Here is a 72089-nt window from a genome sequence, read left to right as displayed (position 1 = left end):
TCTTGTCCCATTTTGTATTTTATATATATATAATATATATAAGGGACGAGATAGATAATCCCTTATATTGTTCAATGTGTATTTTATTTTTTAAGGTGTATAGCAATGATTTAAGAGAGATTGAGTAGCTATTTTTAATCCGTCGATCAACCTGTTGCTGTTGTTGATATTCATAAGGTATCATCAAAGGCGTTCCAGCTTTGGCCGTCTACACATTTTTTTCTTTGTTTCAATGACTATCTTGAACTACGGGTGACTATTTTCTTTTAAGAGATTAAAGTATAATTTGAGGGAGATTTCCATATTGACCGGCCGAGTAGAGAGCCCCTCTTTGCCTCGAAACACTTAGTGGTGGTGGTGCTGGTTGTGGTGGTCGTGGTCGTAGTAGTAGTAACATCAGCAGTAGTAGTAGTAATAGTTTTGTCCCAGATCAGCCTTGGTCAAGTATACCTAATAATTAAAAATGCTCCAGAAGTGACCTTTTCGTCTTTGCTTTTTTACCTTTTTTTCTTCCAAACAATGCATCCAATGCGTCCTTCCCCTTTTTGAAAACGGTAATGTACGCGATCTCAAACGAAATGTGTGGCTGCTATTTCTAACAGGTTTGTCGAACGACCTCGTGGATGAGGCTCCTGCGTTCACTCGTTGGAGATGTCGCTGAAGGTGGCGGCGGCGGCAGCGGGGCTGGTGAGGGTACTGCAGGTAGTGGTGGTGATAGTGGTTATAGTTGTGGTGGCAGCAATGGCGGTGGTGGTAATGGTGGTGGTTTAGTGGGGGGGGGAGAGTTGTTGTTGGAGTGGAGTGGTGGTGATAGAGTGGGGATAGGATGATAGTATTGGTTATGTTGTTGTTGTTGGTGGAGGTGATGTAGGAGAAGGTGATGGCGAAGATGGTGGTGAGACTATTTCGATTCCGATGCTTCGTCTCCCTCAGTTTCCTCTTTTTTCCCTCCTCCTCCTCCCCTTCTTACTCCTCCTTCTACTCTATGTTCCCTCCCCTTCCTTCCTTTCACTTTGTCGTATATAAATATTCTTCTGTAGAGAAACTTCAGGCAGTCTTGAAGACAGTTGTTTGAATAGTTTGTGGAGTTCTATGTAAAAGGAAGAATTTAATTTCAGATCTTTTGGTAAAGGAAGTTTGGTGTAATTATAAGTAAACATCTGTTCTGTCAGTTTATATATATTTATATACATACATACACACACACACATATATATATACTTATATATATATGTACATATGTATGTGTGAGAGAGAGAGAGGAGTGTGGGAGAGATACATATGTAGTATTTATACACGCAATTATACATGCATACATATGTGCGCGTGCGTCTATGTCATGTAACTGTGTATATATATATATAGAGAGAGAGAGAGAGAGAGAGATAGGGGGAAGGAGGAAGCGTAGTCGTATGCACGCGCGCACTCTCACACACACATATACTCAGAGAGAGAGTGGGAGTTTGTGAGAGCGACAGAAAGTGACAGAGATGTGTGTGTATGTGTGTGTGTGTATGTGTGTGTGTGTGTGTGTGTGTGTGTGAGAGAGAGAGAGAGAGAGATAGACAGACAGACAGACAGAGAATTTATTTGGAGGACAAGACAAATAAAAAACTAGGAGCGGTAGGAATAGTTTTGTATTATAATATGCATGAAGCGAGTGTGTGTATGAGAGAGAGATTGTGTTAGTGAGAAAGCGAGAACAAGGCCTGCGAGGGAGGCTCAGAATAAGTTAGGGGATTGGTAGAGATGGTTGGATGGGAAGAAGGAGGAGGACAAGAGACAAGGGGAAAAAACAAGCGGTTGCTGTTACTGTATTAGAAGTGATGTTGGATAGTTAAAGATTATTGTTGTTGTTGTTGTTGGTGCGGGTTGGCGGCGGCGCTGTGGTGGTTTAACCCAGGTCGGCCTTCATCAAGCTGTCCTATGATCAAATTTATTTCCAGCTCTGAGCATCGTCTTTTATAATGACTCTAGAGCCACATTATTCAGTATATTTTATTGTTTTTGTTTTTGTTTTTGTTCGTTTGTTTGGTTTGTTTTGTTTTGTTTTAGAAAATGTTACAGATTGACGTGAGGAGAAGAAGCATCTATGTTCAGCACAACAAGCGACCACATAGAGGCTTCTTCATTGCCTCATACAAATAATTTATTTTACTGGTACCGCTTACGGTTAGAAATAGTGGTGATGGTGGTGTTGGTGTTGATGGTGGTGGTGGCTTGGTGGTGGTGGTGGTATTTTGGGTTCGTAGTGGTTATGGTGGTGGTAGTAGCAGCGGTACTGATGTTTAAGGTGTTGGAAGCAGTGTTAGTTAGTGGTGATATTGAGGGTGGCTGTGGCGGTTATAGTAGTGGTGTAGATGGTGGTAGTACTGGTGCTGAAGGGGATGCTAGTGGTTGTGCTGGTAGTAATGATGCTGGTGATGGTGGTGGTGGTGGCGGTGGTGGTGGCGAAGGTGGTGGTGGTGGCGGTGGTGGTGGCGAAGGTGGTGGTATTTTGGGTCCGTAGTGGTTATGGTGGTGGTAGTAGCAGCGGTACTGATGGTTAAGGTGTTGGAAGCAGTGTTAGTTAGTGGTGATATTGAGGGTGGCTGTGGCGGTTATAGTAGTGGTGTAGATGGTGATGCAGATGGTGGTAGTACTGGTGCTGAAGGGGGATGCTGGTGGTTGTACTGGTAGTAATGATGCTGGTGATGGTGGTGGTGGTGCTGGTGGTGGCGGTTGTGACGGTAGTGGTGCTGGTGGTGGTTGTGATGATTGTGGTGTTGGTAATGGTTGTGCTAGAGCTGGCGTTGATGGTGGAACCGGAGGCAGCGATAGCGATAGCAGTGTTGTTGGAGGCGGTGCTGTTGCTGCTACTGGTGCTGCTGTTGGTGCCGGTAGAACTAGTGGTAAGTGATGCTGATGATGGTACTTGTGGTGGTGATGTTGCTGCTGCTGCTGATGATGATGATGTTAGAGCCGTTGCCCTAGAAATAGACGGCATTGGCAGTCTAAAAAAAATTAAGGGTACGTTTGTGGTTAAGAAGTGACATTAGGGCTATAACTATTGTTGTTTAATCCGGCTCGGTCCTGATCGAGGGCATCCTATAATCAAAGACAATTTCTGTCGGAACCACCCATGTCATCTTCAGATATAATCTATCGAGGACTACGATATATAATGCGCCCTTCCTTTTTATTCTTGGTTAACCGTGTGTTATCCCATCTTATTATCTACGACTGTATTGTCATTGCCCTTGTTTAGAACCAGGTCAGCCCTAATTCGCATTCCAATCCTGATTTGCCGCATTCGTCGGAATCCTATGTATGCTTTCTTTTTTAAGATTGTAGGAAAAGAGCTTAGCTTGCTTACCAGCCACATGGTTCCGGTTTCAGTCCCACTGCGTGGTACCTTGGGCAAGTGTCTTCTACTATAGCCTCGGGCCAACCAAAGCGAGTGGATTTGGTAGACGGAAACTGAAAGAAGCCTGTCGTATATATGTATATGTATGTGTGTGTGTGTGTATATGTTTGTGTGTCTGTGTTTGTACCCCCCCCAACATCGCTTGACAACCGATGCTGGTGTGTTTACGTCCCCGTAACTTAGCGGTTCGGCAAAAGCGACCGATAGAATAAGTACTAAGCTTACAAAGAATAATTCCTGGGGTTCGATTTGCTCGACTAAAGGCGGTGCTCCAGCATGGCTACACTCAAATGACTGAAACAAGTAAAAGAGTCAAAGAGCTACATCAAATTTCTAACGAAAGTAAAATACAATAGAATGAATGCGAATTTCATCAGCAACATACAAAAATACATTTTCTTGTTTCTTTTTTTATTATTATTTTGAAAATAATCATGTGAAAAATTGAAAATATTCAAGCGTTTGAGAGAAAATAAACAAGATCCGTAAGGAGTTCTTTGGGGGAGATTTGGCTATTGTTTCTTGCAAGCCAAAATGACCATGTTGTGTTCCCCTTACCACCTAATTGATTCATAGAACTAATTCAGCGATTCTTAGGATTTTAGCCATTGCTACATATTCTGAAAATTCTATACTCTCTTTGCTTGTGGTGATGGTGATGTTTTAACTCGGGTTGGACCTGATCGAGCTGTTTTATGACGAATGACATCCCAGCTTTTACCATCAAATCATAATTCACTTGATACTTGGAGCTTTTCTGTTTAGCTGCCACTTTTCAGTTTCTTCAATTTTTGTCCCAATCAATTTTATATTTGATGTGTTGTTGTAGTTTTGTACGGTAATCATTGAAAGGAAATTCATTTTCGCTATAAATCAACAAATACAGAGTTAATAGCTTTTAAAGTTTGCAAATTTTGGGTAATTTTAGCCAATCGAAAGCTGCATACATATAGTGTCTGTTTCCATAAATAATAAGCCAAGCTGTTACGGAGCTACTTACCCATGTGGTCATTTTTCGCTTATTAAATGCTTAAAACACAGGTGGTTGTGAGATGTGCAAAAAATAACAGCTAAATATGCCTTAACTCACGCACCAACTTTTTAAAACTTTTGTTTTTGCATAATCGTATGAATTCCCGTGTGTAGATCACAAATTCGCAAAAATTTTCGCAAAAATTCCATAAAATAAAAAAGTTATGAGGGGTCACATGGAATGTGTAAAGCAGAATTACGTCAATTTATTTGTTTACAGTTGACATCACGTGTAGTTGCACAAAATGACAGCTTCCAAATCCTGTTTTTTGACTGGGTAAAAATGATCAAACTTTAAACCTCTATAACTTGTTAAAAATTTTTTCTGGAAAAAGTGAATTACCTCCTGAGATTCAGCGTGGGAAATTACATCAATACACCAAATTCCAAAATTTTTCCTAATCTTAAAAATTTCCACAAGTGTAGCCCAACAGAAAAGATCCAGATTTTGTTAAAATTTAATTGTAATGAATTGGTTATAATTCTGCAATACGCAAGATATGCCAACACTCTTTTTATACAGTTTTTAATAATATTTAATTATAAAAAATATAATTTTTTAAGGGCCAAATGGTTATGGGGATCTACCGGTGTAAAATAGGGAGAAACTCTAATCTAGAGTCACATTATATGTACTTCTCTTCGCCTCGTTTCGTAAAATAATACAATAATTCTTGATATTTTGATCATTGCAGTTGCTACACACATTGGGAAATTTATAATTTTCCATGATTCATATATATATATATATATATATATATATATATATATATATATCAGATCCACTTATTTTGGTTAGTGACTTATTCAAGAATATACCAACACTAGCGACCCTAAGGGTAATATTTTCTGGGAACGCACAAAAGCCCTTTTCAGAGTTATTTACTTTGAATTGTTATTGTCTCATATCTGATTATCCTGTTATTACGTAACATGCTTCACGATTTTAGTATGCATACCTTATTATTATTTCCTCCTATGTTCTATATAGTCTGGGAACGCATTAAAGCCCTTTTCGAGGCTACTTTATTTGAATTCTTACTATCGGGTAACTAATTTTATGTTATTACACAACTGACTTCACAATTTGGGTATTCATAATTTATTGGGAATTCCTAAAAACAAGATCCTGTGTAAAACAGTTCGGTATTCTCTGTAAATGGACAAAAACCGTTTTAAGGGCTATATACTTTGTATTGTTGTTATTGGATTGGCGAAACAATTATGAGAACGGAACCAAGGGATAAGCCCCGCTTTCCCGGGAATTACCGGGTACATCAGCTTGTAGACAAATAAAGGTATATCAAATATCATACAATATAAATTCTTGATTTATTAAAATTATCTCCACCTCTAGAGTATGTATCATAATTAACAAATGGTAATTAAGACCAGCTTCATCCATACATATATCTTCCTTGTCTTAGTTCCTTCTGTACAGCTGGCCAGTACATCGGGTAGCATGACGCCTCTAATCTTTCCGGTTTTGAGCATAGTTGCCTGCATTTTCTCAGGTGATGCTAAGTTGCTTCAGATCTTCTTTGAAGGAGACGTACCATGTCCTCTTGGGTCTCCCGTTCTCTCTTTGCTCCTCTGCACGTAGCCATTGCATAAATATCTTGGGTATTCAATCTTCTCGTAGTTGGAAAATATGACCTGAAAGTCTCACTTTTTTCCCTCGCAGGCTGCGCAGATTGGCTTTCCTCAGGAATTCAGCGTTTATGATTCTGTATCTGTCGGTGATTTTGAATATTCAACGTTGGCACCATTGGGGGAATACGTTCAGCCTCTGAGTGATTTGGGCAATCTTGTTTTCCAATTTTTCTTATGTTGACTGCTGTTGACATATATATACATGAGCATGTGTGCATGCGTGTGTGTGTGTGTGTGGAGAGAGAGAAATAGAGATAGATAGATAGATAGATAGATAGATAGATAGATAGATAGATAGATAGATAGATAGATAGATAGATAGATAGATAGATAGATAGATAGATAGATAGATAGGGAGAGAGAGAGACAGGGGAGAGAGAGAGAGAGAGAATTTCAGAATTTTCCATGAGAAGCTTTTGGTTTTACACTGGTCAAGAGAGAGTTCACATTTTGATCATTTACTTATAACACCTCATAATTTCTATCCTAAATTTATGCTGTCAATTGGTCCTTTTTATGATGTGCAATTCTATCTCATCTCTGACCCGCATTACTTATGGAAAGTATTTCAGACAAGTATTCTACAAGATCATTTGGGAGGGTTGGAGGGAACTTGCAAAGGCTGTAAACTTCGTTTTATAAGGAGAGGAGATTTCATTTCACATAAGATAAATTCTTCAGCAGAGAGCGTTTCCTTTTCACAGGTGGTTTACCTATCTTTGCAATTTTTTTATTGTCTTTTTCATTTGCTTCCTTTAGATAATAATTCATGAAGTATATGCAGAAGAACAAAAATCTAGACAATAACGTATCCATTTTAAAATGTTTCTGGTAGATTTGAACGGGTATACCTAATCGCTGTTCGTTTTCTTTATGGGAGAATACCCCTTCTCTTTAGAGGTTATATGTTCATAACATATGCAACTCATCGGCGTAAGAGGACTTTGAAACACTGCATTGTTCCCACCTTATTGTTTTGCCTCCTCAACCAAAGCAACTCCACCCGACTGTTGAATCTAACAAGAACACAATCTCTTGTTTATGAGATTTATCAAATTATTTGCTGATGCATTCTGATTCTTGCGAAACAGATAACACTGGTCAACACATATTTTCTGGCACAATGTTTATAAATAGTCTTTAACTAATTTTGGGGTGCTGAATTCAAATCTGGCATCAGATTTTATTTTTCACATCAGATTTTTGAGGCATAAAAATTTTTCAATTTCGCTAGAAACAGCTATTTAATGCTCATAAAGGAAGAATTAAACATACGTAGATACAATTTTTGATAGACAATATGTATTTTTTTTTAATGTAATAAATCAGAACACAAAGTTGTAGGAGTAAATGCACCTTAGCATGTAAGAATTAAGCTTGGTGATAACAAAATATGAATACAAAATCTTTATTCATTTTGGTCATTCATTCTGATCATGTTATCACTGCAAGAACTTACCTTTTTTTTTTTGTTCTTTGACGACCTCTTGCATACGGCCTCTGGAATGCCTCTCATCAAGCTCCAGCAGTAATCTACCATCATGTTTGAGTCCCTACTTTTACGTCTTGATGGAAGCGTTCACCTTGTTCTTCGCTAACATCACCCACGTTCTCAAAAAACTCGCCCAAGTGACTGTGTAAGTAGTGCATTTTAATGCTCATTCTGCATCCGAGTGTTAGCAAACTCAAGAGCAGCTCCTCCACAATCTCTTGGTTGTTATCCGCTTTCCTGTTCTCAAGGAAATTCTGCACCACATCAGAGAAGGCATTCCAAGCTCTAGCCTCAGTCACACACATTGTTGTAACAAAACGTGGATCCCTGAGAAGTGTTTATATTTGAGCCATCAAATATTTCTGCCTTCTCATCACTGAGACTTGGAAAGGTACATACATAGCTGAATCAGTTTCAACGGTGATCAAGAGCTTTGATGAATTGCTTCATCACACCAATTTTCAACACAGGTTTTGCAAACTTTGTGGGAAACCCAGGTTTTGTCCTGGTCTCCAAGTGCTACTTTAATGTAAGCAAGATACACCTTTTTGACAAAGTTATTAATGTAGTGGAGTTTCCACAGACGTGTAGTGGAGTTTCCACAGACGTAACAGAAGATATCATGATCATTATAACACGTCCTTCTTTTTGATGTTATATCATAACTAGAACGCAGTGGTTCAGTTCACACCTGAAAAGAAGAAATGGGGTTTTAAAGAAAACCTCAGCTTGAACATATTCAAAATTAGCATGGCAATCCAGCCAAAATTCTTGCAAATAGTGGTGTAAAGTTAACTTTTGGCATGTTCCAGGTAAATAAAGGTTTATATCAACGCAACAAATCTGAGGTCAGTTATGGAATCAGCAGCCCAAAATTAGTCTAAAACAACTCTAAGATTTTATGGCGGAAAATAAAAGTTTTATGCTGTTGACCAGTGTAAATAGTTCATGGGGTGCACGTAGAACAATGAGAATCCAACCAATAACGTATTTTTTCGTTTTCCGAAAAATCCTTACATACTCAACTGGCTATGCGCTCTTTAACATCATGCCAAAACACGTAAGAGAAAAAAAAGATCTCATAACATTCAAACGGTTACTGAATGAATATCTTCAACACATTCCAGATACACCACCTACAACCGGATATATCGCTGCAGATAATTATTTATTCGAATGGGCTATGATGCCTAAAGAACGACTGTAATATGAAGTATCGCCAAATATCTTTACCTGGTGGTGCTATTAAAGTTAATCATGACCTGAGCCAATTATGGTCAAAACTTATCTTTGTATTCAAGTACAGTAATCCCTCGACTATTTACGTTACGTTCCAAAACTTCCCGCGATAGATGAAAATTCGCGAAGTAGAAACAGTTCTGTACCGTATACATTTTTTATCACTTTTATAATTTGTATATATTTACGTTATTATAAATGCAAAACAATACCACATACTCGCCTCCCGAGTTTCGTTTTCCATACAGTATGTGCGATTCTTTGTTTATCATCTGCGGTTCAGTACGTATTTTCTTTTAATATATTTTAATTAATGTGTTATACAGTGCAGTACTGTACTCTATTTGTATTTATTAATTTTTACATTTTTAGGCGTGAAAATGCTTATTTTACCAAAGAAATAATTAAAATCAAAAAAAAAAAAAAAAATTAATACCGGCCGCAGGAACCCACGATAAATTGATATATATTAGCCAGAAAAATCTGCGATGTACTGAGTGCGCGATAGGTGAACCACGATATATCGAGGGATTATTGTATGTATGTATGTATGTATGTATGTATGTATGTATGTATATGTATGTATGTATGTATGTATGTTTATATGTATGTATATGTGAGTTTGCGTGCATGTTTGTCCCCTGCTGATTTGTCTACGGTCCCAAAACTTTGCGGTTCGGCAAAACGAAATCGACACAAAAAGTAGCAGACTTTAAAAATAAGTATTGGTGTCGATTTGTTCCATTAAAATCCTTCAAGGTGTTGCACCGGCATGGCTGCAGACTAACGACAGAAGCAAATAGAAAGAGAGGTGTGTGTGTGCGTGTGTGTGTGTGAGTGTGCGTATTTGTGTGTGTGGGTGTGTATGTGTGTGTGTTTGTGTGTGTGTGTGCGTGCGTGCATGAGAGAGAGTGAGAGGGAGAGAGAAAGAGAGAGAGAGAGAGAGAGAGAGAGAACACATGTGGACGTTCCTGAGCTTGAAAACGTGTTGGCAGCATCAGTGGTACTCAGACATACACAAACACAGGCAGACAGACAAGACAAACACACTGCCGATTTCCCAAAAGACACACCGACCGACATCTAAATAGGTTGACAAGAGAGGGAGCGGGTAGAAAACGCAGGGGTGGGGGTTAATGGATCTACAAGCTTGCTCACTGGGAATCGACAGAAATACACGCGGTCTGATTAAGAGATGTATGTATTTTATGTGTTGCTATCTAAATACTTATCTTTAAGTAGAAACACATGCGAGTACGCACACATGTATACATACATAGCCGCATACATAAATAAATATGTAGGTTAATACATACACACACACACACACACACACATACACATTCACATATATATCCCACAGACATTTTTACATTTATATTTGCTTAATTATGTCTGTCCGCCTGCCTGTCTGTCTGTCTATCTGTCTCTCTGTCTCTCTCTGTCTATAAACACTTACACACACACACACACACACACACACACACACCACACACATACATACATACATACATACATACATACATACATACATACATACATGCATGAATACATACATACATACCTGTATATATATATATATATATATATATATATATATATATATATATATATATATATATATATAAGCGATTACCTATAAGTGTGGACATCCATTATGCTAGAAGAAGATCCGCTATGGTCTTACCACTAACAAAGGAATGTTTTCAAGAAAATTTAGCAAACATATATATATTTAGTAAACATATAGCCTCGGGCCGACCAAGGACTTATGAATGGATTTGGTAGACGGAAACTGAAAGAAGGCGGTCGTATTCTATCTATGTGTGTGTGACTTTGTGTCTGTGTTTGTCCCCCCACCCCGTCACCGCTTGACAACCGGTGATCGTGTGTTTACGTCCCCGTAACCTAGTGGCTCGGCAAAAGAGGATGATAGAATAAGTACTAGGCTTTACAAGAAATTCTGGATCTGGTCAATCTCATTCGCAAAATGAGCCCCCTTTAATTTTCCTCAGATTGCTTTCAATTTTGGCGTATCGATGCATCTCTGAATTTTGATTACGATCAACCAATTACTTTATCTCGTAAATTGAAGAATCTGATGTCATTTGGAATTAAATTGGGGAAATTTGGATAATTTTTAGCCAATCAACAGACAGCGTTGCAATAGCAGTTTGTTACCATAACAACCTCACGCTGTGTTGCGTTTCGCATCACCTGTGTCTTTGCCGCAATAGCGTTAAACACCGTCATTGTGAATCGGATGTTAAATCACTATGGCCAGTATTGCCAACCCTCAGGGACTCAGATAGCTGGATTTATGATTTCACTAGGTTAATTCTGTTCATAAACATTTAAATCAGGAATATTTCTTATACTGTTAACTTCACATTTCTTTTTTCTTGGGACAAATTCTTTGTTGATCAGTGTCATTCTTATCGTAGTTTACAAATCCAAGCATGAAAACGTTACTCAACTTTGGAGCTTTGGAGACAGGCGCCTCCTTTTCACACACACACACACGCACACACAAACACACGCAAACGCACACACACACACATACACACACACACATACACACATGAATGTATAAATGTACATATAAACTTATATATGAATACATACATCTACATGCGCTTATATATCAATGATGTGCATAAATAAATGGCAGGTATACATAATACTGAAATATGCATAAAGTAAACATATGCAGACAAATATATTAATATAACAAATTAAAAAAATAAAAACATACAATCAATGAAGATACAAAAGGAACAGTAAGATGATACATGTTGATTTTATTAGGTATTTCTGTTTATTTAGAAACCTACAATGGACAGGTCATTTCACAGATGCTAAACTATAAATTTCACAAGGTACAACTTTAAAGTTGACACCACTCCGCTAAACGCAGAAAATTTCTGTCGCGCTATTGGCTAAAAATACACAGTTTTCCGATTTTTAAACTTTTGTAACATTTTCTTCCAATTTTCTTTTTCTCCACAACATCATACCTTCATAGCAATGAAACTGGAAGACTACATTATTGCAGCCGATTTGCTCGACTAAAATCCCCCAAGACGGTGTTCCAGCATGACCGCAGTTAAATGACTGAAACAATTAAAAGAAAAGAATATAAGAACACACACACACCGGTCCAGAGAACAAGGTGTCATCATACCACTTTTCTCCTCATTTGTACGGCCACACCTCGAATACTGCTGCCCACTGTGGTCTCCCCATACACGACAAAACATCTCGAGGATTGAATCACTCCAGAGGGCACTCACTAAACGAATTGAAGGCATGGCTGCTCTCGATTATTGGGATCGCCTTAAAGCCTTGAAACTCTACTCTCTCCAGCGTCGCCGTGAGCGGTACATCATTTGTACGATGTGGAGAATATACCGCCAACTTTGCCCAAACGACCTGAACATTAGCTTCAAGGTTCATCCAAGACTGGGACCACGGGCCATACGTCCCCTGCCCAATTCAAGATCACAGCATACATGTACACTGCAACATAATTTCTTTTCCTCAACAGGCCCTGCCCTATTTAACATTGTCCCGAAAGAGATCAAAGAGGAACAGGATCCCATCAACTTTAAACGGAGTCTGGATAGATTCCTTCAAAGAATACCAGATAAGCCACCCATAATTGGATACAACTCACCCAACAAAAACTCACTACTTGAATGGACCATAAACAAAACTTGACTTAAACAGGATTCAAATAATCCTATCAGGTGGTGCTATTAAGTTAGACATGGCCTGGACCAATCTTTGGTCGAAACATATCTAAGTTTATCTAAGTTTATATATACATATATATATATATATATATATATATAAAATAAATAATATATCAATATATGCATATATACATACATATATGTACATACCTACATATATATGTATATATGCATGCATATATGGGTACAGGACATCAGAAAAAAAAAACGTAAACAAATGAGAATCGAATACTTAAAAAACAAAGAACATAGAAAACGAACATTTTTTCGAACAACGAAAGAAACAAATAGAGAAACGAGACAGGCAACATAAAGAACATTCCCTTCATCAGTTGTTCCCTGTTTTATCTACTCCTCATTTCGAAGGTAGGTACAAGACGCTACTTCGTTAAAACCAGTCCTTCCCGCAAAGCAAATTAAATAAAATTTGGATTTTTTGCAGAGGGTTAAAGTGGTAACAAAAACAGAACAGTAAGAACAAAACAGTAAAAACAAACGGTGAGGGTTGTTAAGTCAAGACGATGTGAAGTGGTGAACGCTAGAAGGAAGTGGAAGAAAGAAAGACAGATAGCCGCTGGTCACGTCTGAGCAACGAGAGAGTCAAGGAGAAAGAGTGAGAGAGAGAGAGAGAAAGAGAGGAGACGGTGAAGGGAAGAGGAGAAGAATAGGGAAAGGGTGGGAGAGAAAAACAGAAAGGAAGAAGAACAAGAGAGGGCGATAGAAAGAATAGAGATAGTGTATAGAGTGAGCATCGGAATTATTAAGATAAAACTTACTTGGAAATGGATGCATAGAGTCCAATCATATAATAATATAAATATTATATGCATATATACATACATATATGTACATCCCTACATATATATGTATAAATACATGCATATATGGGTACAGGACATCAAAAAACGTAAACAAATGAAAAGCAAGCACAGAAAAATGGAACAGAAAAAAAACAGAAAACGAACATTTTTCAAACAACGAAAGAGACAAATAGAAAAACGAGTCAGGCAACATAAAGAACATTCCCTTCATCAGTTGTCCCCTGTTTTATCTACGCGTTTCGAAGTTAGGGACCAGACGCTACTTCGTTAAGACAGTCCTTCCCGCAAAGCAAATGAAATAAAATTTGGGATTTTCTGCAGAGGATTAAAGTGGTAATAAAAACAGAACAGTAAGAACAAAACAGTAAAAACAAACGGCGAGGGCTGTTAAGTTAAGAAGATGTGAAGTGGTGAACGCTGGAAAAACAATAAAAACAAATATTGTGTTTATTAAATATTTATCTCTCACCAGATGGACTACTGTTTTTGTTGATCTTATCATCACGGAACAGTACACTATATATATATATATATATATATATATATATATATATATATAATAACTGTTATAATTTAATTATTCATAATCTGATATGATATAATATTTCGGAATATAAAAGTTCCTTCTTCAGACATCGCTAGGAATTGATCGAGTAACTCCCTAGCGGTTGCGAACTCGACCTTGTCCAGGCGTAGAGATAGGAGAATATTGTACTTCGCTTGAAGCATCGTGTATTGTTTGTGAAATATAACATGTCTTGAATGGCACAACAATGCGATATCTGAAGAAGGAAATTTTATATTCAGAAATATTATATCATACCAGATTATGAATAATTAAATTATAACAGTTATTATAGTCTACTCTGCATTGTTCAGAGTTCAAATTCCGCCGAGTTTGACATGACCTTTCATCATTTCGACGTCGATAAATTAAGTACCAGTTGAGTACTAGGGTCGATGTAATCGAATATCTCCCTCCCCCAAATTTCAGGTCTTGTGCCCAGTGTTGTTGATCAGATACAAACCTTGACGTCTCCCTTACAGCATGGTTCTCCCTAACCTCGACAATTCACTCCTTTGTATCCAACTGCTGATCATAAGAAGTGACGATTTTCCTGACTGAGGGCCGGGCAGATTAGAAAGGGAGCAGAACACTATCGCCATGTCTCATAAAATTAAGATGGTTAAACTTTCTAAAAAAATTGCATCACGATTACGAAGAGTTATATGAATGTGAACAATATTTGATTGCTGGTTCTTGAGCATTTGGGAACTTCTAAATGTGTTATAGTCATGAATTATTTTAAGTAGGTGCAAAAGATAAAATACATAAATAATAAGAATAATCCTTTCTCCTATAGGCACAAGGCTTCCAATTTTAGGGAAGGGAAGGGGCTAGTCGATTACGACGAACTTAGTACTTAACTCCGAAAGTATGAAAAACAAAGTCGACCTCGGTGAAATTTGAACTCAAAACATATAGACAGACGAAAAGCCGCCATGCATTTTATCCGGCGTGCTAACGGTTTTGCCAACTCGCCTCCTTGATGATGATGATGATGATGATGACGACGACGACGGCGACGATGGTGACAATTATTGATGCAACACCAGCAAGAGCTATCCCAGTTGAAACAACACCAATAACAGTACTCTTTCGGGGTCAATGAAATAAAGAACCGATCAAGTACTGGGGTCGATGTAATTGACTTTCACACACAATAGGCGCAGGAGTGGCTGCGTGGTAAGAAGCTGGCTTCCGAACTATTTGGTTTCGGGTTCAGTCCTACTTTCGTTTACAAATTTCTCAATTCTTCAAAAACGATCTAAAATAAACATAATTACATCTACGATATAAAGATTGACACCTAATTTTGTGCTAGCTCCCACCCATAGTAAGTATCTTTGATGTAGTAAGTAATATCACAGAAGTTCGGCCTGCAACGGTCTTCTGTAAGGGTTATTTTTTTAAATCCTGAATATTGTGAGCAAATTATAGCTGTATTGATGTTTTGCTAAAGAGATCTAATAAGCCCGAAACACACCCAGAAAAATATTTTCATTGTTAAATTCAGGCCCATGTAGTTCACGCTGCATTACCCACTCTTCATATTTAATCATTTTTAAAAATTATTTAATATTTCGTGTCTGTCTACTCTAACTTTCTTAAAGTTAATCATTGATGTTTTATTCATTATCAAGTGTAAAATATTAACCAATTTACAATTTTTGACTCATTAAATCAAATACCATCTGGTAATTTAATAAGTAAGGTGTCAAAATGAGAGAATCTAGGCATTTCCTCTTCAGTACATGCCAACAGGTTCTGTTTCAAACATATTCAGTGAAAAGCTTTATAAGTCTGTTAGAATATAATTGTTATTAAATGGAAGAAACTCTACATTAATAAAAAATATAAATAAATCAACAATAAATAAATAAATAGATAAATAAAGGAATAGCAGTATGATGGGTGTAAAAAGTTGCTCAGTTTTGATACTCGTTTGTTGAAATTATAAACATAAAACACACGTGTTTCTATGTTTAGTGAGAGATCCAATCTTATTTTTTTATTTAATGTAATTAAGTGGAGAGTTTTCAAGCAATTATGACAGCTTTTAACAAGCCATCTGTCTATACACACACATTATAGTAGAATAGATGTGAGAGAGAGAGAGAGAGAGAGAGAATGTGTGTGTGTGTGTGTATGAATGTATGTATGGGAATGCGTTACTGAGTATTATATTCATAGTTATGTCATATTACTAACGAGAAAGTCATCAAACTTGCTGGCCAGAAGCACAAAGCCTCAGCTACCCGACAATATGTGTGTGTGTGTGTGTGTGTGTGTGTATGCATGTATATATAAATTAAATATATATATATATATATATATATACACGCTATATATATATATATATATATATATATATATATATATATATACTAGCAGAGATACCCAGCGTTGTTCGGGATTACAAGAGGGGCGAAATAAACAACATGCAGTTTTAATGCTGGAAAATTTAGTACAATCTACATTATCAGGTCCTGAAGGCACTACAATCCCAGAGTCACGAGCAGTGAAAGACTTGGGGATCAGTAGATCAGTATGTGCAATGACGCATCATTTCATATGCCCATAAGCAAGATGGAACCCAAGTGCAGACAACTGGCAGGATGGATATTGAGGTCCTTCAAGACTAAGAGACCAAGGAACTTTGTTGACCCTGTGGAGAAACTTTGTTCTCAGTCGCCTGGACTACTGCTCCAAGTTATAGCCACCACATAGTGCGAAACTAACAGCGGTGCTTGAAGCAGTCCAACGCCACTACACTAATAAGATTGAAACAGTGCAGCGGATGAGCAACAGGGATAGGCTTAGAAAATTACAGCTTTACTTCCTGGAGCGAAGGCGTGAGAGATATGCAATAATACGCATATGGAAAATCCTAGAAGAGCTATTACCTTACTTTGGCATTGAGTGCTATACAAATGCCAGAACTGGCCACCATTGTATTGTACCAAAGGTACCATCCACTCCATCTAAATTCAGGATCGCGAATTGCAATATTCTAGGGTTCAAAGGCCCACAGCTCTTCAATGTCCTGCCACAAAAATTAAGAAATTTGCATGAGGTGGAAGGAGATGTCTTCAAAAAGATTTGCGCTGGACAAAGCACATCTCTAAAATTGTCAAAAAATCCGAGGGTGTATCACTTGAGCATGACCTTTGTCAGCCGCTCTCCAACTCTATTTAAGACTGTATTCGGCTATGGTGCGGCCACACTTGGAATATGCATCACCAGTCTGGAACCTCAATCTTGATCAGAACATTGACCTCCTGGAAACTGTTCAGAGTCGTGCAACCAAGCGAATCCCATCCATCAGGCGTCTACCATATTCTGAACGCCTTGCTTCCCTAGGAATGGATACATTGAAACTCCGACGTCTTGCAACTGACTTGGTAAACACCAACAAAATTATTAACCATTGTTCCAACAACAACCTTGCGCACCTTTTTGAATTCCATGTGTCTAACACATGTGGTCATGCCTACTAAGTCAGAAAGCAGCATAGTTCTCATGACTTCGAAAACTGATGCAAGTAGTCTGTTCCATACTTCAGATGGAACAGACTATTTGCATCAGTTGTTAGCTGCCGAGACATTGCATCCTTCAAAACCTCCATGCTTCCTGAAATTCGCCAACACTACACTTGATATCCCGCCTCCATACGCATGTACACAAGTATATCATGACTCAAACATATTGCTAAGGTGGTCACGATAAAACTATTCCACAATGAATTTGTAAGTAAATTAAATTATTATCAGAGTAGGAGTAAATAAAAATTAAAACCAGGATAATTATCCTTATTATCCTGGTTTTGATTTAATATAAACTATATACACCGACACAAATGATGATTTAATTTATTTATAAGTTAATTGTGGAATAGTTTTATAATGACCACCTTAGCTATATGCCTTATGAACTTTCTCTTATATGTTAAAGTACCCCATCTTTAAGGTTTAAGTTTTATTATCTATCCTTTTTCCCTTTATATTGTTCGAAAATTATTTTCTAAATTTTAGCTAATTTATGATACACCTCGTAACCCTAGGTTCTAATTCTTACCCTTAGAGCTTATTTTGATCTCTTTTGTTTTCCACTTTATTCCCTTTTTTTTTTTGACAATCTAAATATATACTAGCCACCTCCGTTCTTCCTCTTCTAGTTATCACTTCTTCTCCATCAGTCATTTTTTTACTAGCAGCTCTGAGACATATCGTTTTATGTAGATAAAGCTACATATATGGTCTTAGTATAATAAGTGTCGGGGAGAGTATCTGAAATTAATTAATTTATCACCATCAACTGGAACTTAACTATCAACTCCCAGTGGATTTAACTCTAAAGCGTTGCAGACTATATGCTACATAAAATCTTACAAATAAAATAATGATAAAGATAAATTAACTATCTCACAATTCTTTTTTTAATGACCCCCACTGTTTTCCTCTTCTACTCTCTAAATTATAATAGGCTTTAGATATGCATTTTTACCTAAATATACTCTGCCACAAACATAGCAAAGGGAAACAGTGTTATTACTTAGGTTTCTAGTACTGATGTAAATTGTGCTAAAAAATGGTTATCCTTTATATTGGAAATCTATATGGTCGTCGGCGTCTGAGGAGATCGGTTTCTCTCAAATTGATGTAATGTTTTCCTTGATCGATTAAATGGAGCCCCTTGAAACGGCCGTAATGCATTGATACCTGGACATCCTTGTTACTTATTTGCTTTGTGTGGTGCGGCCACACTTGGAATATGTATCACCAATCTGGAAACTCAATCTTGCTCAGAACATCGACCTCCTGGAAATGGTTTGTATTTGAAAGGAAGCGAAAGAAAGGGAGATGTATAGCCGTTGGTAACGTGTGAGCAACAAGACATTCAAGGAGGAAGTGTGTCGTTTCTCTATTTGTCTCATTCGTTGTTTAAAAAAGGTCGTTTTCTTTGTTTTTGTTTTTTATGTTCTCGTTTCTCCTTTTGTTGACTTTTTTGTCCTGTAACATATATGCATGTATATATACATATATATGTAGGTATGTACATAAATATATGTATATATGCATATATTTATATATATATATATATATATATATATATATATATATATATATATATATATATATGTATATATATATATATACTAGCATTAAAGACCCGTCGTTGCCGGGTCGTAGTGCTAGTGCATGTATATATGTGTATATATATGTGTACATATTACATGTACATCTATATATATACATCTACACATAAAATACAAAATACAAAGTTATATCTTGATATCGCTAGTGATAACAATACTCAAAATATATAACAGACTGGAATTGTTAGCCCGTCTCTTGTAATTTCGATCAATTGTACCTTGTCCTCCCTCTTGTATAGAAGTGTGGCTACAATCCAGCCTACCTCTACTTCTGGGGAGGGGGGGGATTTTAAATTTTTTTCCGGGACGTCCTACGTCCCAGATATAAAGGTAAAAATGAAATATTTCCACTTTGCAAGTTCAAGTCGAGTACTCCCTTGCACGCTCCGTTGACTCGAACCTTGCTTCTATTGTGGCGAATTTACCACCTTTCATAGTCGCACCAAGACACTTTTCGAAGGTGCTTTCCTCCATGTGTTCAAATCTTTTTTCTCTACATTGTATACTTTATAGACAATAGTCTTTTCTTTAATTTAATTTTTTATTATCCATCTGCACTATTCCATTTCTGCACGCTAATTTTATTTTTAATTTATTCCCATTCATGTGAAACCACTTATTCAAGTTCAAGTTATTGATGAAATTTTATACCAATTGCTATTTTTACTTTTATGTTACGATTATATTATACTTTAGTTTGATTTTAATTATTACTTACTACATATAATTCAATTGTTATTATCATTTTTATTGTTAAAGTGAAAGTATCTGACATATAAGTATCTGACTATACGGCGGTGCTCCAGCATGGCTACAGCTCATTAGCTGAAACTGGAAAAATCAAAAAATCAAAAAATCAAATAATAGAGAAATGTTTTTGTTTCACTTTTAACACGTGGAGAAGATATGATATTGCTACGGGCTCGCTCTAGGCAAGAAGTTGAACATTTATTTTGCCTATGAAACGACATGTGTAAAAAAGGCATGTGTAAAATTTGAATGGAATTGGTTGTGTACTTCTCAAGTTTTAGGGAATCGTAGAGGAGAAGATATGATTTTGCTGTGGGCTCGCCCTAGGCAAAAAGTTCAAACTTTTTTGCCGATGACACTCCCCGGTCCCTAAATAAGGCATGTGTAAAATTTGAATGAAATTGGTTGTGTAGTTCTCAAGTTTTAGGGAAACACACAGACAGACAGACAGACAGACACACATTCTCAGTTTTATATATATAAAGATATAATGTATGTATGTATGTATGTATGTATGTATGTATTTATGTATGTATTGGCAACATTAATTGAGGTCACGAAAGTAACAGAGGGTACTGACTGTGACCGCTTTTGCTAAAGATGAGGGTTAAAATTACTCAAATTGCTTATACGACACATTTATAAATGGGAATGAACAGACAACATTTATTATACGTTATACAAACAAAAGAAAGGCCATTGGTTTTGAGACAAAACAACACGCGTGTATAAGTAATGCGATGGAAAATATCCTGAAAGACTGGAAAGATGGTGGGTACTGCAAAAGGTGGAAAAATGAAAGGTAGAAATACGAACCAAATGTAGAAAGTAAAAAACGCGAGAGGCTAAGAAAAGAATGACTGAACAAGTCAGTGGTCTAGCGAATAAAGAAAGCTGAAAGTAGAATGATCACGGGTCACGTGGTAGTGGGAGATAGATAGATAGAGATAGAGAGAGAGAGAGAAAGAGAAACATAGCGAGGGAAACAAATACAAATACGATATGGATATAAATGTAAATCTACAAACAAAATAAATCATACGTTATACAAACAAAACAACGTTGCTAGGCTCATGCTTTATATATTGTATGGCATAGGCTCATAGAAGCAAGGGCAGCATCCATGAAACTTCTGGGGCTGGAAATCAGGTAGTAGATAATCATCAAAACGGAAACCAGCTCCGAATGTTTTAAACAAAGTTGTCTTACACTAAAGGTACCCAAGGGGCTGATGAAGGTGGTAAATGATGTGACGAATTAAATATACTTCGTCAAAATTGGAAAGTTTTCCTATAACGGCCTTCACACAATTTCCGTCTTCCAATTTTCACTCAAAAGACTTTGGTAAACAGGGGTTATGGTAGAAGACACTTATCCAATACACCATGCAGAGAGTACCAATCCAAAAGTATGCAGTTACGAGATTAGCTTTTTATTAACAGAGCTGTATCTGCGCCAATATAGTTGATTGTATCTACTTTGCATGTGTCTGCGTGTAGAAATGGGAATCGAACCAGAACAGACGAAGTGCTATGTGAGACTTGAAAACATGTTTTTTTTTTTGTTTTTAGAAATGCGCCATACATACATACATACATACATACATACATACATACATACATACATACATACATACATACATACTTACATACATACATACGTACATATATGCATACATACAGACAGACAGACAATCATGCATATACATTGTATATATATATATATATATATATGTATGATATGTACATATAGTTACATACACACACACACACGTACACACACGTACACACACGTACACACACACGTACACACACGTACACACACACACACACACACAAACAAACACACACACACACACTCACAACGCACGTACACACTCTCATGCACATATATATATATGTATATATACATATATACATATATATACGTATATATATATATATATATATATATATATATACATATACATATCATTACACACATACGCGCGCGCGCACACGTGCCCCCACACACATGCACCCACACACGTACGTGCGCGCAAATACATACACGTAAATATACATGCGCCGCCCAGATAGACACGCATATGTAAATGCACATATACAGACATAGACCATACATATGTGTGTAATTATTTAAGAAGTGTATAAAAACATATATACTTGATGAAATTTACACAAAGACCTATATATATATATATATATATATATATATTATATATATATATATATATATATATATATTCGCTGTTTGCTGTTTATATGCTTTTATTCATAGTCTGAACTTCCATTCCTATATTTATGCAGCTGTGTGTGCAGTTTGTGTGTGTGTGAGTGTGTGTGTGTGTGTGCGTGCGTGTGTGATCATGACTTATTTACTTTATCCTTCTCTCGAACTCACCCTGCGTTCTTATTATTCCTTTCCTCCTCCTCATGTCTTAACCGGTTTTCCTATCATGCCTGGTACACTTTCTTATGCACACACATACTCGCGCGCATTACGGCATATGTGCATACTCTTGCGTCCTCTAACATATATCATCCAACGCCGTTGTCTGTTTTTCTGGGTGTTCATATTCATGTGTAACATTTATAGACCAAGCTTCTTCAAGTTGACAATGCAAACATTATGTTATGGCTGATATCTGAGGGAGATAATTATTCGAAATCGTTTTTAAAATCTTGATAAAAGACGTAGATTCTAAATGGATTACAAAAGCAGTCTTGTTATAAGATGCACAAATAGTTAAACTTTACCGTATCTCTATAATGTCCTCATTAACGCAATATTTACATGTATACACACATGCATCTGTGCATATACATGCATGCATGCAAACATAGCCATATGGTTGAGAAGCTTGTTTCCCAACCATGCGATCTTGTGTTCAGTGTCACCACATGGCACCTTGGGTGTGCGTTTTCCACAATAGCCCCGGGCCAACAAATGTGAATGGATTTAGTAGATGGAAACTGAAAGAAGCTTATAGTATATGTGTGTGTTTGTGTGTGTGTGGGTGTGCATTTGTGTGTGTGTGTTTGTATTTGTCACCCACCACCACTTGACAATTGCTGTTGGTTTATTTACGCCTCGTAACTTAGCGGTCCGGCAATAAACACCAATAGAATAAGTACCAAACTTCATAAAAAAAAGCACTCGGGTCGATTAGTTCAACTAAAATTTCAAAGTGGTGCCCCAGCATGGCCTCAACCCAATGACTGAAACAAGCAAAAGAAGAAGATAACCATACATATGTATATATACTTACATATACTTATTGAGTCACTTTTTACGCAATTATTACAAAATGGCTAATTATATCCCTCTGTTAGGCCTACAACTAAGCTAGAAATATACTGAGACAAATTTCACTGAGAGCTAAACTATTTCATGACAAAACAATTACGCCAACAAGTAACAGATGTTGAATGCAAGAGGAGGGATGGTGATTATAAAATTAAGGACAAGCCTGCACAAATACCAGTAACACACATGTTGACACCACGTATGTGAAAACAGACCACACTCCGCATGCTATTTTGTTAGCTTGCAGTAAGGTTGACCATCAACATCAAGCTTCCTGCATTAAAACAGCAGCTATTATAGTATATATGATATAAAGAGAGAACAGAATATAAACATAAAGCGTATTCTTAATGAAATTATCAAGAAATGTTTATTATTGGGTTGTCTGGAAAGTTCGTGCCGATTTATAGTAGCTTAGCTTTCGACTTATTTTAGAACATGGTTGAGTCCATAAAATAGGTTTTGACTACACCTCCATTTAAAGCGCAGTTTAAGCTATCTTTTCGTGGAAGAATGTTTATGATCTTATAACCTGTGTTAATTCTGTAACCCTTTAAAATGGAAGATAAGAAAGTTTATTTTCAGCACTTGATGCTTTGGGAACCAGACAAAAATTGTTGCAGTTCGGCTTGAATGTGTTATCCCGCCCTCCATATTCACCAGATATTGCTCCTTCGGATTTCCACTTATTCGGGTCTCTGCAGAGTAGTCTTAATGGTAAAAATTTCAGTTACTTGGATGGCGTAAAAAGATACCTTGATGAATTCTTTGCCATGAAACCACCTCCATTCTGGGAAGAGGGTTTTTTCAAGTTAAGGGAAAGATGGAGACGCATTGTGTAACAAAATGGTTCATATCTAGTTGATTAAAAATGTAATGGCAAGTATTTATTGACCTTTTTCTTTCCTTTAAAAATCGGCACGAACTTTACGGACAACCCAATATGTTTTGAAAACTTCAGCTCGAAGACAGACTATGTATCTTTTCTGTTTGGCTGCACCTGTGGAAGTTTCAAAGTTTAGTGAAAATTTTAAAATTTGGTGTATTAATGTAATTTTCCACGCTGAATACCGGGGGATATCTAACTTCTTCCAGAAAGAATTTAAAAAAAAGTTACTGAGGCTTAAAGTTTGATCATTTTTACCCAGTCAAAAAACAGGATTTGGAGGCTGTCATTTTGTGCGTGACAGCACGTGTTGTCAACCGTAAACAAATGAATTATTAGAGGAATTCTGTTTTATGCACGCCATATAACCCCTCGTGGCTTTTTAATTTTTTCGGAATTTTCAGAAATTTTTTTTATGAATTTGTATTCTACATACGGGAATTCATACAATTATGCAAAAACCAAATATAGAGAAAAAAATTAGTGCGTGATTTAAGTCCTATTTAGCTATTATTTTTAGCACATCTCACAACCACCATTTAATAAGCAAAAAAAAAAAAAATCACCGCTTGGCATCTAACTATGGTAACAGGCATGAATGTGTCTGTGGCTTTCGATTGGCTAAAATTACTCAAAATTTGCCAATTTTAAAACTATTAACTTTTTAATGGTTGATTTATGATGAAAATGAACTTAATGTCCATGACTAGCATACAAAACTATATTATTACACCTAATATGAAATCAATTAGATCAGAAATTGGAGACATTGAAAAGTGGCACTACAGTACAGCCAGTCAGGCATAGAATGGTGTATGCCACTTTGTGAGTACAGCATAGCAGGTCCCATATAAGCAACACATTCCACCCCGCCACCATCCTCATAGATCAATTGAGCACCATCTCTATATGGAGCTAACATTAGGTAACTATGCTCAAACTGAGATTAGTGATACTGCATGAACCCATTGATATATGCGAGGAGGGCGCAATACGACACAGCGTCATATTGATTACGATGTTTCCAGATCAACACCAACATATTAAATATAAAATGTACAAAATCAGTCAACAATTAGGAAACTACACTCATTTACACTTTCTAGTAAATTGCGCAAATTGGCAACACTTATAGCATCATCGGTGAGCAGCTCTCCATCCACTTTATACACTAAATTTCACATTTATCACCCCTATTAACCCGTTTAGAACGGATTTTGCTATAACGTACATTTTCCACTGAACTTAAGCAGAGTATTTTCGTGACTAGGTGGCCACTAGTTTGATAGTTGAGCTCTGATTGGCTTTATGCAAATGAGTTCATAACTGGGGTCCGGAACTATCGAGGGAATAAATAACTATGAGTAACTATGTGTAAATAGCTTAAGATATCTAAATGGCTGACAGATGGACAGATAAATGCCTCATTGTATAGAGGAAGAAGAAAGAAAGAAAGAAAGAAAGAAAGAAAGAAAGAAAGAAAGAAAGAAGCAGAGAAAGAAAGAAACAATGAATGAAAGAAAGAAAAGAAGAGAAAAGAAGGACAAGAAATGAAAAGAAAGGAAGGAAAAATATAGATGGGTGAATGGACGATTAGATGGATAGATAAATAGATAAATAGGTAGCGAGATGGTTTGGTTGATATATAGATGGACAGCTAGACAGATATCTATACACAGACATAACAGAAGCAAATAGACACCCCTTAAAATATCGTTTTATGTTTAACTTGAAAAGGTTTATATTTTTTATTAATTGACATTTTCATGTTTCAGGTTCTATTTGTGACTGTTTAATCATGCTACATACAAAAGAAATTTTGGAACAGTCTGATTTTTCAAGGAGGTCATATTAGTCAGCCTAAAATCACAGAAAACTTTGGGATCCTTCCTACTAAAGCTAATAGAGTGATTGTTGATGAAAATAAACAGCACACTCGTATAATATATGTGTGTATGCGTGTATGTGTATATATATATATATATATATATATATATATAAATCACAGTATGTGTGTGTGTATAATGACTAACGCATACATTTCCACAATTCTCAACGGATTGGCACCAAACTTTACACACAATACTTATGTCCCAAGGATGGTCATGCACTATAATATTTTGCCCAGAGTACCGCGTAGAGAGATAAGGAGTCCACATCACCTCGCCCATGTCGACCAGTGCCTACTGACAGGCCCCTTCACTTTGTTAAGAGAAGTGTGGAGAATAATCCTCGTTATAAGTTGACGTCAGTCCCAGAACAGCTGTCAAGTATCTCCACAAACTTGGTTACTATGGCAGAACAGCAAGAAGGGAGCCACTTCTTCCATCAGCCAATGTCAAGCGGAGAAAGGCTTGGGCCAGTGAGATGGCGGAGAGGCCATAATAAGTAATGGATAATTTGAATCTCTTTACTCTCTTTTACTCTTTTACTTGTTTCAGTCATGTGACTGTGGCCATGCTGGAGCACCGCCTTTAGTCGAGCAAATCGACCCCAGGACTTATTCTTTGTAAGCCTAGTACTTATTCTATCGTTATCATTTACCGAACCGCTAAATTACGGGGATGTAAATACAACAGCATCATCGTTGTCAAGCGATGTTGGGGGTGGGGGACAAACACAGACACACAAACATATACACACCACATACATATATATATATATATATATATATATATATATATATATATATATATATATATATAACATATATATCTACATATATATATACATACATACGACGGTCTTCTTTCAGTTTCCGTCTACCAAATCCACTCACAAGGCTTTGGTCAGCCCGAGGCTATCGTAGAAGACACTTGCCTAAGGTGCCACGCAGTGGGACTGAACCCGGAACAATGTGGCTGATAAGCAAGCTACTTACCACATAGCCCAGATTTAAATACGTTTTAAGGATTATAAAGGTATCTGTTTGCTTCTGTCATGTGTGTGTAGAGAGATAGAGGGAGAGAGAGAGAGAGAGAGCGAGAGGAGCGAGAGAAGGGGATAGATAGATAATAGATGGATAGATAGATAGAATATATAGATAGATAGATGGAAGTAGATAGATACATAGATAGATAGATAGATAGATAGATAGATAGATAGATAGATAGATAGATAGATAGATAGATAGATAGATAGATAGATAGATCTAACTAGAGTACTAGTATATGGAGACAAACATATATACTGAGCGCATGAATAGTCAAATAGGAAGATGGACAGACGAACAAATAGATAAAATTGTCAGTGAACAGTTATTCGACACTTGTAACAAATTATTCCTTTGTGCTATTAAGTATTTCCTGTTTCAGTTTTCACCTCCTATTTCTCAATCTCTTTCTCCTTCAATTCTCTTTCGATATCACTCTCGTTTCTCTTTTTTTCTTTCCCCACTTTAGCTCTCTTTCCTCACTTTCTCCCTCTCTCTGTCTCGCCAGTCTCCTCTCTCACTCTCACTATTTCTTTCTCTCTATTTTCCTCCTTTCCTTCTACTATCATTAAGATATTATTCCTTCAACTCATATCCTACATCCGACATGAGCGAATCACATAAACACACACACACACACAGGCACACACGTATGGACGCACTCATACATACACAAGTGTATTCATACGCGTGTACAGTCACCCCACACACACGCATGCACACACACACACACACCGTTCATCAAATCCCTTAAAGTGCTCAAGGGGATCGGTCTGCATACTAAATATATATACAGTAGGGTCTCACATGTAAAATATGGTTCGTTGAAAAACTCCAATTAACGGATGGCTGTGTGGTAAGATGTTTGCTTCCCAACTTCAGGATTCAGGGTTCAGTCCCATTGCGTGGGTACCTTGGGAATGTTTCTTCCGCTAAGACCTCATGCCGACCAAAGCCTTGGGAACGGACTTGGTAGAAGGAAACTGAAAGAAACCCGTCATGTGTGTGTGTGTGTGTGTGTGTTCGGCGTGCATCAGTTTTTTTTTGGGTCATTTGTACGAATTTAGAAAAGGACGCATAGATAATACAAAGAACAAATTGTTACAAACGATTTTGAGAATTCCTTTATCACATCTAATCAAACAAACCCTCGTTAACAACAATGGCTACTTCAATATGGGGTCGGAAGCATTGATATATCCGAATCAGATGATTTTTCATCAATTTGGGTTATGACAGACTCGAGAGATTGTATGATGCTATGGTGCTACAAGGAGATAGTATGGTACTATGGTGTTATTGATCTCTCTCTCAATAACGCCCTATATGTAATAGTCCAGTGGATTGAGGTCTAGCGAATTAGGATTCCATGTGTCTGGGAGAATATGATCATGGAGACTGACACGCACCCACGCTTGCGGTCTCCTTGCTTTATGAGACGGTGCAGAGTCTAGTTAAAAGATTTACAATCTTCCATTGCATAATCTGTCTATTCAGCGCCTCACAATTTTCTCCAACAAGTTTTTGTGGACAGTGGTATTGGCTCTTAAGCCTTGTGAAAAAAATGAGGAGGCATGATGTCTCCCTCATTACTGACCTTTTCCAGAACCATCATAATTGCTGGTAACTTAGTATGCATGACTGATAGAACCTCATTCTGGTCTGTGGATAACCATCTGTCTCCTTTGGTTTACCTTTTGGTCTTGATCAAAGATTTTTCTCTTCGGAGAAAAACCAAAGCATTCCAGCCTCTTGGTGCATTAATTTGTTCCGCAAGCGCTTTGCATGGATCGAACGATTCTCTCATCACTTCTGACATAAACTGTCCCCTCTCCATAACATACCACTTGTATCGGATGTCTTCATGCACAATTCTGATGGTGCATTCTGAAAACATGAGGTCCTTTGCAATGGCTCTTATTCATTTTCGGAGGATTTTATAGATTATTTCTTGAATATTTTGTACAAAGTTATACGTTATGATGTTATTAAAACCCTGTGCATGCATTTTGCATTTAGCTGATAATGTTGGATCTCCGTCAGTAGGTTCCAGCTCTTTTCGAACTTTGGCAAAGGCTCGGGGAAACTTTCAGGAAGCGAGATATCTCTGTATCACTATGCTTTTAAGACAACAATTACGCCATACATTTTTATTTGTTGAGCCAACCTGATATCTGACACTATTTATCTGAAGAATAAGGTAAAAAAAGAAGTTAGAAAAAAGTAACAGTCCTTGAAAGAGATGTCCTAAAAAAGCTGAAAGAAGCCCGTCATGTCATTTGTATGAATATGTGTGTATGTGTGTGTATGGATGTATATGTATGTATATTTGTAAATATTTGCATGTGTGTGTGTGTATATATATATATATACACACGCACACACACACATACAAACATACATTCATACATACATACATACATACATACATACATACATACATACATACATACATACATACATACATACGTACATACATACACATACTAGCAAACGCACCCGTCCTTTGGACGTTTTAAGTTGGTTTAGTGGTATTTTTTTCACCAAATAGTTCAACTATCTGTGTTTAATCTGTGTTTCCGATTAACCTAGGAACGGAAAATGAAATTGAAGGCTGCTTATTGTGGAGGTCGTTGCACTATAATGATCATAGAACATATAAGTTTGCAAGCGATGCAAAGTGGAGCTACTGAAATGTTTTGGGAATAGATTACGGATAATGACTACAAAATATAATTGCTTAAACGAAAGTGAAATTTCTTATCAGAAACAGCCACATAAATGGTGTAAGGAAATTGAAGGAAGACGTTGAAATTTCCCCTCTGCGAGTTTATTTTTTTCAACAGCAAAGGGAGCTATTTTTTTTAGAGAGGTAAGCTAACAAAAGTCCCTTTATTCTGTCTTTCCACATAACCTGCGCATAAACTAACAGCGAATGCTACATAATGTTAAATTGGTATGGAGCTTTCTGAAAGATACGTATAGCTTTCGCTGGTGGAAGCAAAACTCTTATTTAAATGTTGATTCTTTAGGACGAATCATATTTGATTGTTTAAAAAAGGCTAGAAGGACAATGCTAAAACGTATGGGAGACAATGGGCAACAGTCGAAATATCATAATAGATGGGTCAATAAGCATCCTTAAAGTGAAACAACGCATTAGTAGGTAAATAAAGGTATCAACAAATAGAAGAGAGGGAAGAGAACATTACCTTTCAGATAACTCAAAATAGGTAAAGGTAAGCTTGCCAAAGTTTAACGCAGTTTAAATATGGAGATTAAGAATGTTTGGTATTGGATTTTCATCGTGTACAGTGTTCCTTGTAAATTTAATCGCCGTGGCAGGTGGATAGTCGAAATAAATGAATAGACAAAATAAATAAATAGACACTTTATAAAAAGATTCAAAAAGTATGGAAGATCCAGATACACAAAAAAACTATGTCCATTTAGGTCCGTTTACGCGGGAACTCTGGGCAAAATGTGTAGTGCATGACCGTTCTTGGGACATAAGTAATGTGTGTGTAAAGTTTGGTGAAAATCGGTTGAGAATTGTGGAAATGTATGCGTTCAGTGTTCCCAGTCAATTTAATCACCGTCGCTGGTGGACAGTGGAAATAAATAAGTAGACAAAATCCTTTAGCTTTTTTAAAAAGATTTAAAAAGTATGGAAGACCCGACGGATAAAAAACTATGTCCATTTACGCGGAAGCTCTGGGCAAAATATTATAGTGCATGACCATCCTTGGGACATAAGTATTGTGTGTAAAGTTTGGTGCCAATCCGTTGAGAATTGTGGAAATGAATGCGTTAGTCATTATACACACACACACACATACTGTGATTTATATATATATATACACGCATACACATATATTATACGAGTGTGCTATTTATTTTCATCAGCAATTGACAAACGTTGTTGGTGTGTTTGCGTCCCAGTAACTGAGTGATTCGGTAAAAGAGACCTATTGAATAAGTACTAGGTGTTAATTTGTACGAGTAAAATTCTCCAAGGCGGTGCACCAGCATGGCCGCAGTTCAGTAACTGAAACTACTAAAAAATATTTCAATGAAGTTAGTAAAGGAAATCTTTTTGTAGGGGTGATACAAATATGAAAATAACAACCATGGGAGACAACCCCAATAACATCAACTAATCAGGCGTTCTTTGGACAATAAAGACAATGCAGATGAGAATGGCTCTTCGTTTTTAAAACCATCTGATGCAAGCAATGTACTCTCGTGAGACCGCCCAGTAAAAGTCATTTTACTATATAGATAAAAATTATGAAGGCCGTAGAAGTAGAGCGAGAGATTCAAAACATTTCCCTATGTATTAGTTATCATCCAACGAGCCTCGGCAAATTCGGTATGGTATTTAAATTTCGCTCTGTCATCAGGTTTTTTTAATGGGGTAGATAATTTTGCTGTATGGTTATGGACAACCAAACTGGATGAGAATGGTCCCACATACCCTTCTCATCCAGTAAATTGGGTGTGGCGCCTCTTTTCTGCCTCAACGGTAATCAATTTCAGTTTTACTATCCTGTCGTTCTTCCTCGTCTTCATTTAAAGCGTTGAATTTTCCAGCCATTCTTTTACTTTTCTTTCCAGCTTCGTTTGTTGAGATTTATATATGTCTATATCTGCAACTATATGCATGAGAGTACATACATAAACAAAGCATACAAATCTGCACATATACATACATACATCATAGCTGCACCCTCGTTACACGAGAAAAGCCGTTGCCAAAAAGACATTGAACTGATTCATTATTGATGGCATGTGATGCCCTTATATGACTTTTAAGCCCAGCCAAAGTTTTACATATTTTATTACATACTGCACAGCTGTGCAGGTTGGCAGAGAAACAGGTACCACCGTATTAACTCTCTTAACATGTCTTTTCAGACCTCCAGCTGAGAGGCACACCCTTCCACATTTTACATATGTTTCGTTGTGAATTGTAATAGCCATACATCATAAATACATACATACATACATACATACATACATACATACGTGCATACATATATACATACATAGATACATACATGCATGCATGCATACATACATACATACATACATACATACACACGCACACACACATACATACATACATACATACATACATACATACGTACGTACATACATACATACATACATACATACATACATAATACATACATACATACATGCAAAAATACCATGTTGTTGAATTCCAATGATGGAACCTCGCATCAAGGTTAGAAAACTTCTCTTTTTCTATTGGCAAGAAATCTTGAAATAAAACTGAATAATGAGATAGATAGATAGATAGATAGATAGATAGATAGATAGATAGATAGATAGATAGATAGATAGATAGATACATACATACATACATACATACATTCATTCATGCATACATATATACATTAATACGTTCATGCATACATACATACATACATACATACATACATACATACATACATACATACATACACATACATACATACATACATACATAAACCGACTGGAATCTTCCAAATCTAATCGATTCGTAGTCCAGCGACGATTTGTAAAACATTACAAAGATTCTCAATTTCAGTTCCCCTTGAATGAGCCTTTACACAAAATCCCAAATGTGCACATGGTACAGACAGACACACACTCACACACACACACACACACACACACACACACACACACACACACACACACACACACACACACACACACACACACACACACACACATTCACGCACACACAATAACAACCATACATACTTGAGATACGTACACTCAATACAAATATGTAAGCCCATTCATGCATACGTCCGCAGATATGCACATATTAACTCGCATTCAAATATTTACCAATCTCTAGAACTGTCTTGATGCAAACAAAAACACTTTGTTAGCTAGTTACTAGCTTGGAGTATGCCAAGAACTTTAAAATAAATCTTAAAGAAAATACATACACGACTTCTGAGTTGATGCTATGTTCTAATAAAAGAGGCTTGTTTCTGAGGTGATGACAGGCTCTTTATGTCTTAATGTAAAATTTGAAAAACAACAACAAAAAGAACATGCATACATAAATATATACATAATTACATATCTGCATACACACATGCATTCATACATACATACATTAATTTGTACGCGGTAGTAGAACTCGCTTACCCAACAGATGTTACCGTAATGTTAAAGATAAAAGAAGACGTCTATGGCGAGCTGATTAGAAATCTTCCGATTTTACTTAAGATTAATAAGTGTAATCATTGAAGCACTTGGTCATGAAACTAATTGCCTCTTTACCAATCTTAAGAAGCAGAACTTCTTAAAGTTAGAAACGACACGGCTAATTGAAAAATTACAATGACAGTCCGCTTTTTTTTATGTACAGTGCCTACAGGCGTCGATGATCATAAGATGATAGATCTACACCTCACCAGCCTACCTCAGACATAAACACTTTATTGGATCGGTTCTTCGGCTACTGCGGTAGCCTTTAAGTGAGGGCATCCAATATTGCTTTTCTGTTTACCTTCAGCTTTTTCTTCCTTTTAGTTTTCCCGTTGTCATCAAATGCCCTACGCTTAGTCTCCGAGCCAATGAATACGGCCTGTTTTCTCTCTTATATGTAATTAAAGGAAGTCATTTTCTTTAACACCTGTTGTTCTTCCTGTATAGGATAAACTCAGCATTCGTATTAGGAGCAGCATTACCAACTGTATCTCTATACTCATTTATTTATTTATTTATCTTATTTATATATTTATTTTATTTATCTGATGTTTCGAGCACAAAACTGAAGAGTTCTATGCAAACCCATAACATCACCATCTTGGATATCTTTTTCCGAGTCTACTCTACAGTCAGATCCCTTCTTTCCCACAGCCCAGGGATCTCTGTAAAAGAACAGAAGTGCTGCCTTTTCCCTTCCGACGAAATCATAAAAGAAATATTGATTTCAAATTTGACACAAAGTCAGCCATTTCAGAGGAGGGGGTCAGTCAATTGCATCGACCCCAGTACTCAACAAGTAGTTATTTTATCGACCACGAAAGGATGAAAGGCAAAATCGACCTCGGCGGAATTTGAACTCAAAACGTAAAGATAGACGAAATGCTGTTAAGCATTTTGCCGGCGTATTAACGAGTCTACCAAATCGCTATCTTAACCATTAAAGAAATATTAAGATAAATGTGCGGCCAGATTAGTAACAGAAATAATAGTATCCTCTTTGCTATAACATAACATACAGGCGTAATGTGTAGATGAATATATACAGTCAATGTAAGGCGGCGAGCTGGCAGAAACGTTAGCACGCCGGGCGAAATGCTTAGCAGTATTTCGTCTGCCGCTACGTTCTGAGTTCAAATTCTGCCGAGGTCGACTTTGCCTTTCATCCTTTCAGGGTCGATATAATCGACTTAATCCGTTTGTCTGTCCTTGTTTGTCCCTTCTGTGTTTAGCCCCTTGTGGGTAGTAAAGAAATAGGTATTTCATGTCTTCACGTTCTGAGTTCAAATTCCGCCGAGGTCGATTTTGCCTTTCATCCTTTCGGGGTCGATAGATTAAGCACCGGTTACGTACTGGGGTCGATATGATCGACTGACACCCTCCCAAAAATGTTGGGCCTTGTGCCTAGAGTAAAAAAGAATATATAAAGTCAATGTGTGATGGAATCTCGTAATTATCAAACATAAGAACAGATTATGAGATAAGCAAGTGCAGTACCGTGATCTCGAATTTTATTCGGGTAAGCTATCAACTAAGACGTAGTTCAAACGTTTCTTTGAGTATAATTGAGTTTGCAACATAAAGTGGTGAGCAGGCAGAATCATCAGCATGCCGAGCGAGATGCTCAGCGGTATTTCATCTGAGGTTGATTTTGCTCTCATCCTTTGGGGAGTCGATAAAATAAGCTCTACCTCAGTCCTGGGGTCAATGTAATCGGCTTACCTCTCCCCCGAAATTGTTTTCCTTGTGTCAAAATTTGAAATCAATTTAGTTTAGTTTCAAGATATATCGCAGATCTGGGTTGAGTCATTTTCAGTGAGTTTTCGGGACTTTCAACGTCAAACCCCTCATAAGCTGAGGCTGATCAAGTCTGGCTAGCATCCTCGTAGCAGCCAACCACTGGTGTCTCCCCTCTTTATTCAAAGATACCCAGTGGTTTTCTCTGCAGTTTCAGTAATGGCATTTTATGGATCTCCTCTTTGCTGCACCAATAACTCCGAGCCCAGTCAAAGCTTTGTAGAATGAACGCCCTACAAAAGCCTGGCAGCCCACTTCAGTTACCAAGTAACTTAGTTCGCAACATCTATAGTGAATAAATATTTGCATATTTATTCTTATCATCCGCAGTATATCCGAGAAAGATTATACCAGTATATTTCCCCCTCTTCCTTCTCATCGTCATCCTCTTCTACTTCTTCTTCTTCTTCTTCTTCTTCTTCTTCTTCTTCTTCTTCTTCTTCTTCTTCTTCTTCTTCTTCTTCTTCTTCTTCCACCTACTCCTTTTCTTTCCCTTTCTGTTGGATGTCGTTGGCGCCTCTTTTCTATATTAACGGTCCTCAATTTCAGTTTTACTACCCTGTCGTTCTTCTTCGTCCTCATTTAAAGCGTTGAATTTTCCAGCCATTCTTTTTTCTTTTCTTTCTAGCTTCGTTTGTGGTGATTTATTTCTCTTTCTCTTTATCTTTCTATTTCTTACAACATAATTATCTTCCATCATTTCTCTTTCTTTCCTCTTCATCCTTTCCATTCTCCCGTTGCCACCAAATGCCCAAGGCTTGGTCTTCTTATTCGAAGGCCAACGAACTCAGCCTGCCAGGAAGTTTTCTTCGACGCTTGTTACTGTATACCAGTCTAGGATACCTTTAGCATTCGTTTTAAGAACAACACATTCATGGCATGGCAACAGAAGTAGCGACAACATCACTAGTTAGAGTTTTTAGAATCTTGTAACAGTGATTTAATGTGCTGCATATACTCTTTTACTCTTTTACTTGTTTCAGTCATTTGACTGCGGCCATGCTGGAGCACCGCCTTTAATCGAGCAACTCGACCCCGGGACTTATTCTTTGTAAGCCCAGTACTTATTCTATCGGTCTCTTTCATGTCTAAGTTACGAGGACATAAACACACCAGCATCGGTTGCTAGGGGGACAAACAGACACACAAACACACACACGCATATATATATATATATATATATAATATATATATATATAATATATATATATTATATATATATATATATATACATATATCCGACAGGCTTATTTCAGTTCCGTCTACCAAATCCACTCACAAAGCATTGGTCGGCCCGAGGCTATAGCAGAAGACACTTGCCCAAGATGCCACGCAGTGGGACTGAACCCGGAACCATGTGGTTGGTAAGCAAGCTACTTACCACACAGCCACTCCTGCGCCTATATGAGTATGAGTATTTAAAAAATTTAAGTATATTGACGCGAATGTCGTGTGACGATAATTCTTCTAGTTTCATGAACGATATTTTGTAGGCCGTTACTCTATTGCAGTATTTCGACTATCTATCATCGTTTATTTAGTTATATATCTATTTATTTATGAACAGGTTTATTTTCATGTCTAATGTATCACGAGTATATATTCTGAGCAATTGTGTGACACTGGAAAGGGAGATAATCCAGATGACAACTATGTATTTACTGTTATTATTTCTGAAATATTTCTTTCTTTGGCGCTGTTGTTTCAAACCAGACTAGTCCTGACTCGGTTGACTAATGATCAAAGTATTGAAGCTGTGACCGTGTCGCGCTTTTTTTAACCTAAGATGTAGTCAGGTCAACGTGATCGTTGATATACAAGTAAGCCCATCGCTAAAGGGACGCATTGGACGGCAATTCGCCATCACTATTCAATGGTACACCATTAGATTTACAGTGACACACTTATTTCGAACTCCATTTTTAGCATTATTACAAATTAGTGCCACCCCCCACCCCAGCATATTCTGAAGCACCCCCAGGCACCAATGTCTGGCAACGGGTCTGTACACGAGTCTATTTTCTTTTTTTCAAGACAGTAAGAAATGATTTGAATGAGAAGGCTATTTCTATGAGTTTGAGCGACCACATGGGGGGGGGGGGGCTTCGTATTTTTATGTAAATGTTGCTGTTTGATTGTATTTATGTGATTATATCCGGAGCAAAACTCACCTTTTGGAGTTCCTTTCGTTGCTCTCTTTTGGCATTTAAAAAGTGCTGGAAAAAATATTTCTCTGCGATAAACTTACATCATTCAACCCATGTTCCGGCAAGTGTTTTCTGGTTTTTTAAAAATTATTTATCATTATTATTATTATTTTTTTTTTTTTTACATATCTTAGTGGGATGTATCTATCTGTCGGGGACGTAGTTCAGCGGTAGAGCTTTCCCTTTACATGTAGAAGGACCTCGGCTTTTTAATCACCAGCCCCCTTCCACAACGTTTTATTTTAATGACAGTGCCCCATCATGACTATAACCTCTGGATGAAACCAGTTATGAAATATTATATTTAAAAATACGTTTACGGTATATTTATTCATTTTAAGATGGTAAGACAGGAGCTCAGGGAGGTCTAGCCGCTAAATATAGCACGTAGAACAATCGTATGGAGACTTGCTGCAACATGAATATTGACGTATTACGAAGAGGTCAGCGACTAGTAATAAACATTTAAAGGTTTACCCTTTTACTTGTTTCAGTCATTTGACTGCGGCCATGCTGGAGCACCGCCTTTAATCGAGCAACTCGATCCCGGGACTTATTCTTTTGTAAGCCCAGTACTTATTCTATCGGTCTCTTTTGCCGAACCGCTAAGTAACGGGGACATAAACACACCAGCATCGGTTGTCAAGCAATGCTAGGGGGACAAACACAGACACATACACACTCATATACACATATATACATATATACGACGGGCTTCTTTCCGTTTCCGTCTACCAAATCCACTCACAGGGCTTTGGTCGGCCCGAGGCTATAGTAGAAGACACTTGCCCAAGATGCCACGCAGTGGGACTGAACCCGGAACCATGTGGTTGGTAAACAAGCTACTTACCACACAGCCACTCCTGAAGTTTTGCGTCAATCTTCTGTGAATTACTGTGCCGACAATCTATATGCACTCTGAAGCATGTGATACTCTCATGTTGTGGGTAGGGCAAATAGATAGAGCGCTGACACCAGTAGTTGTCTTAGTGTTTATTACAAAATAACTACAAAAGTCAAATAGTTTTCTTGTCCGAATTTTATTTCTGTGTCTTGTGAAAACCTCATGATCAGAAGTAATTGTCACTTAGCACCATATATATTGGTTTTCAAATTTTGGCACAAGGCCAGTAATTTCAAGAAAGGGGATAAGTCGATTACATAGATCCCATTACTCAACTGGTACCTTTTTACACTGACCCCCGAAAGGGGTGCCAGGCAAAGTCATCCTTGACAGAATTTGAACTCAGAACGTAAAGACGAAGGAATGCCGCTAAGCATTTTGCTCAGTCTGCTCACGATTATGTCAATTCACCACCCTATTTAACACAATAAATATCATTAGATTACAGTTTAACATTTTCTTCAAAATACTTTTGATAACTTTGCACCTGCTGTCCTTTCCAATGCCTAGCTGATACTTGGCGATTCTTAAACAAGACTGAAAATATATTTGGGCACAGGTCGACGAACCGGAGTAAATTACCCCAAGTGGGGGTAAAAATGAAATTCTTGAGGGTAATGAGGACTCATTAGACATAAGTAAAATTATATATATATATAATATATAGATATATATATAGATATATAGATATATACATATGTATATATATATATATATTATATATATATCTATATATATATATATCTATATATATTATATATATATATATGTATGTATGTATATATATATATATGTGTGTGTGTGTATATATATATATAAACGTGTTCCTTATTACGACCGAAAATTTTCTTTTGGCATGAGAAGGCAGTCAACAAGTTGCTGCCTTTTGCAGCAACCTACCTTTGCATACAATGATTTTTTACTCTGATGAACATAAAAACAAAGCAGGGTAATCGATTGGACACCGAAGACTGTATCCAAATTTCTCTGAAGTAATTGTAACAAAAGTGAAACCACAACGTTTTTCCAAAACCTGAAGTGAAAAAGTTTCTAGAAAAATACTTCTGTTTCATAATGAGGATATTACAGAATAATACATACATACAAAAATACATACATACATGCATGCATACATACATACATACATACATACATACATACATACATACATACATACATACATACATACATACATGCGACTGTGTGCGCGTGTGTATGTGTGTGTGTGTGTGTATGTGTACAATGATGGATCCCAGGTTCGTTTATTTACATGATTTCTTAATTTTACCGGCGTATAAATACTTATAATGGTGATACTTAAAAAAAATTCTTTTTAAATCGAACTTACAAATTCCCCGATATGCAAGTGGTCATATTATTTTGTTCACTTTTTTTTCATATGAATCGACCCTCGTCTGCGTTTGTATAAATCATGGTGTACCTACGCGTGTAGAAACGTGTGGGTACATACATATGCATACATACATACATACATACATACATACATACATACATACATACATACATAAATACATACATACATACATACATACATACATACATACATACATACATACATACATACATACATACATACATACATACATGCATAAGTACATACATGCATGCATAAATACATAGATATGCGACTCTGTATGTGTGTGTACAGCGATGGATTCGAAGGTTTCGTTTATTTACGAGTTGATTTCTTAATTTCACCAGAGTATAAATACCTATGATGAGGATACTTAAAAAAAATAGAAAGAAATTAATTCAGCTCAATTAAAAAGCATGGGTAAGCAACGCATTGTAAGCTAAACTATAATTTGCAAAAAAAAATATCTGCGCGCAGGTTATGCTCCGCGCCCCCCAGCCCCCGATGCCTTTTTACATTATAATTATATTCTCCATAACAGATTCAATAAACTTTGTAAATTCAAAGAATCTATGATTTTCTTCCTTTCAAATCAAGTGGGTAACGTCGGCATTAATACATATAATTTGGGATAATTGGCTACAATGTTCCCGACCCCTAGTTTCATGAATTCTCTTCTATGTATGTATGTATGTATGTATGTATGTATGTATGTATGTATGTATGCATGTATGTATGTATGTATGTATGTATGTATGTATACTTGTCAGTTAATAAGTCTTTTGTCTGTATGTTTCGAAGATGTATGGTCTTGTATGCTTCGAAGATGTGTGGCATAGTGTTTGGTTAGATTGCAGGTTCGATTTGTGGATCAGGTGGTGCGTTACCTCCTTGAGCAAAACACTTCATTTCATATTGCTCCAGTCAACTTAGCTGTAGAAGAGTACCAGCCCATGGCTTCCGCAGACCTGCTATTCTACTGAGTCAAAGGTAGAGAAATCCGAAGTGTATTTATATCAGTCTGCGACTACGCAGGCACCTAAAACAATCAGTGAAAGCGTTGCACATACGAACCTTGAAAGTGACAGCGATGGTTTGGTTATATTTTCAAGCATTTAGGCAAATAGTAACAATGATAATAAAATAAATAAAAAAATAAAACAAAAAATAGAAAGAAAAGGAAATTGGACACTTATCAAGGTTTGCTCTTTGATATCTGTACTTCGAACAATAACACAAAACAATGGTTCTCAGACTTCTTTTATTCGTACTTCTCTTCAGAGCAAATAAAAATGTTTTGGTGCGCTCTCTTATCTTTTACTTGTTTCATTCACTGGACTGCGGCCATGTTTGAGCATGGATCGACTCCAGTACTTATTCTTTTAAAATCTGTACTTATTCTATTGCTCTCTTTTGCCGAATCGGAAGGTTGCGGGGTGGTGGTGGTGGTGGGCGTAAGTAAATCAACACCGGTTGTTAAACGGTGGTGGAGGACATTCACACACACACACACACACACACACACACACACACACACGTACACACACACACACATACACTCATACACACACGTACACATACAAACGCACGCGCACACACATACACACACACGCACATGCGTAATATATATATATATATACACACACATACACACACGACAGGTTTCATTAAGTTTCCGTGTATCAAATCTTCCCACAAGGCTTTTGTCGGATTGGGACACCACACTGTGAGACTGAACCCGGAACCATATGATTGGGTCGCAAACCTCTTACCACGCCTGCGCTCTGTATATGAATTAAAAGTAAGATACTTTTCAAAAGAGGTATTGTATAAAAGTCTATAAACTCAAATAATTTAAATTATGGAAAAGAACTAAGCACTTTTTCCTTTATTTGATCAATAAATCAATGTGATGAAGGTACGTGGCCTAGTGGTTAGGATATTCAGCTTACAATCGTAAGGTCGCGAGTTCAGATCCCGGCATCGTGATGTCCTTGAGCAAAACACTTTATTTCACGTTGCTCCAGTCCACTCAGCTGGCAAAAATTAATAATACTTGTATTTGAAAGGGCCAGCGTTGTCACACTCTATGTCACGCTGAATCTCCCTGAGAACTACATTGAGAACACATGTTTGTGGAGTGCTCAGCCACTTGCACGTTAATTTCACGAGCAGGCTGTTCCGTTGATGTGATCAACTGGAACCCACATCATCATAACCAACGGAATGCAATTAACTCAGTGTGACAGGGCGTACCATTTAAGAACCTTTAGTGAAGAGTCGAACAGAGGAGCTTTGCATATTTTTCCCCATTTTCCTCTTTCATTCTTTGCACTAAAATACCAACTTTCCAATTTGATGCATAAATATTTTGATAACATTTTCAACGCAGTGTCATTAAGAACCACGCTTTGCAACCACGTGGATTCGGATTCAATTTCCCTGCGTGATATCTTGAGCAAGTGTCCTCTATTAGAGCCCTGGGTCGACCAGAACTTAGTGCTTGGATTTGAGAGAAAGAAACTGAAAGAAACCTGTTGTGTGTGTGTGTATTAATGTGTGTATATATGTGTTTTTGTACATATGTATGTGTGTGTGTTTGCGTCTATGTCCCCCCCACACCACGTAACAACCGGTGTTGGGGTGTTTACGTCCCCGAAACTTAGCAATTCGGCAAAAGAGACCGACAGAATAAATACCAGGCTTAAAGAAAAAAAAAGAACTGGGTCGATTCGTTCGATCACAATTCTTGAAGGCCGTGCCCTAGCATAGCTGCAGTCTAATGAGATAGAAGCAAGTAAAAGATAAAAACCAAAATGTGTGTGTGTGTGTGTACGTATCTCTATTTGTGTCCATTAACGCTTGACAACTGGTATTGGTTTGCTTGTTTTTCCTTAATCAACGGTTCAGCAAAAAACAAAAGACAAAAAAAAAAAGACGAACTTATAGAATAAGTATAAAAGAAACGTACTGGGGTTCCATTAAACTCTTCATGGCGGTGCCCCCAGCATAGCTGCTGTTAATGAATAAAGCAAGTAAATTCTAAAAGGCTAAAAATGAAAGAATGTCAACGGTAACAGATGCAAGTATAGAACTATAACCACTAACTATAAACATTATGTAGAAATTGAAATCTCCAACTACTATGGGCATCAGTGTTCTCCTTTACTTTGGATAACTGACCCACATCCTCGGGACATAATGTTCAGGTGTACTGTCTTCATATCCGGATGGTGGGAAGTTTAATTGGATGCTTCAGCAACAGTATTTGTTTTGGAACCGGGTGTATTTTCCATTTTGGGTATTTTCGGTAATAAATTCCAAAAGTGCTTTTTGTGGATAATTAGTCGTAAGTTAACATTGATTAAGCAGATCAGCGATCAAAGCGTTCTAGCGTTGATCTCTTAATCAAACATTGTGATTTTGCATCTAAAACTATATCATGTATCCTTCCATTTTTTTAACACAACGGGGTATAACTGAAAGGAAATTTGGTTGCTATTTCTAGCAGGTCAATCAACCATGTTGTTATTCACACGGATGCTATTACATAGGAAATAATAACTGAATGGCATAATCAGGGCCTGATATAGAGTTTCTGTGAGATTGTGGAAGTTCTTCTGAGTTTAATAGTTTCATATTTCTTCTATTCACAGACCTTTAAAGCATGCTCTCTGAAGTTTAAACATCATCTATCTTTATCAATTAGAGAGGTATAGATAACTGAATCGTATCAGTTTCACCAGCATTGTACAGTACCCATAGTCCCTATACATCAAATATTTTATTCGTGAAGCTATTAAGTAGGCACTAAATAGAGTTACATGTATTACTACTGTAAACATCGAGAACATTATCCGTTCGTCAAGCGTTTCAGTGCTTTGAAGTGATTCATTTAAATCCTACCAAAAGTTGACATTAATGTTATTGTTAAGCTCCATTTAATCTCTAAATGAGCAGACCTATGGTCAAACGTATCCCAGCCATAACAAACCCGTCTTTTTAGGGGCATTTAGGACTATATTACTAACGAGACTTTTAACGTACTTAAGATGGAAGGGTGAGATTTGGGTGCCATTTCTAGCACGTTGAGTGTCCATGCGACCCTTAAATTTCCTATGCCAAATTGACTTGTTTCAGATACAGTATTTGAAGACAGTTTATATGGTTCAACTGTAGAGCAATGCCAGTGATGAGAAGGGTGGAGGCTTAAAGAAGAATAAATGAAAGAGAAGTGGAAGATATGTGCGTATATTTCACTGATGCCTTTTCTGCTAACTCTCCCTCACTACCTCTTTCTTGCGACTACATTCTATTATGTATGTATGTACACACACACACACACACACACACATATATATATATCACGTGATCACGTGATATCACGTGACCGACCAGTCCAACAGAAGAAAGAGTGGGAGAAAGAGTGGTGAAAGAGTACAGCAGGGATCACCACCCCTGCCGGAGCCTCGTGGAGCTTTTAGGTGTTTTCGCTCAATAATCACTCACAACGCCCGGTCTGGGAATCGAAACCGCGATCCTACGACCGCTGCCCTAACCACTGGCCATTGTGCCTCCATATATATTATATATATATATATATATTATATATATATATTATATATATTATATATAATATATATATATATATAGGAGATAAATAAAAATATATGCATACATACAAACACATATATGTACGTACCTACATCTACATGTATATATACATGCATATATAAATAATTTACGGAAGTACAGGACATCACAAAAGACGTAGAAACAGGAAAAAGCCAAAAAACAAAAAACAAGAAAACGGAAACGAAAACCAAATACAGGACAGGTTACACAAGGACAAAACCCCCGTCATCAGCTGTCGCTAGAGGAGTCAGGCATGTTTCGAAGGCATAACAGAACACTAATCCAATAGGCCTTCCTGCGAGAGAATTAAATAAAATAAAATTTCAAGCAGCGGGGCACAATGAGTACGAACACAAACAAGACGTAACAATAAGACTGCAAAATTAAAATACATGTACAAAAACCAAACACAAGAGGACGAACGAAAAAGCCTTTTTTCTGGCATAGACAAACAATTAAAACTGCAAAAATAAAAATACATGTACAAAAAGTACAATTAGTTACAAAACGAGAAAATAACAAGAATACTATACAGGAAATTAACCCACAACAAGGGGACGACGAAGAAGCCTTTTGTGGCAAGGACCGAAAGTGTAGTAGCAGCGCGTGGAGGCAGTCTTTTCAATAGTGGTAACACGTGTAAAGGAATTTGTTTATAGGCAAGGAAGAGGGAAGGAGGAGGGAAGGAGGAGGGGGACACGCGGCGAAGAGAGAGGAGGAGGGGGAGGGAGAAAGATTGAAGAGGTTAAAGCAAAGGGAGAGAGTACCGCATCTTCATATAATAATATTAATATAAAAAAGGGGGACCAAGAAGTGGATCGAAACGACGAATCGGAACGAACCTGATGCGGGGCGCTGTCAGACAATAAGGAGATAAATAAAAATATATGCATACATACAAAATATATGTACGTACCTACATCTACAGATATATACAGCATATATAAATAAATTATACGGAAGTACGGGACATCACAATAAGACGTAGAAACAGAAAAAGACAAAAAACAAAAAACAAGAAACGGAAAAACGAAAACCAAATACAGGACAGGTTACACAAGGACAAAACCCCCGTCATCAGCTGTCGCTAGAGGAGTCAGGCATGTTCGAAGGCATAACAGAACACTAATCAATAGGCCTTCCTGCGAGAGAATTAAATAAAATTTCAAGCAGCGGGGCACAATGAGTACGAACACAAACAAGACGTAACAATAAGACTGCAAAATTAAAATACATGTACAAAAACAAACACAAGAGGACGAACGAAAAAGCCTTTTTTCTGGCATAGACAAACAATAAAACTGCAAAAATAAAAATACATGTACAAAAAGTACAATTAGTTACCATATATATAATATATATATATATATATATATATATTATATATAATATATATATATATATATATTATAGATATTAATATATATATATATATACATATATACATATGAATATATTTCAAGATTTGGACGATCCCAGAGTAGAACAGTTATATCAAACTTAAACTAAGAAAAGCACAGAAACAAATTTATAAGCAACCGAATACTCGATCATAGCGAGCGATGTAATATATTAACCAAGATGAAAGGAGTTGGCAGAGTGTGTGGATGTGTGTGTGTGAATGATTGAGAGAGAGAGAGAGAGAGAGAGTGAGAGGAACGTGAGGGAGAAAGGGAGAGAGATGAGGAAACAAAGAGAGACCAAATAGAGAGGAAGGAAGAGAAAGGGAGGGAGGGAGAAAAGTGAGAGAGTGTATGTGGTAAATAGAAAGATTGAAATGTAAGATTGGGGAGAGAATGACAGACAAAGATAAAGGAGAATGGTGGTGTGATAAAACCGAAGAACAAGACCTCTGTTCATGAATGTTAGATAATGTTAGTCAATTTTAGATCCATTGACAATAATTTGTCATTTATAACACATTCTCAACGATCCTTGCTGTCTGCAGCAAAATATAGAGTAATAAAAATATCATTGTCCTCCACAGTTCATTCAGAAGGTGAGCCAAACCATCTAGAAGCGTTTATGGACTTAAGAACATCCTTTTTTTGTTCCATAATCACTCTTCTAATAAATACCGTTGTGTATTTATATATATTTCACCTCATGCAAAAGAGGGCAATTCAAATCTAATTGAGATACCCACCAAAGTTATAAAACACACACACACACACACACACACACATACACACGCACACACACACACAACACACACACACACACACACACACACACACACACAGAGGCAAACACACACACACACACACACACACACACACACACAGAGACTGCAGAAGGAACAAATTTAAGAGGAATAGTTTGGGAGAAAGAACACTAAAAATTCCAGCCGACAAAGAAATCCAAGGTAATTGCTTAACCTGTTACATCAGTGTTTTTCAACTATTTTTTGCTCATGGCTCCTTTGAATTCCTATTTTACTTTACTGGTCTTTACTGGTCCATTCGATGTAATCAAAAAAATCCTTCTATATTTTTAAAATTAAATGTTAGGAATTGTATATATATAAAAAAAATAATATCTTGTATATTGCAGAAATATAAACAACTGGATTTTTCAGTTTGGTTGCCAATGTTCCAAAATTCAAAGTTTATTCAAAGTTTAAAAATTTGGTATATTAATGTAGTTTTCCAAGCTGAATCTCAGGAGATATCTCACTTCCCCCACCAAAAAATTTTTAAACAGGTTATGGTGGTTTAAAGCTTTACAGTTTTCATCCGGTTAGAAAGCAGTGTTTGCAAGCTGTCATTTTGTGCGTGACAGCACGTGTTGAGAACTGTAAACAAATGAAATTCTTCTTTATGTACGCCATATAACCCCTCGTAACTTTTTTTTATTCTTTTGGAATTTTCAGAAAATTTTGCTAACACACGGTAATTCATGCGATTATGCAAAGAAAAAATAAGGGAGTGCTTGATTTAAGGCCTATTTGGTTGTTATTTTTAACATATCTGACGACCACGTCAATGAGTGGAATATATTTGTCAACACGTGCTTTCTCGCAGACGAAAGAGTTCTCATGATTGGCTTGTGACTATGGAAATAGGCATGAATGTATCTGTTCGTCAGGTCGAAGAGGGCAAATTGTCAAATTATAGGCCGCTCTCTCACAGGTTTGTTGTCGAGCCTGTAGCAATGAAGACATTATTACTTAAAATATTCAAACTTTAAAAGCAAATAACTATTTATTGATTTATTGGGAAAATGAATTTCAAAGCAGTGATTAGCATATAAAGCGATATCATTACATCGAAAATGAAATCAATTCGAGCAGGAATTAAAAAGATTAAAATTAGTAGCCAAACAGAAAATAGCCAAATAATTTACTTTTACTTGTTCCAGTCGTTTGACAGTGGCCATGCTGGAGCACCGCCTTTAGTCGAGCAAATCGACACCAAGACTTATTCTTTGTAAGCCTAGTACTTATTCTATCGGTCTATTTTGCCGAACCGCTAAATTACGGGAACGTAAATACACCAGCATCGGTTGTCAGGCGATGTTGGGGGGACAAACACAGACACACAAACACATACAAACACACATACATATATATATATATACATATACGACGGGCTTTTTTCAGTTTCCGTCTACTAAACCCACTCATTTATATGCAAGTGTCTTCTACTATAGCCTCGGGCCGATTAAAGCCTTGTGAGTGGATTTGGTAGACGGAAACTGAAAGAAGCTCGTCTCATATATTATATGTACCCAACATCGCTTGACAACCGATGCTGGTGTGTTTACGTCCCCTTATCTTAGCGGTTCGGCAAAAGAGACCGATAGAATAAGTACTAGGCGTACAAAGAATAAGTCCTGGGGTCGATTTCCTAGACTAAAGGCGATGCTACAGCATGGCCGCAGTCAAATGACTGAAACAAGTAAAAGAGTAAAGAGTAAGAGAGTATCTGTCTTCCATTTCTTATTCACAAAGGTGAAATATCTGTCGTTTTAACCCCATCAAATACGCACTACAACCACAAACAACGACCTCGTTCAGTTCTCGGCATGAAAGGAAATTAGTTTTTCATTAAATCATCTCCATCACCACCACTACAACCATCACCACCATCACCACTACTATTAAAACAGCAATAACAACAACACTATTATTGACAATAAAAACAGCAAGAAATAAAATATCAGTAATAAATAAAGCCAACACCCTCCATCACTCCTCCAAACTTCCACAGCTTAGTGTGTTTTATTTCTTCTCTTTGGAACTGTTAGGTTATTCAGTACAACGTCAAAGACTATTAAAATAAGGTGATTCTTCCATCTGCCGCCCTCTCAGTGTATTTCCAACTATCAATCTATCTCTCTATCTCTCTATCTATCTCTCTATCTATCTATCTATCTATCTATCTCTTCTATCTATCTATCTATCTATCTATCTATCTATCTATCTATCTATCTATTTATTATCTATCTATCTCTCTCTCTCTCTTCTATCTATTATCTATCTATCTTCTATCTATCTATCTATCTATCTATCTTCTACCTACCTACTACCTACCTACCTACCTACTACCTACCTACCTATCTATCTATCTATCTATCATCTATCTATCTACTATCTATCTATCTATCTATCTACCTATCTCTCTCTCTCTCTCTTTCTGTTTATCTACACATAGACACAGACACACACACACACGCACACCTCTGTCCCCTATCTTTTCACCTTCGTTCTCTTTTTTCTCTTCTACCTTTTACTATTTACTCATCATACAAAGTACTTTTTACTATGTATGTATGTATGTATGTATGTATGTATGTATGTATGTATGTATGTATGTATGTATGTATGTATGTATGTGTGTGTGTGTGTATGTATGTATGTATGTATGTATGTATGTATATATGTATGTATGTATGTATGTATGTATGTCATCATACAGTTTTATTTCAAGATTTCTTGCCAACAGAGAAAGAGCCGGTTTTTAACCTAGATCCAAGGCACCTTCATTAGAATTTCAGCATCAACAGGGTATTTTTGCATGTATGTTTGTATATCTGCAGTTTAGCCATCTCTGCTTCGATAGCAATGAGCAGGGATGGAGTCCGGGAAGCTAGAAGCGCTGGATGTCTCCATTGCTACAGGCTCGACAACAAACCTGTGAGAGAGCGGCCTATAATTTGACAATTTTCCCTCTTCGACCTGACGAGCAGCGAATCCTGCACTGGTAGCCGTACATACCTCGCTGTCGCTGTAGGTGTCGCAACGTGTGGCATCCCAGATAAAAGGCCTATCACTACGGGACCGGAAAACTGTCATGCCATCTGGCCTTTTACCGTCACCTCGATCCAACCCCACTGATTGGAGCTGGGAAGGGAAGCCTGTAGCGCTCAAGCCATACTTTATGATCTCATTGAGGTCTGCTTCGCGTGGAAGGCAAACAGTACCATGATGGCATGACAATGGATGGAGACCGAAAGTATCCATAGTGGATCTGCAGCGGCATTCGTGAGGCCGAAATTCTGGGTAACACCGATGTGCAAAAAAGCTATCCAGTTAAGTGTCAGACAAGAGAGATAGCACTGCGTTGATGAGGATGGTTGTGCACACTGATATACAGTCTTACAGTCACGACATATTGCCTCCTCTCCGATATCCAGTCCTGTACTCTCGCAAATTCTGGTGGTGACAATACCACTAGTGTAGCTAAAGAGGGGCAGTCCTCGAGCAAGGCTTTTATGAGGGCAGCACTTTTAGGTCTGTTTTTAGGTCTGTTGTATAAGCCTATATAGGCTGTATTAACTGGCAAACGGGACAGTAAACATAAGGGCTGCTCCTGGAGGCACACACTCTAGCTGAGCCACTGTACCACACTGGAGATGAACAAGGTGGACTTGTCAAAGAGCGACAGTTGCTATTTCACTGTATTTATAGTTGGTGGTGTGTATTCCAGCACTGTTTTTGAAGCCAATGAGGTCATTTATATTACAAATGATTTTGTGTATGTATGTGTTTTTCTTTTTTGTCTGTTTGTCTGGACTGAATGAGAGGAATAGTATTTTTAGAATGCTGCTGTAGTAATGACCAGAAAAGCAATAGTTTCTGGATTTTTAGGAGTAGTTTAGTTTTCATGTAATGAAGTAATTCTGTGGATAGAAGAAAGGTGCAGCAATAAATTGTGTCCCATGTATGGCCAGGCGGTGATTCACCTGTAAAAGTTTTGTTTCGTTGTACAGGTGGTCTGTGAACGCGATCTGCTTTAAGCTATTATTATGATGTATTGAGTACTGTATGGTAGGATACAGTGTTTTGTTGTGGAGGAATTTTGGGACAAGGTAGGATTTGCATAGCCCATGATGGAGCCTATGCATTCTTTTTATTTTTGTTAAGCAAATATACGCTTGTATAACGTTAGTCTTTCTCTACTGCATCTGTTCTGTGCGTTGTGGGAAAGTAAAATTTGATGTTCCCTACTGTTGTTGGTAAGAAGGAAGATAACATACTTAGTAGGCGCTACTTTACGTTTGTGACTGCAGAGCCGTGTCTCTAAGAGATTGATGTAGTGTTCTAAATCGTTGCACAGCAATATATAGAGAATGGTGGGAAGTTCTACTGCGTATGAGGTTGTGTTCAACGTGACAGATTGTCGTATTCACTCGTGTATTACGCGAGAAATTTAATAGAAAGAATTAGGGCCGATACTGCGAAACAGTGATGCTCTAGTGTAAAAATAAATATAAATATATAAATAATATGAGAAGAAGAACAATTATAATACCAATTTTTAGGAACAAGGTGTTGGAGTCCCGTTATATTTGAGGATACATTGTAGTCATCTACATACTATAAGTCTATCACTCCGAAAACAAGAACAGTCCGTTCGACGTGTTTCTACGGCTCTACAAACTTATACTCAACTGAAGATATAACAGAAGTTACTTGCTTAAAGTGGGGTTGAATTGCAGTGGAATTGAAACAGAAGCTACGCAGTTGTGGGGATAATTTCTTAACAACATTCGCCCAAACGCGCTCTAAGATACATAGTTGGCCGAAATAAGAGGTTCACTAAAACCAAATGGTAAAAACTAAGGCAATTCTGCAAGAGAGCAGAATATGCTTGTAGAAATAATAATTAATATTATCTGATTTTAGTAACCTTTCGATTTGACCCACTGACCTTTAGTGAGAAGGTCAATGTAAGTTGAATGAAAGAAATTGATTTATATTTACACTATTTTTACTTTTTGTTATTTTTCAAATGTCCTGCGTGGATAATTTTTTTTTTATTTTCAACTTTTTTTCATATTTTTACAAACTGATAATAAATAAAATGGATAAAATGCTATGAATGATAAACTTCCCAAATTTCAAGCATAGAGACAGAAACGCACATTAACATAACCACACAAGCGAACACACATACAGACAGACAGCTGTGTTTATACATGTAACGGGCGCAAGCGTAGCTGAGTGATTAAGCTATTTGCTTAACAGCTAGCTATGTGGTTCGTCTTTCTATCATAGCATTTTAAGTAAGTGTTTGTCGCATAACCGCAGGCTGGCGAATAACCTATGAGTGAAGTATTTTAAACGTAAACTGCGCTTTGATTACATAATATAATATAATATAACTAGCAGTATCGCCCGGCGTTGCTCGGATTTGTAAGGGAAATAACTATATAAGCACTTTTAGAGAGTTATAGCCAAAAAATAGCAAAAGAATGCATTAAAAATGGAAGAAAAATTAGGGTATTTTTTTTAAAAAATCGTAGACTCATCGTAGACGCGCGCTAATACCCAGAAGGGCTCGATATGAATCACGACTATAAGATACCAGGTTTTGATTAAACTGCACCGCAAAATGTGGGAGTAGTTAAGAATCAAAATCGTAGGAGACAGACATACAACCTTACTTTTATATATAAAGATATAATATAATATATATCCCTTACTTGCTTTACGCATTGGACTGCGGCCATGCTGGGGCACCGACGTCAAGAGTTTAGTCGAATGAATCGATCGCAGCATTTGCATATTTACTTAATTTTTAAAGCATGGTACTTATTCTGGTTGTGTCTCTTGGCGAACCGCTAAGTTACGGGGATGAAAACACACCGACTGCGGTTGTCAAGCAGTGGGTGGCAGTGGAGACACGCGCGCGCGCGCACACACACACGCACGCACACAGATATACGCGTGTGTTTCTTTGTATCTGTGTTTGTCCCCCATCACAACTTTACAACTGGTGTTGGTTTGTTTACGTCTCCGTAATTTAGTGGAAAACAAGTACTGGCGCCGATTTGTTCGACTAAACTCTTCTAATCGGTGCTCCAGCATGGCTGCAGTCCAGTAACCGAAAGAAGTAACAGATAAAAGATAAAAAACAAATATAAAAGAACGCAAAAGGTTATTGGTAACATCATCCAACGACGATGGTTGCTTAATTTGCTTTACACACACACACACACACACACACACACACACACACACACACACACACACACACACACCACACACACCACACACACACACACTCACGCACGCACACACACACACACACAACACACACGCACGTACACACACACACACACACACACACACACACACACACACACACACACACACACACACACACATGTATATATCTGTATGGTAAGAGGCTTGCTTCCCAACTACATGGTTCCGCTGTGAGACACCTTTGGCACATGTCTTGTCGGTGGATTTGATGGACGGAAACTGAAAGAAGCTTGTCGCATATGTATGTGTGTGGGTGTGTGTGTGTGTGTGTGTGTCCCTGCCATCGCTTGACAATCGATGCTGATGTGTTTATGTCTCCGTAACTTAGCGGTTTGGCAAAAGAGACCGGTAGAATAAGTACTAGGCTTGCAAACAATAAGTGCCCGGGCCGATTTTTTCGACTAAAAGCCTTAAAAGTATGACTGCAGTCAAATGACTGGAATAAGTGAAAGAATATATATATATATATATATATAATATATATACATACATACATACATACATAATACCATCAATGTCAAAATTCAAAGATGCTTCGGTTCGTAATATCGGTTTCAAATATTGGCACAAGGCTGTCAGATTTGTGGGGAGGTGCTAAGTTCGATTAAATCGACCCCAATGCTCAACTAGTACTTACATCATCGAACACGAAGGGATGAAAGGCAATGTCAATCTCGGTGAAATTTGAACTCACAGCATGAAGACGAACGAAATGCCGCAAAGCATTTGGCCCGGCGTGCTAACGATACAGCCAGCTCGCTGCCTTCTTCGTTTCTTAATATCAGATTCTTCTTTGTCCGAAGCCAACAATTCTAGAGACCTGTTGTTGACACAATTTTCGTATCTATTCGTATTTGTGATGTAGGACTTCATTCTTTTATCATTATTCCATAACTTCACATGTAATTCTTTACTTTTTCTATTGCTTTTACAACCAACTTGAAAATATTAACAACATAAATACACTTCAGCCACGGCTGATAGCACATATCTTCATTGAATCAGTGTAATGAACAATCTAAGGTATTATCAAAATATTAAATAAATTATTTTACATAGCATTTTATTTACGAAATATTAAATATCATGTTGTTTCGTTTGAATGACTCATGGGAGACAACTACAGTTCAGCATTATATGTATATCATGGTTATTTCCCTTTGCTGATATAAATAGCAGCTTCATAATTTAACACGAAAAGAAAATTGCATTCTCGTAATGTTGCTTCGTAAAATTCAGCAATCGTAGATTTAACTCATTATAAACTCTTCATGTTTCTCAGTAAATAATATAGCCTAAACTATAAAGGTCCCAATATTTCAGTTGATTTCTCTGATTAATAGAAATTTCCTTTCAGTAAAATGTAATAATCGAATCTCTTGAATGTCATGAAACTTTAAAGATATTTTCGACCATTATGTCCTGCACTATCTACACATGTACTATGTCTTTATATTATTTTTATGCCCGCGCGTGTGTTTTTTTTATATTGATTATACTTTTTTGTGTTATTATTTTCCTGCAGCATACCAGAGCAGGTGAATTCTTTTTTGGCAAAGTACAATGGATTTCTGTTTTAAGGCAAATTCGATGCTCACACACACACACACACACGCACGCACGCACACACACACACACACACACACACACACACACACACACACACACGTATATATATATATATATACAAATACAGGCATACATTATATATATACATATGTATATATATATATGTTTCTTTACTACCCACAAGGGCCTAAACACAGAGGAGACAAACAAGGACAGACAAACGGATTAAGTCGATTACATCGACCCCAGTGCGTAACTGGTACTTAATTTATCGACCCCGGAAGGATGAAAGGCAAAGTCGACCTCGGCGGAATTTGAACTCGGAACGTAACGGCAAACGAAGTACGGCAACACATTTCGCCCGGCATGCTAACGTTTCTGCTAGCTCGCCGTGTGTGTGTATAAATGTATATATACATATATAAATAAATATATGTATATGTATATATATATATATATATGCTTATATATACATGCAGACACACGCGGGCGCGCACACACACACATATATATATATACATATATAAAAAATATATGTATATGTATATATATATATATATTATGCTTATATATACATGCAGACACACGCGGGCGCGCACACACACACACATATATATACATATATATACATATCCTTACATACATACATGCATACGTATACACATATCTGTATATACATAGGTGGTGCTATTAAGTTAGACATGGCCTGGGCCAAAAATGGCCGAAATCTATCAAAGTATCAAAGTTGGCTGTGTGGTAAGTAGGTTGCTAATCAACCACATGGTTCCGGGTTCAATCCCACTGCGTGGCATCTTCTTCTATAGCCCCGGGCCGACCAAATACCTTGTGAGTGGATTTGTAGACGTAAACTGAAAGAAGCCTGTCGTATATATATATATATATATATATATATATATATATATATATATATATATTATATATATATATATTATATATATATATATATATATGTATATATATATATATGTATGTATATGTAGTATGTATTATGGTATGTGTTTGTGTGTCTGTGTTTGTCTCCCTAGCATTGCTTGACAACCGATGCTGGTGTGTTTATGTCCCCGTCACTTAGCGGTTCGGCAAAAGAGACCGATAGAATAAGTACTGGGCTTACAAAGAATAAGTCCCGGGGTCGATTGCTCGACTAGAGGCGGTGCTCCAGCATGGCCGCAGTCAAGTGACTGAAACAAGTAAAATATATATATATATATAATATATATATATATATATATATAGATACATATATATATACATACATTATATACATACATATATATAATATATATATAATATACACACATATATATATATGCATATACACACACGCACACACATACATATATTGTGTGTACGTATGTATGTATGTTGTGTATGTAGTATCGCGGCTCTCTCTCTCGCTCTCTCTCTCTCTCTTCTCCTCTCTCTCTATCTCTCTTCATATATATTCATATATCTCTCTAATCTCCCCATCTGAATGTGTCTATATATATATAATATATATAATATAGCTAACATATATAACCATATTGTATATATATAGATATTATATATTAAAGTTAATCCAAACAGAAAACACAGAAAAAAAAAAAAACACTGCAAAACGCAGGACGTGAACAATTAAGTATTATGACGCTCAGGAAAGAAGGGAAGGAGGTTTAACGTTTCGTAGCAGTAGCGCCGGCGTTGCTAGGTTTGTAAGGGAAATAACTATATAAGCATTTTTAGAGAGTTACTTCCCTTATTTAATAGCAAAAAATGCATTAAAAATGGGAAAAATTGATGGTAATTTTTTTTTAAATCGTAGACGCGCGCTAATACCCAGAAGGGCTCGATATGAATCACGACTATAAGATACTCGCTTTTGGTTAAGCTGCACTGCAAAATGTGGGAGTAGTTAGGAATCTAAATCGTAGCAGACAGACACGCAACTTCACTTTTATATATAAAGATATATATTTAGTTGAAATTTACAGAAAAGACGAAGACAGGTGTATATACAACAAGCAGGTGAATTAGCTTGACGCTTTGGAAGGCGAGAAAGTCCTTTACGTTTCAACAGAAAGGAACACGAGGAAATAAACTGAGAGAATAAATAAACTTTTGGAGTTAGCGGACAACCATGGCGACTGATTGGACAGGAGAGCTATATAATATATATATATATATATATATATATATATATATATATAAGATCTTCTTTCAGTTTCCGTCTACCAAATCCACTTACAAGGCTTTGGTCGACCCGACGCTATCGTAGAAGACACTTGCCCAAGGTGCTACACAGTGTGTCTGAACCCGTAACCATGTGATTGGAAAGCAATCTTCTTACCAGATAGTCATGACTACACTTATGTATATGAAAATTAATTTCAAACTTTGGCACAAGACCAACAGTTGCGGAGTGTACTAAACTGGAACATATTTCATCGACTCGAAAAGGATGACAGACAAGGTCGACTGGATGCATGCTACTAGTGAAGCGCAATATGTAAAAATAATATCCACCGCCATAACCACGATCACCACGACCACGACGACGACCACCACCACCAGGCCACTAACATTATGCCCAACGTGCTATTGACTCTGGTAGCTCGCCAACACAAGGGAATTAACTTTTGAATACTTATTGACAAATAGTAAAAAGTAAATCATGTCTTTCAGAGTGGTGTCCCTTGCAACACTAATTTCAAAATCTTCTTTGATGCCGTGTTTCTGCAGCGTTTATATTAATTTTCACTCCGAAATGACGCACTAAGGCTTATTTTCAGGGGAGTTCATATTCTTTTCATGTACCGAAAAACGATATTACGAAATAGAAAATTACGAAATCACTAACTAACTAGAAATTCCGAAAAACGATCTCCATTTACTTGACTATTTATTATGAAGGAAATTTATTAAACAGAAATTACGAGAAACATCTATATTTATTTGACGATTTACATATTCTTTTACTCAGAAACTCACTAACAACAATTTAGTCACACACAGTCATGTCATTGTCCTCCGGAATGTCATTGTTCTGCAAATCACCGGATTCCAAACTTCCTGCGGAGTTTTCGTGTGACACCATTTCCTGCAGAACTTTCGTCCCCAATCTCTCATGTCCAGCAGTAAGAGGTCTCACTGACTGGCCTTCGCAGGTGGCTGCGAAGTTCATGAGGAAGAACGACTTGTTCAGGATAATGGACTCCTTCTCCGAGGATACCTTCAGATTCATGCTAAATTGACCCGACTTGGCGCCGTCCAGGTGTTTAACTGAGGCGAGAAGTCTGGTCGGACAGGAAGATTTGTAACTAATTAAAGTAAGAGGTTTGGTGCCTCAGTTGTATTGTTTCATTGATTGTATTATTGACTTGTGTAAGAGATTTACTGCCTCACAATGGCTTTTTGTGTTATAAATGTAAGAAGTTTATTGCCTCATTGATGTTTTACTTTGAACTATGTAAGAGGTTTGTTGCCTCAAATATGGTATTTATAAAGAACAATGTGCTCGGGTAAACAGCAATCGGCAGGCGTTGCTTGTTACCCTCATTATTATCATATCATTTATCATTTCATTTCATTATGTCTTCGTCCAGCCCGCAGCTTTCTTTCTTTGTAAGGCCTTTATGGCCAATCTAATGAATAAAGAGGTCTCACTGAATGAGAAGTTCTTGTCCAGGTAGCCTGCCAGTTGTGCATTGGCAGCACAACTGGCTGTGATTTTGTTCCATGAATTCGCCAACCAAGTTACGATCCTTTGCAGGCTGGGTTCCACGAAATTTCCACGCTGATTTCTCACCATTCTGTTTCCAGTGTAGTCCTTGATTTCCATGTATAAATGGTCCTTGGATGATTAATTTATTGCAATGTCAAGAGTTTGGAGATACGCAGTCATTCCTGTGAGAATCATGATTTGATCTATTCTTCTTTCGGCATGGAAGTTCTTCATGTTTTTGCGCGGGCAAATGCTTGTATATCAGACCCGCGAACAAACAAAGCCTTTACTCTTCTGTCAGCATCCCATTCACAGATGATGTCTTCTAGTTCAGAAGATAGTGGTTGCCGACCTGATCCACACTTGCGATTCTTTGCATTTCCCTCGTCCACTTGTTGACTGAGTTTATCGTAGTCTACTCGCCATTTTCGAACCGTTTGGAGATCCAAATTCGTTTCTTTGTAGAAAACTGTAAGATTCTTGCCCAGTGATTCCTCCACGATTTTGTTTTGTACTTTTTTTTTCTTACACTCATCTTGTCTTGGAATAAAAATGGCCCGACAAATGATTTCCCATTCAATTCCATCACGTTGTTTTCTGGGAGATTTTTGCCTTGAAAGAAAATGTACTTTATTGTTTTTTGTATCTACTGACCAATACTGACCATTGATGAAAATGTTACATGACACATTTGAAAGCTCCGAACATGAGCTGTCGATTGATGTATAGCTAGCTAATATTTGAGTTACGAAAGAGACACCTGGATAAATTTTGTGACGTCGTTATTTTTATCCGCCAAAAAGTGGTTTGAATCAATATGAAGAGGTTACTTATTTTTTTCGTCTGTCTGCCGCTCTCAACTAGAGGCTTATTATAAGGGAAGGGCTTATAATAAAATCATCCTGGAAAATCATGCTGTGTCTTATTTTCTGGTTAGGTCTTATTTTAGGGGAAACACAGTATTCGAAGCACACACTTGCGCGCGCTCGTACACTTGCGCGCACACACACACACACACACACACACACACACACACACACAACACACACACACACACGCACACAAACACGTCCGCCCACTCGTACGTACTCATGCCTACATCGGACAAATACTGCAGTAATTTCCCTGTCAACGATGGATATACTTTAAGTCTATATTGCTCTCTGTGTACACACACACGCACGCCTGCGCGCACGTACATCGGTCCACTCAGGATTTTTGATATCTTCTGCCAGACCAACAATCGCCACCCACTTTAATCGGATTATACCCCCCAACACAACTGCCAATAGAGAAAGAGCCGGTTTCTAACCTAGATGCAAGGCTCCGTCATTGGAAATTCAACATCAACAGGGTATTTTTGTATGTATGTATGTATGTATGTATGTATGTATGTATGCATGTATGTATGTATGTTTGCATGTATGTATGTATGTATGTATGTATGTATGTATGTGTGTATGAATATGTACACACAGGGTGCGAGGGTTATTTAAAGAAACTTAATTATTGCTCTCTTCAAACCAACTAAAAGTGTTATTTATTTATCTATTTATTTATTTATTTATTTATTTATTCATTTCAGATATCTCATGGTAGACAAAATTCTAATTCAAGAAATGAAAAGATATGTTGTCGTTGTTGCCATATGAGCAAAACACAATGATTTAGAAATTGCCGACTTTCTAAATGTTGCAGGATCTTTTGTTCGCAAAGTTCACGTTCGGACACTATAAGGACGCTGCAATTCATCCAACGGGTTCAAAACATTATCGGTGATGATTCTGGAAGATCAACGAGGACCGTCGCCAAAAGCTTCAGTTATCAGAGTTGAATATCAGAATTATGGTGTACAACATTCGATACAAGTCGTATGTAGTTAGGAGAAAGTGGAGGCGCAATGGCCCAGTGGTTAGGGCAGCGGACACGCGGTCGTAGGATCGCGGTTTCGATTCCCAGACCGGGCGTTGTGAGTGTTTATTGAGCGAAAACACCTAAAAGCTCCACGAGGCACCGGCAGGGGGTGGTGCTGATCCCTGCTGTACTCTTTCACCACAACTCTCTCTCTCTCTTACTTCCTGTTTCTGTTGTACCTGTATTTGAAAGGGCCGGCCTTGTCACTCTCTGTGTCACGCTGAATATCCCCGAGAACTACGTTAAGGGTACATGTGTCTGTGGAGTGCTCGGCCACTTACACGTTAATTTCACGAGCAGGCTGTTCCGTTGATTCGGATCAACCGGAACCCTCGTCGTCGGAACTGACGGAGTGCTTCCATCCAGTTAGGAGAAACCAATTAAAGTCCACATAAAGACAGGAAGACTTTTTGATTCGTGCCAAGCGATTACTTAACATGGTTGAAAACCTTCACGAACGTTGCATGCTTAATTCTCTCATGAGAAAATCTTCGACGAAGGTAAATAAAAAAAACCCCGAAAAAGACAAACCTAACAAGAAAAATGAGAGAAGCTATGTGCTGATCGTTCTCATGTCCTTAGAGTGATGTACACATTGTTTCCAGCAACTGTGATGGATACGCCACTTCATATCATTCCACAGAGTTTTAGAATGAATGTTGCTAAATACGCTGAAGTGTCGGAGACAGTTGTCATACATTGGATTGATGAAGTTCGTATTGGAAGGTTATACAGGTTTCAACAAGACTCGGCGCATTCTCACAAAGCTTACGTATCTCAAGAATTGATGTCAGACAATCTTTACGGTCATATAACACCAAACTTCAAACTGCAAACTTACCTGATTGAAATGGTCTTCAACATTTGGAGCATTATTGAAGTGAAGACTAATCGACATCCTCACAACATCATAGCTTCCCTGTAGGCCGCCATTTTCCAGGTGATGCTTGAAATAAATAAGAACCATTTAGTGCAAGCATGTCAATAATTTCAGTTCCGCATTGAAGCAGATATGAAAACAGAAAGTTGATTCATAGAATAATTTTATAAGAAAGCTTATTGAGAACACATGAGAAAATTTTTATTAAAATGCATTTGGTTTTTGCTAGGTTTGAGTTGCTTTATCAAATTACTAAATATGTCCTCAAATACACCGGGCACTCCTCCCCCATGCACGCGTGCGTGCGCGCACGTGCGCATGTACTCATATTTATATATTTATACACAACATGACGTTGTCAACAAAAGACGTGCAGAAGGCGGCGAGCTGGCAGAAACGTTAGCACACCGGGCGAAATGCGTAGCTGTATTTCGTCTGCCGTTACGTTCTGGATTCAAATTCCGCCGAGGTCGACTTAATCCGTTTGTCTGTCCTTGTTTGTCCTCCCTGTGTTTAGCCCCTTGTGGGTAGTAAAGAAATAGGTATTTCGTCTGCTGCTACGTTCTGAGTTCAAATTGCGCCGAGATCGACTTTGCCTTTCATCCTTTCGGGATCGATAAATTAAGTACCAGTTACGCACTGGGGCCGATATGATCGACTTAATCCGTTTGCATGTCCTTGTTTGTTTGTCCTCTCTGTGTTTAGCCCCTTGTGGGTAGTAAAAAAATAGGTATTTCGTCTGTCTTTACGTTCTGAGTTCAAATTCCGCCGAGGTTGGTTTTGCCTTTCATCCTTTCGGGGTCTTTTAAATAAGTACCAGTTACACACTGTGGTCGATGTAATCGACTTAATCCGTTTGTCTGTCCTTGTTTGTCCCCTCTGTGTGTTAGCCCCTTGTGGGTAGTAAAGAAATATAAATAGGTATTTCGTCTGTCTATACGTTCTGAGTTCAAATTCCGCCAAGGTCGACATTGTCTTTCATCCTTTCGGGGTCGATAAATTAAGTACCAGTTACACACTGTGGTCGATGTAATTGACTTAATCCCTCTGTCTGTCCTTGTTTGTCACCTCTATGTTTAGTCCCTTGTGGGCAATAAAGAAATTAGAAACGTTAGCACGCCGAGCGAAATGCTTAGCGATATTTCGTCTGTCTTTACGTTCTGAGTTCAAATTCCACCGACATCGACTTTGCCTTTCATCCTTTCGGGGTCGATAAATTAAGTAAAAGTTGCGTACTGGGGTCGATCCCCTCCACCAAAATTTCGGGCCATGTGTCTAGAGTAGAAAAGAATAAATGACGTGCAGACGTACGTAGATGACCGTTTAAAATGCTTTTATATTAACAGTTATGCCGACTCTGCCATCCTACATCAGTAACTGGTCTGTTTCTTTAGTTATAAATAAAAAGAGTAATCGTTTACTTACCAACATAGCGTAATACAGACTGAATAAAAAATATATATATCTTACATGACGTGGGATTTTGCTAGTACGACCGTGACTTATACTGAAGGCGCTCGACCTTTATTCTCTAGAAAAACGACGGCGCCGTGGTGATCTCATTCTTGCTCACAACATCATAAGTGGAAAGTGTAACCTCTCGAAAGAGCTGTTCTTCACTCCTGCTCCAGAGCGTAGGTTGCGGGGTCACTCCGAAAAGCTCTATCTGCGACGATTTCATCTCAATCGAAGGAGAGGGGTTTTCTCCGTCCGGGTTGCGGATCCGTGGTATAAGCTGCCGCACGAGATAGTGAAGATGCCGACGACCGCTCGGTTCAAAGTCTCTCTTGACCAGAAGTGGCCTGAACTCTTTGCATGAACACCGCCCTGTACATAACTCCATGTCCCCCTACATGGCCTTGCTTTTTGCTTTTTGAGCCAAAAAATTAACTTAACTTAACTTAACAACATCAACGCAAACAATACTAAGACACCAGTAAGCTATTTAAGACCACGCAAGTACTCTTCTGATTTTACTCCTCGAACTTTATATTTAAATCAAGATCTATTTCGGTGCTATGAAAAAGCACATGATGACCCCTCTATCGGATATATAAAGCGCTTACAAAATACTGGGACGAACATTTCCCAACATGAAACAGCTTAGGCAACAAGCATCTTTCTTTCGTAATGCTAGTCGAGCTTCTCAAAACATTGAGAACTGGCCAAAAATCTGCCACAAGTTAGGTCGAAAGTAATATAAAAACACTGCTGCCGCCATCATTAACCCTTTAGCATTCAGATTACTCTGTCAAATGTAAAGCTTGTTTAATCACATTGTTTTAAATTAATTGTACAGCATCTTGTAACTCTGAGATTTTGATGATGTCGCTGTTTATTTTAGAATGACTCTGTAGGGTAGGTGTGAGAGGTCAGAGCTGGCTGGTTTGATCATAAAACAGTCAGACAATTTTGGCCTGATATGGCCGGTTTAAACACTAAAGGGTTAAATTTTAATGTATCTCCAAATGTAACTGACTCGACAGAGACGACTGAGGAATATTCTCAACTTAGGAATATTCTGAAAGTGCTGTTCGTAAAAATATTTTCTACTTTTTCCAAACTGTCGTTGAGTGACATTCTTCTCAACACGACTAACGAAAAACCCAATTGCTCTAATATTGAAAGTTATCTGTGATGTTGCATGGAATCATAGGATATTAGTTACTGGATAATTAGTGTCTTCACTTTCAAGGAATTCCTAGGAGAAGTTTGCTGAAGTCTGGTAATGAAATTACTAAATTGAAGTAACCTAGTTAGAAAACAACAAACTGCGCTGCTATATTGGATGGCTAACCACAATAATGAAACGTAAGAGAGGATAATGAGTTCACACCTCACTAATTAAATATTAAGCAAAAATTAACAAAACTTTACAGTAACTTTGTACACCAAGCTCTTGATGGAAAGCTTATACACGAACTCATGATGCTGAGCAAAATATTTTGCTATCGTAGGAGCAAATCAGTATAAATGACAATTTTGTTTTCAAACTTCAGGCATTATACAGGGAAGCGAGGAAGAAAAGTATTGCTGTGAAGAAAGGTTTCACACAAAATCATGGTCTAAGATCAAGAAGGTAAAGAGATTTCAACCATGACGCTTGGTGGCTAAATATAGTTAGGAAAGAATGCTGCACCAACATCGACTGTAAAACATACAACTGACGAGCATTTCACTATAGCCTTAAGTAAACTGCATAACGGGAAGGCATCTGGAAGAGACCCAATAGTCGAATATTGGTATACGAGGCTGACTTTTTACAGGCAGTCATTAATATGCATTTTCAAAAGGTGTATGGAAGATCAGATTGACATAACAAATTGTCTTGCTATAGTACTGGCGAATCCTCAAGCCAAGAATGAAGCTGCATGCTGACAGAAAACTATAGCCCCATTGCTTGCCAAACTTTATGCATAAACTGTACACAAGCTGCCTCAACTAGCTCGTCCAGGGTCATTGGGAGCCCAATAGCATAGTGACTGATGAATAGGCGGGAGGAGGAAAGAGAAAGTGTGGGTATATGCCGAACAGATTTTGATAAACGAAGCTGTGCTGTTTGAAGTAAGAAAACACTGCCGAAGCCTTGTGACAGTATAGTTTGATTATAGAAATATATTAAACTCTATTTCCCAAATCTTTGCCCTTAACAAAAGTTCTCACTACCTTAATCGAGCCATTGAAAGGCCCACAAAGACTTACTCTCTCGTTTACTCTTTTACTTGTTTCAGTCATTTGACTGTGGTCATGCTGGAGCACCGCATTTAGTCGAGCGAATCGACCCAAGGACTTATTCTTTCTAAGCCTAGTACTTATTTTATCGGTCACTTTTACCGAATCGCTAAGTTACGGGGACGCAAACACACCAGCATCAGTTGTTCAGCGATGTTGGGGGAGGGACAAACACAGACACACAAACATACACACATATAGGTATGTATATATATATATATATATATATATATATATATATATACGGCGGGCTTCTTTCAGTTTCCGTCTACCAAATCCACTCACAAGGCTTTGGTCGGCCCGAGACTATATTAGAAGACACTTGCCCAAGGTACCACGAAGTGGGACTGAACCTGGAACCATGTGGTTCGTAAGCAAGCTACTTACCACACAGCCACTCCTACGCCTTGGGCAACAATCGTCACATTTATAACTGAGAGCGAAAGGATCGTCTCTGATGTTATATAAATTTCAATGTGAATATTCCTGGGAGCTAGTCTTTATGTAATTCTATTTATTTTTGCATTAAAGGGATTATTATTTCTGTTACAAGACTCCAATGACTTCATGCTAGGTCTGCAATTACTAGAGATACCAGTGTAACTCATAATTTATTTGTGGATGACTTAAAGATCTATGCTAAAAATATTAACAATGCCACAAAACAGCTGGTGTTAATAACAACATTTTCTGTTGACATGGGAATCGGATTTGGCCAAAAGAAATGTTCATATTTGGTTGTGCAAGACTAGTCCCCTAAACCTCAAACCTGTGCACCAACGGTCTCTTTGTATCTCTCTTGTTTCACGCAAAGAATGCTACAAATACCTCGGCATTGTAATATTCCTGTGTCACTCTATCCTTATTCACGGTAACTTCGTATAATATGTTTTAAGATGAGCTTTCATCAATGCCGAAGATGGAAGAATCGATTATGTTCGCCTCAGAGCGATAAAACTCAAAGTTGACCTCGGCAGGATTCGAACTCAGAACGATAAGTTACGCAATTGAATAACACGCGTTCTACTGAATTTTCTCCTCTATAACTGTCTTTAGTGTTACAGACGTGATGTTTAGAGAACAATTGTTGAAAAAAAAGGTGGAGGAGAGCTGAATAGAATGAATTAATTTGTAAAGAATCGAGTCGAATAACGGTGTCTCTTTTTGTTTTGTCTACCTGGAAACACCGAGAGAAATAAAGTATGTGTAAAGCATAAATAAAGTACATTTGTTATAGTGTGAATTTAGATTTTTTTATCGGATTTTTATCAAGCTGATAGAAGATCGTTATCGAAGGCAAGGATATGAATCTTTTTTGGTTAAATACAAAGATAAAAGCCACACATTTTAATGATGAAGATATGGGAAAAATATGCATTTTTATTTGTGGCAAAAGGCCGTAGATTTTTGCGGCAAGTGTTTGGCTTCTGTTGTTTGATTTAGTCGGCCCCATTATTCGATTGGTACTAGTTCGATCGATACTGCAAGAAAGAAAGAAAAGTTGTCAGTGTTTCCCAGAACAATTAGCAGCATAAAGGAAATGAAACAGCTCCGACGGTAGATTGCTACCTAATTGTCTATTACTCCTCGGTGGTTGTCTCTCAAAAAGAAATAATAATAATAATAATAATAATAGAAAGTAACATCTAAAAATTGATAATAATAAGAAAAATCCATACTTGACGTTTGTTTCTCTCCCCCCCCCCCTCTCATTTATTGGCTACGAAGCTGTCGCATCAAACATCAAAAGCAGCTTAATACTGTACGACACAGAGTCACTCTCTCTCATTCAGTCAGTCTATTTCTTATTGATATCGATCCCTTACGATAAACGAAATGTTGGTTTGACATAGGTGTGTATCATACACTGAACACTAGAACTTTTCAAGTCCCAAGCTCCTTGTTGTCAATCACGCACGCACACACACACACACACACACACACACACACACACACACACATACACACACACACACACACTCACTCACACACACACACACACACACACACACACTCACACACACTCACACACTGTTATTTCATCTGCTTTCCTGTTTTCTATTCGCTTGTTATTCTTTTTCTCTCCCTCCTCCTCCTCCTCCTCCTCCTTTTCATCCATGTATTGTGCTTCTCTTGATTTAATTATCTTTTCTCGTCTACTGTTTCCCTCTCCCTCTCCTTCTTTTATTCCTCCCTAAACTTCCAATCATCTTACCTTACCTTCGCCTTCTCCTCTCTTGTTTTACTCATTCTCTCGCTCTCATCCTTTCTTATCTTGTTTTTTTCATTCTCATCCTATCACCCCATCTTAACTTTACCTTCACTTTTATCGTCCTCCTACTCTCTTTTACCTTCATCTGCTACACTCATACTTTCACCTCCTCCCCTTCTTTCTCATTTCTTTCTTCTCCGCCTTCCTTTGTTTCCCCACCGTTTCTCTTCTATTATTCTTGTTGTATCACACGGTGACCAAGACAACGTTTAAAGCATCACGTTGCCAAGCAACGTTCTCTCATGTTCACCTGAGTGGAGACAAGCCCGTACATAAAGGGTTTACAGAGGTTGTAAGATGTTCCTAAATGGTTGAGCGGTGGGGGTTTGGGTGATAGTGGTGATAGAGAAATTTTCACATTCTCACCAGCGCTTGTCACACAGTTATTGTTGTTTAGCCCCGGGCCTGCTTTGCTCAGACAAATGACCTATGATCGATGATCATCGCATTGTCCATGACATTCTAGGTTTTAAGGTAGAAGTCTGTGATTTGAAGGGATTTTTATTGTTATTTCTCGTACTGTAAACGACCGTATGCATACTTGATATGCTTCTTTGGTTCGAAACTGCAAATTTGGGGAGCAGTTAACAGAGAGAGGGAGGGAGAGAGAAAGAAAGAGAGAGAAGAGAGAGTGAGTGAGTGAGTAAGTGAGTGAGTGAGAGAATGGTATATATATATATGTATATAGATTTTAACAAAACTGTCCGACCAACGGGAACGTGAAACTCCGAGTAACATGTTTTGTTAAATTTCTGCTGCTTTTAAATAAAGTATTTTGATTATATATATATATATATATATGCGGAGACGCAATGGCTCAGTGGTTAGGGCAACGGACACGTGATCGTAGGATCGCAGTTTCAATTCTCAGACCGGGCGTTGTAAGTGTTTGTTGAGCGAAAACACCTAAAGGTCCACAAGGCTCCGGCAGGGGTTGGTGGCGAACTCTGCTGTATCCTTTAACCACAACCTTCTCTCACTCTTCTTCCTGTTTCTGTATTTCCACCCTTGTCACACTCTGTGTCACGCTGAATCTCCCTGAGAACTACGTTAAGGGTACACGTGTCTGTAGAGTGCTCAGCCACTTGCACGTTAATTTCACGAGCAGGCTGTTCTGTTGATCGGATTAACTGGAACACTCATCGTCGTAACCGACGAAGTGCTACGACGATATATATATATATATATATATATATATATATATATATATATATATATATATATATATATATATCGTTTTTAGAAAGACATAAATCCGGGGTAGAAGCACACTCTATATACTTCCTCCTCCATATTTTAAAGAGGCGTAGGCCAGCAGTGTTTGGGGTTCGAAGATACGCCGTAAGGCTAAATCCCTCATGAGCGAGACACCCAGAGTAATCTCATAAACCGGCCCCATTATAATATTTGTTGTTTTTTTTGTGAATTCTCCTTTGTATATATATATATGTATACATATATATACATACATATATATATATATTATATATATATATATATATATATATATATATATATATACAAAGGGAGAATTCACAAAAAACAACAACAAAAGACGAAGACAGGTGGTGTAGACAACAAACATATGTATTAGTATAACGCTCAGGAAGTGAAAAAGTCTTTAACGTTTCGAGCCTACGTTCTTCCACAGAATGGAACACAGAAAGAAACGAGGAGAAAAAATAAAGAGAGAAAATAAAGACTGTGTAGTGGCTAGTGATCTATCATGGCGAGCATGATATATATATATATATTATATATATATATATATATATATTATATATATATATATATATATAGAGAGAGAGAGAGAGGAGAGAGAGAGAGAGAGAATGCGGAAAGAGAGAAGGAGAAAGATAGAGGAAGAGTGAGTGAGAAGGGTATCGTAGTGGATTTAATTAACACCAGTACTTGACAGGTACATATTTCATCGATTCGAAGCTCCATAAGGATAATAGGCATACTCGATCTTACGTGATTTCGAACTCGGAGCATAAGTGAACGTAATAAAATATCATAATTAATGTATCTGTCGATGTAGATAATCTCTTGTTTTCCTAAGCTTCCACTGTTTATCCCAATATAACAAAACGGGGTCCATATAATCCTGGGAGATATAAGATGTTGTTGTTAAAGTTCGTGAGCACTTAATTGGTTATAATTCTACATTACTCAAAATCGCATCTGTCAGTTTCTGGGATATTCGTCTGACGTCATCTGTCATTTGGTCTGTTTTAATGCACACACATGAGCACGCAGAGAAGCACCTTCATGACATGATCCCTATACACACACACACACACACACACACCACACACACACACACATACACACACACATATATATATATATATAATATATATATATATATATATATATATATATATTATATAAATATATATATAATATATATAAAATAGTGTACATATAAACACAAGAGAAAACTACCCTTCAACAGGTAATTTTTACACGCTAGAAGAAGCAGCCAAAACGACCAAAACCACATAAATAGCAATTTTCAAAGGAAATGAAAAATAAAATCTTTTACCTTGTTATTTTTTTGCGGTTATACCAAGGTTTCAAATTTCTTTAGAAATTACATAATCTGCTAGGCGAATTCTCATCAGTAACCGGCCTTAACAACTAACTTATAATTCAGAGACAAATAACACGTGTCTCATCATTATATGTTATAAATTTTCAAATTTAGCGCGCAAGCGCAGTTCTCAGTCGGCAGTAAATGGATAATGCCGAGCTGATTCTTCGAGAATGCTAAAATCATATTCGTAAGTGTGTCAAGTCCTATAATTGTCTGTCTCTCTTATTTTGTAGGGTCTTCCTTGTTGCTGTCATATATTGCGAGATTTTAAAATTACGTCAAAATTTTCAAATTTGATATGTAGAAATAATTTTCCACGTCAAATCCGATTTCATTATTTATTTGTTCAAGAAAAATTACAGAAAAATGTTACTGAGGTCTAAAGTTTAATCAATTTTACCTAATCAGAAAACAGGGTTTGGTAGCTGGCATGTTCTGCATGGTGGCTGTCTATCACAAAATGAAAGCAAAACCATTAGCAGGAGAACTTTTTATTAAACAAGCCAAAGCAAAGTATTACGGTGACCGAAGTTGTAAGAACTTCTGAAGTTTTAATGAATAAAGTCATGAGAAACGGTCGAACAGACATGTAAATAATTTGAAAAGGAAAAAAAAAATCCTCAACGAAGCTTTTTTTGCGAAAAATTGTACAAATCTATCGGGGAAGGTATGGTCTGACATAAAATGTACAAAAGTTTATATAATACATTCTATTGCCTGGCAACGACGGGCTAACCCGTCTTCGTCTTTTTCTTCTTTTGAAATTCTAACTATATATATATATATGGGCGTGGCACATTAGTTAAGAGCTTGTACTGTCAGTTGGTTAATAGAAATAGTGAGCTAGTGGGAGAGAAGAAGAGAGAGGGGTTAGTAGGTAGAGAGGGAGGTAGTGGGGAGAAAAAGAAAACTAGCTGCTGACTCACTTGAAACATGTCTCTGTAACTCCAGAACAGATAGCATAACATACACACACATACACACATTATATACACTCACATAAGCACACATGCATGTTGTATGTATGCATGTATGTATAATGCTTCAATGACTTTCTGCTGAAACACTGAACACCAGGTGTCCCATAAGTAAGACATGTGGTTAATTAATATGACGTTAATCTTATCTTACTGCCTAGTTTAACGCAACCTGATCCATGGGTTTCTTCGAGCTTTGATGCAAGCATTCGGACTAGACTTCTGGTAAGGACTCATTGCACAGATACCAGATATGTTGGCTAAACTCATAGGACAATTTTCCTTTTCTAACATTGATAAATTCTGATCCAGTCTAAACGCAACACATCTCTTCTTACTCGCGTACAATCCACTTATTTAATCCGCATCGAGAGGTAAATTTTTCAGGTTTCATCTTCGTTTCATCTCTAGTGTCCTGGTTACATTTTTTATAATTTAAACTTCGTTATCTACGTATATGCAGATTCCACTTTCCTTGTCACTAATCTGTCTCTCGCTTGGGTATCAATAACAAAATATTCTAGTCAGTCTGGCTCAAATACTCCTACCCGAACAAATTCAGACACATCTGTTTCCTCAACCGCTCTCCATTTCCATACTCTTCTAACCCCCACCAACTATTCTACTTAAATTTCCTCCTGCATCGAAGATATCTTTCTCACTTCATCCATCTCTGAAATCACTGTCCTCACAGACATCAATATTCACAACTCTCCTTGGTTCTTTCATACTCGACCTATGCTGATGTAGAAGCTGCATACTTCGTAATCTTCAAATATTTACATTAACTCTTTCATTCCCCACATGCGTCCCTCAGTGATATAGACACACTCTAGAACGTTCTTCATCCTTTGGATTGGCGGCTTTGTATCAACTCATAGTATTGCAGTGCGTGTTGATAATATTCTTTGAGATCCACAATTATATCAACTCTGATGCGTATCAGGGTTCAGTTTTGCTCCCCACATTTTTCCTATGCATTAAAGACCTGCTTGCCGTCGCCTTCAGCAACACCCACTCATGCTCATATAGTACCACCTCTCATTCTTTCCAACCTTTTCTCACACAGGTGCCACCCACATGCAGTCTGGACACCTCACTGATTCCATGAATGGAGATTTTGAAAATATTTTTATAATGAGATCAAAGCAAGCTTCTCTCTTTCAATAGTACAATAACACACAAAAAAGACAAAACAAAACAGCATCCTACTAAACAGGAAAAGGTATTCAACTATAACCTTCAAAGTCTCTGTTGGTGAATATATATCCTCAATGTAACCAAGCTATGTTACAACGACTGACCTTCGTCTTCAGATACAGAATATCCAGTTTCCCCCAGAAGAAATTCTATAAGTCCCAAACAGCACATACACTAGACTTATTAATGCTGTCACATATGAAAAATCTGCCAGAAAAGTATGTGAAAAACATTAGAATGTGGCATAATCATTACAGAAGTACTTTTTCCTGCCTTTTAAGTTCTGAGTTCAAATTCCGCCGAGGTCATCTTAGCCTTTCATCATTTCGAGATCGATAAAATAAGTCCCAGTCGAGCACTGGAGTCGATGTAATCGACTTGATCCCTTCTGCCAAAATTTCAGGCCTTGGCTTATAGTAGAAAAGATTATCACCACCACCACCACCACCACCATCACCACCATCATCATCTTCATCATCATCATCACCATCATCATCATCATCATCATCATCATCATCATCATCATCATCGTCGTCGTCGTCGTCGTCGTCGTCGTCGTCGTCGTGTCGTAGTCGTAGTCG

The 72089-nt window shown here is 37.5% G+C and overlaps 1 long non-coding RNA gene across 1 annotated transcript; it reads right to left on the bottom strand.

Moving 5' to 3' along the window:
- Positions 1 to 23847: 23847 nt before the first annotated feature.
- Positions 23848 to 44086, bottom strand: LOC118764119. Its single transcript, XR_004999910.1, has 3 exons — positions 44075 to 44086; positions 43507 to 43510; positions 23848 to 24129 (listed from the first exon to the last, which is right to left on the bottom strand). It is a non-coding gene; the product is annotated as an uncharacterized LOC118764119 (long non-coding RNA).
- Positions 44087 to 72089: the final 28003 nt, after the last annotated feature.

Source organism: Octopus sinensis, linkage group LG7 (genome assembly GCF_006345805.1).
Source record: "Octopus sinensis linkage group LG7, ASM634580v1, whole genome shotgun sequence".
Taxonomy (NCBI): domain Eukaryota; kingdom Metazoa; phylum Mollusca; class Cephalopoda; order Octopoda; family Octopodidae; genus Octopus; species Octopus sinensis.
The sequence above is the reverse complement of the archived record's forward strand: the minus strand, read 5'-3'. Positions and strand labels throughout refer to the sequence as shown.